At 38.5% G+C, this 72089-nt stretch overlaps 1 protein-coding gene across 1 annotated transcript; it reads right to left on the bottom strand.

Moving 5' to 3' along the window:
• Nucleotides 1–18099: 18099 nt before the first annotated feature.
• Nucleotides 18100–43706, bottom strand: SLC30A8 (solute carrier family 30 member 8). The gene is made up of 8 exons (XM_073892672.1): nt 43652–43706; nt 42620–42865; nt 33655–33801; nt 31198–31351; nt 27157–27307; nt 25490–25595; nt 21376–21510; nt 18100–20007 (listed from the first exon to the last, which is right to left on the bottom strand). The coding sequence occupies exons 1-8, from the start codon at nt 43704–43706 to the stop codon at nt 19862–19864; spliced, it is 1140 nt and encodes a 379-aa protein (XP_073748773.1). The 3' UTR covers nt 18100–19861.
• Nucleotides 43707–72089: the final 28383 nt, after the last annotated feature.

Genomic DNA, 72089 nt, shown 5'->3' with positions numbered 1-72089 from the left:
AATTTTGCTTCCTGCTGACTTGCTAGTTGGTGAAGCTGAGCTTTTTGGAAATTTAAAAAGCAAACTAATTTGCAAAATAGATAGCAAGGGCTTCTATCTGATTCTCAAGTATAATTTTCAATTTACAAGTCTTTCATCAGTCCTCACTTTTCATCTGCCCTCTTCCCTTCAATGTTATTTGAACCACCGTGTTTCCATCAGCATGAAGATGCTAAAGAATTGCCAGAAGTCTTCCCTATGGGGTACAGAATCATCTATTCAGATATTTTAATGTACTTTTAATTGTAGGACAGCAGTCTCTGGCACCTGCCCTATGTCGTGTGGATTGGGGAAATTCAATCAACTCAGGGTTAACTTGAAATAAGAATAGTAGTACCAGTAGTAGTAATAATACTAGTACATAGTAGCCACCATGTTGATCACTTTATATACATTGTCTCACTAAATCCTGTGACGATCTGTAAGTTAGTCCTTTTAAAAGCTAAAGAAACTGAATCCAATTTTCAAAACCACACCTAACACATGGCAGAGGTAGGAATGAACTCAGAGCCATTTGACTCCAAAGTTCCTGCTCTTAACTACTTCTCTGTATTGTTCCTAGAGAAACTGAAATCATGCTGACTTCCATATTGCACAAGGGCTAGGCTGAAGCCACTGGGCCAAGATGATCGGTGGCTTTACCTACAGATGCTCAAGCCTGGCTCATAAGGAACCCACAGTTTACAGGACAGGCCAAACGCTGATAAAGGAGATCCACACAGCCACCTTGCAGCAACATAATGCAGCCTAGTCCCTTTCTCAGCAGAAAGACACACGGGTGTATCTGGTAACTCAAGATAGGCTGACCCTGAGCAGAAAGCATTTTAACAGCTCCCGGGGCAAAGGAGCAAAACAGAGTGACAGATGACACACAGCAGCTGGCATAGCTGCTTATCAGGAATGTGGCACAGAGAGGTCAGGTACTGCACTCCTAGCCTTGGGCAGTATCAGCACTTGATAATTATAAGTCACAACACCCCTGAAGTGTCAACTTCTAGTCGAGTTCATACATATTACCCATACATTTGTAAGAGTGAATCCTTGTTCTTTTACAGAATAACCGATCTTTTTTATTATTTTCAGTTAAATGATTTCTGCATGCTTTCTGTTAGATTCAATATGTTTCAGCCACTGGCTTCTGTCTTTGAAGACTGTAGAATTTCGTGGGGAGAGAGGCACATGAACAGCTACTGGATTCTATTTAAAAAACAATTGAGAAGTAACATAATTGAGTATTTTTTAAAAACCACATTGCTGAGTTATGATTTTCATGCAAATAGCTGTATATATTTAATGGGTACGACTCGATGAGTTTGGAGATAAGTAAACACCCAGGAAACCATGGCAGTGATCTATGCCATAAACTTATCCATTACCTCAAAAAGTTTCTACAAAGACTCATGAAATCAGGTCCATATTGATAAACTGCTGACCAAGTTTATTATTGTGTAACACGAGGTACCAACCATTACCCATGGTAGGCTTGCCTTTATTCATTTATCCAATATTTCTTCAGCCTCTATTAAATGTCACTGATTGCGTTCATCACTGGCAAATACTTACAGTCAATATAGGGTGGAGGAAGAGACATTTTAAAAATGCAGAAAATCTATGTTTAATTATAAATGTGATTGGTGCTACAAAGGAGGAGTTCAGGATGCTTATAGGGGAGTGCAATATAGGTGATCTAAGCCAGGCCTAACTGTGTGTCATTTAAATCAAGATTGAATGCGAATTTAGCCCTTATTCTGTAAGGAAGAAGGTGGGAATTTTTCAAGCAGAGGATTAGAATATGCCAAGTCCCTGAAGGAGAAAGTTGGGACGTCTGATGAGTGGGAATGTGGCTGGAGTAAGAACAGGAAGAAGGAAGAGAGGTGCCGCATGAGACTGTAGAGATGGGTCAGGGAAGACCTTGTCAACTGTAGTTTGCATTTCAGATTTTATTCTAAGAGCACTTAGAAGTTACGCGACAAATTTTAAGGTGGGATGTGACATAATAGCAACAAGCCAGGAATTCTTCTAAGTACTTTATATGTGTTAACTCTACAACCCTACCAGGTGGATAATTTTCTATCTTCCCCCTCTTTTATAGATGTTCAGCCTTACAAAAGGAAAAGTTTGGAAGTTCAGCCTTACAAAATTTCAGTAACTGATGTTAGACAACCAGCATAAAGCTGAACTGGGATTAACACCGGGGGCAGTCTGGCTCCAGATTCCCAGAACCGTTACCTGACGCTGCCTCTAATGATTAGCTTTGTGTTTCGGAGGAGAGTGGATTGATAAGCGTGTTCCATACATCAGTTATATCAGTTGGCTACATGAGTGAATGAAAGTAGACTACGATTCCAAGAAGAAATCACTAGTCATCTATCTGCCTTGAGTATGTATTGCTGGAGGAGGCCTTTTGACAAATGTGAACATCTCTGGCAGAAGTACTTTCTGCACCTGTAAGACATTTTGCACTTACGAGGCTCTGCAAAAATAGGAAGCAGTCCATATTTCAGCAACTTCCATTAAGCTGTCATATACCTTCCCTGCATTTCTGGCCTTATAGCAAGCCTTGGATTAATATCTTCTTTACTTAGTGGAAGTTTCCCCACACCCGCCCAGCCATCCTGTAGTCTCCTCCTGATGGCACAGTCTAATTACCTTAATGTGAGATGCACAAGGTCAAACCCAGATCCTGGGCTCTTGGGCGGTTGTGAATCATTTAGCAGCTACAACCAACCTTTTATTGAAAGTTTGGACTTTTTCTTTCCCTCAAATGACATGTACAAGAGAGCAGTGATTACCTTCATATGCAAAGGTGTCTTTTTTGAAGTTCTAAAGAAAAGTCTGCCTCACCCAAATCCACAGTATGAGAAACAAGGGGAATACAGTGGAAAAAGCTGTTCATAAATTTTGTTTTGTGTATTTTTTGCATATGGAAAATTCAGAGACTATAGATGTAGAACTCTACATTAAGTATATATTAATTAAGCGTTTTAAGCCATTGAAGGTGATTGTTTTTCAAAGTTTATTTTTTAAAATAAGTAATAGAGGGGCTCCTGGGTGGCTCAGTTGGTTGAGCTCCCGACTCTTGACTTCAGCTCAGGTCATGATCTCAGAGCGTTGGGCTCTGCATTCAGCGGAGAGTTGGCTTGTCCCTCTCCCTCCTACTTTTCCCCTTCCCCTCTGCCCTCCCCCCTTGCATACCCGCAAGCTTGCTCTCTCTCAAATAAATAATTAAAATCTTAAAATAAAGTTGTATTTTCATGTTATGCATGTAGCCATGATGAGAAATAAGGAATATAGAATAAAGTTTCAGAGCATGTGTTTGATAATGACACAAACCTGGGTTTGAATCTATGCTCTCTTGCAAGCTTTGGACCAGTCGTTTCACCCGCCTGAGCTGTTTCCCATCTGCAACATGGGGGATATCATATGTACATCATGAAGTTTGTTGAGGGTTAAATAGGAAAATGTATTTAATTTCTTATCCCAGTACCTGACACCTGGCTAGCTACTGTTATCATTATTCTTGATATTATATCAACAGTATATTGCTGTCATGATTATCATTTATAATGAGGAAACGTTTGGACCCTGTTCTCTCCCTCTAGCAGCCAGTTCAAGACAGTACCTGACCCCTGTCCAAGACTTTGGAAGGGATATGCCAAGCTTGAGCTATTAATCGTATTTGGTTATTTAATATTCACTGAACACTGAGAAGGTACAGCATTCATGGGGGCAAACCTCTCCAGCTCTCAATAGAGCTGGGAGCTGAGAGCTGGCTGGGTATGTGGCTGGGAACAGCACAGCCAAAAAAGACCATCTGGCCCAGAGCATTCAGGGCTCCCAGGAAACCCATGGGGCCTCTGACTAAACCAAATAATTTGGCTTCTAATCAGTTTAACATTAAAATTCTCCAAGCCCTCCTGTCTAAGATGCTAATTTCTCATAAAGAGGCCTGTGTTGTATAGGAGCCTGCATCAATCAGGCTGCTGCTTTTTCTTCTGCCCCATCTCACTCCTGGCAGCTAGATTGATCCACTGGAAAACAGAGACTTTTCCCTTATAATAAATCAAAATCCTAATTTGAATAAACACCACTGCCAAACCCTCACTTTAAGAGGCCTAAACACATTTGGCTTTGCCACTCCAGTAATATTCCTAGAAGAGATACCAGATTCCCTTTCTTGTTAGGAAAGTGGGCTGGCTTTCTCTGGCCAACCGTTCCTTCTAGAACCACCCAGTCCTCGACCTCCAACCCTTCCAAAAATTGTTTGAAGGCCGAGGGTGTCCTGGATTCCAACATAACATCAGTGCAGAAGCTGTGTCCTCCAACATATTAATTAGTAACAGGATTCTATTCTAAGTCACAAAATGCATCCCGTAATTGCTTTCTTGAATACCTGCTTCAGCCAGGTAAATGGCATTCCAAGAAGTCTGATTGTGTCCACTTTCCCACAGCAAGTTAAGCAACACTTCCTGTTAAAATCCTGTGTTATAAATTTGACTTACAGTGCCTGGGGGAAACTTCAGATCAGACCCTCTGCCTCATTTTCCACTGAACTACTTTGAGTTCCTCAAGTATAGTGTTGGGTGTGTAAAAGCTGCTCAGTCAATGTTTGCTGAACAGAGTGCAATAATTACTACCTAAAGAATTATTTCTCGGTTTAAATGGATTTGTATTTGCAACCTCATCGTCAAGTGGTCTTACAGGAAGACCTCAATAAGCAATTCTCCACAATTCAGAGAAGCAAATAGTCATTGTGTATACGACTGTGTGTGTTTTAGATATGTTGAAGGTTGGGGAGCAATACTCCCATGAAAAGAGGCAAATCTATATAATACAATTTCTACAAGATGGCACCATGCAGTAATCATTACAGTTAGTAATAATAATAATAATAATAGCCACTGATTATATGATAGTTTACAGTCTACAAAGTGCTTTTGCCTGTGATTTCCCATTTGACCTCCATAACAAGTGCAGGGGGTTAAAAAGGTCAAGAAGACTCTTATCCCCATTTTACTTGTAGGGAGACAGCTCCAGAGTTGGCTGTGAATGATTTACAATGACAGAATTGGCTCTGTGGACACCTGTCTTGTTACACTTGCTACCCTCTATTCCCATCTGCTCCCCGCACGCCACTTCCCAGAGGCTCAGGCAGGGACCCATGAGCCACTCCTACATTTTATTTTATTTATTTATTTATTTTTTTACATTTATTCTTTTTTTTTTAATTTTTTTATTGTTATGTTAATCACCATATATTACATCATTAGTTTTTGATGCAGTGTTCCATGATTCATTGTTTGTTCATAACACCCAGTGCACCATGCAAAACGTGCCCTCCTCAATACCCATCACCAGGCTAACCCATCCCCCGGCCACTCCTACATTTTAAATCTTAATATATTGCAGGGCGCCTGGGTGGCTCAGTTGATTGAGCGTCTGGCTCTTGGTTCTGGCTCAGGTTATGATCTCATGGGTCAGGGGACGCAGTCGAGCCTCGAGTCGGTCTCTGAGCTCAGTGGGGAGTCTGCTTGCCTCCTTCCCCAGTTCTCTCTCTCTCAAATAAATAAATCTTTTAAAAAAAATTAATACATTCCATAATTATTTGTTCAATAAACAGTCCTGTGAGTACTTAGATGCTAGGCATAAGGATGGGTTCTAGGGGAGGATAAAAAGCTAAATAAGAGAAAGATCACTGCTTTCTTGATACTTGAAACCTAACTGGGAAAGTCAAGTTTGTAAATAAATATTTTTTTTGTGGAATGTGATAAATGCCTACAAAGTGTTGAATAAGCAAAGAAGGTAGAGGATCTAACTCTTCTGAGGGTGAAAGTCAGAGAAGCTTTGGAGAGAGGTGATCTTTGGCAAGGCCTTAGAGGATGAATAGGAGTTTGTATTTTCTTTCAGTTTTGTTGAGATACAACTGACATATAATATTGTATAAATTTAAGGTGTATAGCATAATGATTGGTATATATATATATATATATATATAGTGAAATGATCATCACAGTAAGTTAAGATAGACGCAAATTTTTTCTTATGATGAGAACTTTTAAGATCTACTGTCTTAGCAGCTTTCGAATTTACAATACAGGATTGTTAACTATGGTCACCATGCTGTATATCACATCCCTGGAATGTATTTATCTTATAACTTGAAGTTTGTGGAATATGAGTTTTTAAGGAGGAGGAGAAGAGAAGGAAGGTATTTCAGATAGGGGAAGTGAGTCCTAGTGCAGAGCCATGAACCAGTATGGCCATCTGTGAACAGATGAGGAGCTTAGTGTGCTACGAGTATAGGATGCTTGGGAAGAGTGACAGTGGATGAAACTGGAAAATGAAATCAAGTCAGGTGACCCCATACTGAGAAGTCTGGTTTTTAATCCTGTGTGTAATGTATTTTCTCAGAACTAAATTTTTGGAAAGGCACAAGGTTTATGCACAAGTATTATACCTGTGTACTTGCTTAAAAAACTTTAAAATCCCTCCTCAGGACAGAGGCCAAGATTGTCCCAGATCAGGTGTGGATAGGAAATGGGCCTTGAAGTTCATGGTGGGGATTGTCTGGATACCATGGCTTTTCCCAGGTGGCTGCCTGAAGGAAAAGGACAGCTTCTGCAGACCCATTGGAGGAAAACATACCATCATAGCCAAAAAGGGGAAAGATAGCCAAGTATGGGTTTATTTATTATTATCTTGTTTAAATGGTGGTGATAGCAGATAGCAGAAGGGCTCCAAAGAAGAGCTGCATCTCAGGAGCATGAAGATGAGATTAGCTAGTTATCTTGTCCCCCACCTCTACCTGGTGATTCTCCTGACACCGATCATGGGTTGTATCGCCCTGAGAGTAGTGCTTCACTGTGTGTGTGTGTGTGTGTGTGTGTGTGTGTGTGTGTGTGTTAAAAGCAAAGAACTTCTTTACAAGGGGTTTTGGGGTGCTTGGTCAATCTTTGATCAATTTGTTTGAAAATGTGTTTTGCCAAAACATACAAACCTGCCAAAGGGCAGCATGCCACGCTTCTGCAGCAGTTTCCCCTTCTACTCTGTGGAGAGCTTTGCACTTACTAACATTCCAGTTCCTCACCACGGCCTACAAGACTTTGAGCCATGCCAGCCCAGCTTGTCCCTCTTCCCCCAGGCTTGCTCACAATGCTCAGGCACAGCGACTTCCTTTCTCTTCCTCAAGCAGGTCAAGTTCTTCCTACCTCAGGCCTTTGCTCATGCTGGCCTCCCTTCACCTCTGCCCCTTTGCACGGCTGGCTCCTTCTTGACGTTCAGCCTCAGCCCGTAAGTCATCTACGCATAAAGGACCTATGTGACCAAGCTTTATGCCACACTGTGACCTCCCTCTAATGCAACCCCACTCAATACCATATCCTCTGGTTTGATTTTCTTCTTACCACTGCTAACTTTAAACAGAATGAAGAGCAATCTTATTTTAGTTAAAAAATGAGTTTATTTGGGCATAACAGAGGAGTTGTAATTTGGGAAAAGCAAGCTATGGTGAACCATAGGAAAGTCCAAAGAGACAGACAATGGGAAAGTCAGCTTTTACTAGGTTGTAGGAGAAAATTAGGGAGGGTTATTCTGAACAAAAGTTCATTGGAGAGCAAGAGTTTGAGGTTGTGTGGCTTCTGGTTGGCCGCTGGTGGCAGGTCCTGCATTGTTGCTGGGGCAGGGAGGGATCTTTCTGCCTTTTTGTAAAGGCAAGAGAGGAAGTCCTATGTGAAAAGGGCCCTCCCTTGTTGAAATATTTCTCATCTTCCTCCTTCCTGTTGGTTTTGCAGGCCACGTGCATGAGGTCTCCCACTTCAGGGCTTTTTGACTCCATTTTAATTCTTAATTTATTTTAGTACCATTTATAGATATCTGAAAATTTCTCATTTAAGTCTTCATTTATTGGTCTGTTGCCTATATTCCCCATTAGAGAGTGCGTGTCATGGTCACTCTTGGTTGCCCATGCCTACCACAGAGCCTAGCACATACTCGGCAGCCACTAAACGCTCATTAAATAAACTAGTGGATGAAAAAGCAAAGACAGTTTTAGGGTGACTTAAATTCTGCCCTACCTTAGCATTAGTATTTCAAATACCTAATTTCTATTTTACATCACTAAGCATGGAGGGAAATGCCATCTCTTCTTATGCTTACATCACGTTATTTCAATGTCCCCCAGCCAAGATGTGTGTAACTTGTAAATCAGTTTTCCTTTATTATCCCCAACCTCCTACCCTTCTTTCTCACCCCATACCCCAACCTCCACCCCATATCTCTCCAGTCTCTCAGTCTAGTCTGTTTTGGTACATGAAAGGAGAGGGATTTATACTTATCTTATGTACACTTATTTATGTTGGGCATTTTATATGCATTATCTCAACGCAATTTGCTGTAAATACCTTACAAATATTGTCAGACCCTACAAATTTGCATTATAACCTCCTCTTTTTTTGGAAGCTTCTTTTTCCCTTCTATTTTTCCATTTCCTGTTTATTTCCACCAACTCCTTAAAATACTTGTATACTCAACAGAACGAATCTAATTTTTAAAGGTCCCCTGATATGGGCCAGATATCTTTTCCTGGCATATTTTGATCATTGAATACTCCAAGTGAGTCCATTAACTTTTCATTTAAAATACAGAACCCATACCTTCTATGACACTGCATCAAAAGCAGAGATCTAGTTCACAGAAAGAGGAAACTTTTATGTTCTCAGTCTGTGCTATGTGCAGGCCGCAATGAGGATGTCACGTTAGTTACCTAAACAATCGCAACAACCTTGTGATATAGGTGGCAGTATTCAGTATCCTCATTTTATTATTAGAAATTTAACTCTACTTCATGATGTAGCCCAAGTCATGCAACTAGAAAAACATACTGGATTAGAACCAGGAGTGAATGAATCCAAGGCTAGAATTTAAATGTGCATATCTAGTGTTTAAAACAAAGCATATGAAAGAGTTAAATGCTTTATCATCTTATTAATGATTATTAAAGTCTGCTGGACAAGAGTACATTACTCTGGATAAGGTAATTCACTGAATACTGTTCTGTGCTAGGCCGTGCGCTAGCTGATGTTATTCATAAATATGATAAATAGGGAGGGAAACAGACATAATACAAAGAGACAAAAGCAAAAGCACAAGCACATATCTGGTTGAAAGGGTAGCACTGAAGATGGAATAACTGGCATTGGGTGGAAGGTCAGGAAAGCTTTCCAGATGAGGGACCATCTGAGCAGGTTTGCCCCAAAAGAGAAAAATAATAAGTAAAATTTACTGAGAACTTACTCTTGAGTAGTGCCTTATGCTAAGTGCTTTAATCCTCACAACTCATTTAATCCTCATGACTACCAAAATAAAGTGGGTATTATTAACCCATTTATCAGTGATGGAACAAAGACTTAAGTCAGTTGAATAGTTGAATAGTTGAATAGCCTTCAACTGTGGCCAGACAGCCACTTTGTCAATCAGGGTCCAATGAGACCACATTCATTATTCTCTATTATTTTATATTTCACATAAATATTTTAACTAGGTATTGAAGAACTGGAAGGCAAAAAGAGAACACTAAAATATAAAACACAGAACTGCACAAAGCAGCTGACACTCCTAGGACTTGGGAAGGTAATAGAAATCAGAAGCTTGGAGAAGTAAACCCCCATGGAACTAAAACTCTGTCCCATGAGGAGGAGGCACTGAGCAGTTGATGCTGGTTTCTTAGCCTGGGGTGGCCACCATGGAGCTGGGATCTAGACCTCTGAGGAGGGAATATAGTAAGCTGGTGCTTTGCTCTGAGTTTTGTGATGACACTGGTTCTGTGAGTGCTGGATAAACTGCAAATTGGAAATACTGCTGAAACTGGAACGAACTTCCAATGCCAGGTTGAAGAAACATTGCTGGTTGACACAGATCAGAAGATCAAGCAGGAATCTGACAAGCAGAAAGTCTTCTTTTCCTCCCTGTGGCTTTTGGTCTCGCTCCAGGGCCTCTGACCAGGGAGCAGCCCGCAAAGGAGAAGTGTGGTGAACACGATCCCTACCCCAGCATCATGAAGCCAAGTATAGAGAGCTGGGAGCTGAGAGACAAGGACTTAGCACAGCCACCTGGTCATCCTCTCATCATTGCCCTTCCACTGTTCACTCTCCTAGATGACTATTTCACTCTCTCTCCTCTTGCTTTAAACCCCCAGTACCTCTTCCTCCATTGTCATACTCTGTTGATAATCCTGCTTCCTCCTTCACTTAGAAAAATGAAGCAACCAGAAGAGCATGCCACGCCGTCTCCATTGCATCTGCCCACCAACCTGCAGAGTTCTGTTCTTGTAGAATCTCGGGTTTGTAGATAAATTACCCATGCTCCCCTAGAGCCAGTCCCAACACTTGCACAATAGAATCATTCCCCTCCTGCTTATCCATGTATACCGCTCTAGAAATTCTCTCCTCTTTCTGAGTTAGTAATCCATGTGCTTACTTGTATTTCCCAGATTCCTTTCAGTTAGGTTGGGGTTAATTCTGGCCAGTGGACTCTGAGCAGAAATGGGATGTGTCAGTTTAAAGGCATTACAAGTGACAAGTTTAAGAAGTGGTTAAAAACCAGCGTGTCTCTCCTTCTCTCTCCCTCTCCCCCTTTACATCAGAGGCTAAATGTTCCACACGGTGCCATTATATGACCTTCATTACCACGGACACCTGTATAACTGTGTGGGGCTTACAAAACCATTACTTTTGTAACTGCAGCCCGGATTTCTGTCCTGAACTGTCGTCTCATAAACACTGCCTATTTGACATCTTTCCTTTTTTTTTGTTTAATAACTTGTCTAATTCCAGATTCCCAATCCGGCCCCATCCCATCCTCTCACCTTTCCCCACTCTCTTTTTCTTTTCTTCCAGCTTTATTGAGGTATAAGTGACAAATAATAATTGTCTATAAGATGTACAATTTGACTTTTTTTGACTGTGTGAAACAGTTACCATGATCAAGCTAATTAATGTCTCCATCACTTCTGTAGTTACTGTGTGTGTGTGTGTGTGATGAGAACACTTCAGGCCTGTTCTCTTAGCAAATTTAAAGTATATAATACAGTATTTTTTAAAGATTTATTTATTTATTTATTTGACAAAGAGAGATAGAAAGAGACAGTGAGAGAGGGAACACAAGCAGGGGGAGTGGGAGAGGGAGAAGCAGGCTTCCTGCAGAGCAGGGAGCCCGATGCAGGGCTCGATCCCAGGACCCTGGGATCATGACCTGAGCTGAAGGCAGACGTTTAACGACTGAGCCACCCAGGAGCCCCATATAATACAATATTTTTAACCATAGTCACCATGCTGTACATTAGATCTCCAGAACGTATTTATCATGCAGAAACGGGGACTTTGGACCATTTGACTAACATCTCCCCATTGACCCATTCCTCAGCTCCTGGCAACCACCATTCTACTCTCTGCTTTCATGAGTTCAACTTTTTTAGATCCCACACGTAAGTGGCCTCATGCAGTAGTTGTCCTTCTGTGTCCAGCTTATTACACTTAGCATAATGCTCTCAAGGTTCATCCCTGTTGTTGCAAAAGGCAAGATTTCCTTTTATTAAGGTTGAATAATATTTCTGTGTCTGTGCGTGCGTGTGCGTGCACCATATTTTCTTTATCCATTTATCTGTAAACAGACAACTTAGGGTGTTTCCACACCTTGGCTATTGATAGTGCTGCAGTGAACATGGGAGTGCAGATATCCCTTCAAGATACTGATTTCATTTCCTTTGGCTATATATCCAGAGGTGGGATCAGGGTTCCTGGATAATATAGTTACTCTATTTTTAACTTTTTGAGGATCTTCCATACTGTTTTCCACAATGACTGCACCAGTTTGCATTTCTACCAACAGTGTGCAAGGGCTCCATTTCCTCTACATCCTCACCAACACTTTTTATCTCTTGTCTTTTTTATAATAATCATTCAAACAGGTATGAAGTGATATTTCATTATGGTTTTGATTTCATTTCCCTGATGATTAGTGGCATTGAGCACCTTTTTAAATACCTGTTGGCTATTTGTGTGTCTTCTTTTTTTTAATTTTATTTTATTTAAATTCAATTAATTAATATATAGTGTATGTTACATCATTACATCACATGCCCTTCTTAATGCCCATCACCCAGTTACCCCATCCCCCACCTCCCCTCTAGCAACCCTCAGTTTGTTTCCTATAGTTACATGTCTTCTTTTAAGTAATATTCAGGTGCTTTGGTCATTTTTAAATCACGTTATTTGGTTTTTGCTATTGAGCTATTTTAGTACCTTATATATTTTAGATATTAACCCTTTATCAGATGTATGATTTGCAAATATTTTATTTTATTCCATAGGTTGTCTCTTCATTCTACTGATTGTTTTCTTTGATGTGCAGGAGTTTTTAGTTTGATGTAATCCCACTTGTCTATTTTGCTATTACTGCCTGTACTTTGGGGGTAATATCTAAAAAATTATTGACCAGGCTAATGTCAAGAAGCTCTTCCCCTATGTTTTCATTGAGTAGTTTTGGTGTTTTAGGTCTTACCTTTATGTCTTTAATCCATTATGAGTTGGTTTTTGTACATAGTGTGGAATAGGGGTCCAGTTTCATTCTTCTGCATGTGGATCTCCAGTTTTCCCAACACCATTTATTGAAGAGACTGTCCTTTTCCAGTTGTGTGTTCTTGGCATCCTTGTCAAAGATCAGTTGGTTATAAATGCATGGATTTATTTTTGAGATCTCTATTGGTCTGTATGTCTGTTCTTATGCCAATACCATACTATTTCAATTATTGTAGCTTTGTGATATATTTTGAAATCAGGGCGTGCGATGCCTACAGCTCTGTTCTTGCTCAAGATTGCTTTGGCTTTTCAGGCTCTTTTGTGGTTCCATAGGAATTTGAGGGTTGTTTTTTCTACTTCTGTGAAAAATGCCATTGGAAATTTGGTAGGAATTGCATCGACTCTGTAGATAATGTTAGGTAGTATAACCATTTTATCAATATTAATGTTTGCAATCTCTGAACAGCTGGTATCTTTCCATTTATGTGTGTCTTCTTCAGATTCTTTCATCAGTGTCATATCATTTTCAGTGTGCAAATTTTTTCCCTTCTTGGTTAATTCTTTTCCTAAGTATGTCATCTTACCTGTTCCAGCATTAACATTCCAAGCTCATCTAATCCTCAAGTCATTGCCCAACATTTGCTATTGCATTAGAGACACTGATACCTCAGTCATTGGAGAAAGAAGTGAAGTGAAATACTTCAAGTTCTGTAATAATCAGTAAGATTGCATCAGGAAATGTGACTAATTTCATGATTTGACTGCACCTGAACAATACCTTTATGAAATATATTTTTCAAGGGAGAAGCAGTGCAGGTGTTTTTACTTCTCAGAGTTGATGCCTAGCATTTGAGTATTAATTTTTTTTCAGGACCTCCAGGGTTTTGTTATGCAGCCATTTCTTAATCCATGATAGAATCTTCTAGACTAATCTAAACATACCTAAAGCAATATTGTACTTCCTGGCCTTGTGTCTTACGTGTAGTTGATCAATAAATATTAGTAAAATGAGTTGAAAAATGAATTACATGAGTTAACAAATTAATGAAAAGTCTCAGGGTAGGGGATTGGTAGTATTCTTCAAAATCTATATATGGAAATGTCTCTACTATTGTGCAAATGTTTATACCCAGGTAAAACATTCTCCATTGTTGTAGTATAAGGGGTAAATTCCAGAGTATTTAAAAGCTATCAAAATAATAATTATGATAAGAGGAAGGAGGAGGAGAGGAGAGGGTAAGGGAAAAGAAAGAAGGAGAAAGGTAGAGGAGGAAAACAATTATATGTCCTCATCAGCTGTGCTTGATCATAGTGCCTCCCTCAGAATTTTCTCTTTAGTCAACCTTAAAGATGATGTAATCTAAGACCCTAAAGAATCTTCTTTATAGCTTTGTGTTTGTAAAGGATTAAAGATTGAATGGAAAGAGAATCTGCTTCTTGTTTATGAATTCAGAGCTTACTGAGCCAAGGAAATCTGAACCATCCTTTCCCATTCCAAATTCATACAAGGTGCTGAACTCTGTTCAGCACGGAAACTCTCAGAAACTAGAAAAGGACACTTCATATTTCTAGGCCATTAATTATTCATAGAAAGTATTGCTCTGAAGAAATGTCAACACAGGGTACTTATATTTTTTTGACTATAGACCTCTCCCACATCAAAGACAAATATGGAGTGGAGAATGGGACAGTAACAGAAATTCTTGCTCATCATTTGCATGTATATGCCTGATAAAATCCATTCTTCATCTCTGAAAAAAATAAGAGAGGGGATGGAAAAGAAACAGGGTATTAGCTTATTAAGTGCCTACAGTCTCATGTGAAGAATGCAGCTCAACTTCAAACAAGAACCCAAAGTCACATCTGATCCTGTTTCTTTTGTACAGGTTAACTCACCGTGGTTTATAATATCTTCAGTACAACCGGTGCCCTTTCTTCTTCCGTAATACCCCCAAAACCTCCTAAATTCTACAATCTAGGGAAATAACACTTGAAGGGACCATTGGACTGTGTACAACAACCACATGGCTTCAATAGCTTCAAATAGGATAATTATGTTTTTAGCAAATGGGTATCCCTTTGAAGGAAGGAAATATAGGGCAATTATGCTGAAACATTGTCTCCTAGGGCTTGATTGACACACCTGAAAAGGGTGCAATTCAGCTTGACATCTCCACTTCCTGGCCTTCATGGGTGACAAAGCACAAGTGTGTTTGTTTTTTGCAACTGTCAAGGGCTCCCACTGACTCTGACCCCCATCCTTTTCCTCACTGGGGTTTCATACGGATGACCAAGATGATTTCAGAAGTGCCCCTGATTCTCAGATCATCTTCCATCTCCTTTAGCCCAATCTGCTCCCTCAATGGGTTCTTTCCTCCAATAAAAGTTTGAGAGTGGAAAAGTATATTCTCATTACAGTCCTGATTGGTGTCATGAGAAATATTTCCGCCATGATTTTAGTGATAAAAAGATGATGACTTAACCCAAACTCTCTCTTTTTCCTGATTTTGTTCTAAACAACATACATTAACATTTTAAAATAGAATTTAAACAGGTGTCCAGTAACAGAATGACAAATGTTAAGTGTGAAATCTGAAAGTTAGGAAACTGAGCCACATATGGTCACTTTTTTTTTTTTTAAATATCCGCCTGCGCTGGACCATTAAGTGGTTTCATCATTGTCACATCAAGCAGGACTTGTAAAACTTGGGATGTGGGTATTCAAAGACATTTGCTTGGTGCCTTTAATGATTTCTGTAATTAGTCATTTAAACAGATTGCCCTGTGATCCAATGCAGGGAATGCAGGGAGACGAGCTGAGAAAATCATTTCCTAAAGGTACTTTAAACTAATTGAGGAAAATGAGGCTTGTCTCTGAAGGAGTCTCTGGCCCATACTTCAGTGGTAGAGCTGGAGCTGGAGAGCCACATTCTCCAAGAATCTATAAAATGTATATGCCAGGTGTTTTTTTGGACACCTGAGTGCTAAAGGCCTTTGATGGCTCTGCAAAATTTAACAGATAAGGAAATGGTGCCTCCATGCCAATGACAACTTAGAAACCAGAAGGAGGAAATGCACCTGGTTAGAACAAACTGTGGCTAGGAGAGAGAAACCAAGGAAGGGATCCTTCACAGGAGCAGGGGGAAAGGGTTGGGAGATCAGTGACTCTGCTTTCTTGAACTGGACAGCTGTACTTTGTTATTAAGTGTACTTGAAGTGACTAACTCAGCCTTTAAAGATAAAAGTAGGAGTGTTCAGAATGCGTCAGAATGGGACTTAACTATTTTAATGAGTCCATGCCTCACACACTAGGCAATGTTCTCAGTAGACATCTTTATCTCAGCAAGCCTCAATTGCTCCATGAGAGAAAGAGCTGTTCAATGCTCTCCAATAATTCTGCCACTCTGTTGCAGGAGTTGTGTTGAAGACTCAAAACCTTTTAAAAGTGGGGATGATATAAATATCTGTGTTGGTGCATACATACATACGCACTTACTTCATATATAATAATCAATGAAAGTTAAGATTTACTGAGTGCTAACTAACCACATGCTATGCACAAGTCTGACATCTTTAAGTGTCCTAATGTATTAAATTCTCACATATCTGAATAGGGAGCTTTTACTGATCAGGAAACAGAGGGACAGAACATTTAAGTAACCTGCTCGAGGTCACAGAGCTAATAAAGGCAAGAGCTAAGATTCAAACTCAGGCAATCTAACTACAAACATGATGTTCAAAGTGCAAACATTCTCTCCTTCATGTCCTTCAACATTCCCGTTTCCCATCTGTAACCAAACATATGGAATGCATCAATTTCTTTTATGGGCCCTAACATCACCATAGAGTCCTAGATAAATCTTGACTGGGTGCTGGATGACAAAGAAGCATATTAAGGATGGAGGGTGGCAATGAAGTTGGCCTGATTTCAGTACTCTGAAGAATAAAGTGTGTTTCTTTGAATGACGTGAAAGATGTGTTGATAGCCAGAGAGAATACGATGCCACAAAGTGAAGAATTCTACTATGCTATTCCAGGAATGTCAGTGGCCTGGAGTTCACAATCCTGGACTCCAGGGAAGAGGCAAAAAGAGAAGCTGACTTTCAAAATTGATACATGGTACCTAAAGTCTCTTGGTGTCATCTGTTCTTTCATCTTCAAATCCTTGAAATCCCCATTGCAGATTGTCTTGCACTTTACCCCAAAACATCTACCATCCAGAGTTTTCAATCTAGCTGACAAAAGAGGTCAAATTTCAGGGAAATAGCAGAAATGGCTAGGGGCCATGGGGCAATTCATTGGTTGATATACAAATCCCCCTACCTTACGATTACCTGACATTCAGTGTATTCCTGACATAAAATAAAAGATAAATATGATTTTGAAAAGAAAGCAGAGAAATTACACAAGAACTTTTGTGTTTGCCAGGTCTTAAGGGCTCTGTCCTATACAAAATATGGAAAAGCAAAACCATTCAATGGCGTCTGAGATAGGAGAAATGATTTGGCGTGAACTATCCCTTCCATCTTGAGAGCCAGCTGAGGCATGGCACATTAGAAACCCGAGTGGCTGTAATTCTGGTTGCCTAAACGTGCTTACCGAGGTGGGGGACAAGTCTATTTGTCTCTACTGAGCAGGGTGAATCGTCAGCAGAATGCTAAGTAGCTATTTCAGCAGTGCCAATTGATTCACAGAGATGGCACAGATGTGACCGCCCAAGTCAAAGTCAATGTTTTCTTGGCCCTCAGAATTTCAGAAAAATACAAATGTAAATGAAAAATAATGGCAAGGCCCACACATAGCCCCAGAGTCATTACCCCAATAATTATTTAATGCCTGCTAGGTTTCCAACACGCTGCTAGATGCTGACAATGACATAAAAATCATCAAAGACAACTTTTGTTCTCTACAATGCTAAAGTAGTAAAAATTATATAGTTTTAAAAATCAGAGTTGAAAGTTTCCTTTGCCACATATAAATAAAAATTAACAGGTAGGGGTACCTGGGTGGTATAGTTGGTTAAGCGTCCGACTCTTGGTTTCCCCTCAAGTCATGATCTCAGGACCATGAGATTGAGCCCCGAGTCAGGCTTCACACTCAGTGTGGAGTCTACTTGAGTTTCTCTCTCCCTCTCTCTCTGCCCCTCCCACTCGTGCTCTCTCTCAAATAAAGAAATCTTAAAATATTAATCTTAACAGGTAAACATGAGTATACCTTCCATATAGTCTTCTCTTTGTCTAGAATGCCCTTTTCTTGATCTGTCTAGGGAAATTCCAGATACAAATCAGAGTGCAACATGACTGTCACTTCAATGACATGAAGCCTCAGTGGCCATGCCCACACAGCAATGCCCCTTTATACCCCATCTGCATGTTTGCAATTCAAGATATTACTGTAGGTATCTGGGTATGTGAATCCCCCACTCAGTGACCTCCTTTGGTTGAAGCTCTTTTATTTTTTTCATTTTTTTAAAAGATTTTATTTATTTATTTGACAGAGAGAGAGAGCAAGAGAGGGAACACAAGCAGGGGGTGGTGGGAGAGGGAGAAGCAGGCTTCCCACTGAGCAGAGAGTCCAATGGGGGGCTCGAGCCTAGAACCCTGGGATCATGACCTGAGCCAAAGGCAGACACTTAACAACTGAGCCACCCAGGCGCCCCTGGTTGAAGTTCTTTTAGACTCCAGCTATTCTTTAGTATATCTCTGGGTATGTTTAAAAAAAAAATACGGACGTTTAGATTCCAAACCAGACCCATTAACTCAAGATTTCCAGGATGTAGGCCTGTACATCTTTATTTTACTTTAAGCTACAATCAGTGCTAGAAGCATGGAATTATACAATCAGTGACTCTGAATGAGGGAATCTTGCCTTGCCAACTGCACTTGCTCATCTCTCCTCCCTGATGTCCTCCATGTTTTTTAACTCACCCCTCACTTAGTACCCTCCAGCCACAAGGGCCTTCCTCATTTCCTCCCATGCACCAAATTCTTTCTTCTTGGTTCTTCTAGAATGTACTTCCTCCTATAATTCATTTGGCTTTCACCTACTTATCTGTTCAGGTCTCAACTTGGATGCTGTTTCTTCAGAGAGGATCTCCACTGACTTCCCCCAATCTAAACCAGGCTCTCTTCTTTCATCACTTGCCACTATTTATAGTACATTCCTGGTGTTTATTGGTGGAATGCCTGTCTCCCCAACAAAAGGGAAGGAGCTCCCTGAACATAAAGACCATATTGACATAATTCACCAATGCTTAGTTCATAGCCTGCATTGACAAATTATTTTTGAATGAATAAATAAATGACATTGGGTAACTTACTAAACCTCTGTGAGCCTATGTCCTTATCTATACAATGATGGTATTAATTCCAACTTTCCAATGTTGACATTCAAATAGAATGACACATCTAAATAGCCTGGTACAATACCTGGACAATAGTTGGGACTCCATCAGTATTATTCAAGACCTGGGACTTCTTAATTCTTTGACTTAATTATTTTCCATGTGACCTGGGACAAGAACCCTGATGCTCTGTGCCTCCTTATTTTATTATTAGGTCACACTACATGAAAACACTCAAAAAGCAGCAATTTCATAATTTTTCATTTGTCTAGAGCTTTTATACAGACAAGTAAAATATCATTCAATAGTTTCAGCATATTAAAACATAATTTGTAAGCAAGAGAGAAAGAGGATATTTGTACCCCATTTGGTGGATAGTGATGTGGATAGGGAGCAAAAAGATAGTGCTCAAAATCATATTATAACATGGTGAGAGAGTCAAGTTATAGTGGCGTGATAGGTCTCCAGAATCTCTTTTAACCTGGCTTGGCTCTTCTTCTTTTGCTTCTCATATTTTGGGAGAATTCCTAGGCACCGACTCCAATAAGACTTTCCCGAGTTCAATTTTACCCACTCATCCTTAGGATACCTTATTGAAGGGAGATGAACTTTTTATTGCCTCTGGTTACAAACAGCTGTTACTTCAGCCCCAGTCAGGAACAGTCTATACACACATTCCTGTAATTGAACACAGCTACTCATGAGTTGATAACCCAATTGGCTGATGAATCTAAACGGATTTTCATCTTTGGCAGATGGAGCTAAATAAAGAAGGATAAAATGTGCATTGTACAGTATCACGAATTTCTCAAACTTCATCCTTTGGTTCTTTATTTCTTGTGTGCTGGAAATGGCAGAGCAGCATATAGTGGCCCATCAAATGCGAGAAGTCGATGTTGTGACTGAACTAGTCCCGGGGGTCTTCACAGAAAAAGCAGTCGGGGTCCTGGTCAGCTGGAGATTCCATCTGAATGGTGAGTGAGTGCAGAGTAAAGCTACTGCTGAGGACTTTAACAATCTCTCTCCGAACAACCTGGCTGTCACGGCTGGCTCCTGTTGAGAAAGAACCACGGTAAGATTGGCACTGATTGCACACACGTGGGCGACTGCTACATTTCCGGCTTCAAGTACTTTGTCTTTGACCTGATGGGAGGGGCGTAGGCGGGACACTCAGAAGGAGCCATGTTGGCTCTGACAGTCAGCTCCGTTCGCACGGACAAGGCGGGGAATTTCGAGTGTGGCAAAGTACCTCTCACTATGGGAACTCTTCCTGCCCACAGTTCTCTCTGGGGTCTGGCACAGTTAGAAGCTGAGCATGGAAGGGGAGATAAGGCCTGAAGAAAGCTAAGACACAGCTATTTATTTCTTATATGGCCCTTTCCACCAGTCCCCAGAGATCTCTGGTTTGCAGCCCTTGTATCTCATGAGCATTTATATCAAGGCTAGTGATAGGAACAGGGAAGTATTTAGAGCTCCCCACAGACTGTTCTTAGAACAGCAATCTCCCCGCCATCTTTTCTCTTGTCCCAAAAGGCATCAGGAGACTGTAAGTTTCCCTCCATAGTAACCTGATTGCTTACTAGATTCTTTCATCTGCAGTGAAATATTGGTGTAGCAGATGCTATAAATTACCTTTAGCCAGATCTAAGCCTCTCAGCAAAGATGAGGATGTCAAAGAAAGCATAGTCCTCAAATGCCTGTCACCGTTGTTGCTGTAGCCTGCCTCTCCGTGACTTCTTGAGTTATTTTTTAGCTGCCTGACATATCATTTCTCCTGAGCTGTCTTCCTGAGGTGGTGAGGGATCCTCTCCCCTTCCCTTCTCCACTGCCCATTTCCCCACCCCAAGCACACATAATGGACAAATCACCTTCTACTTGAGAAAGTAGTTTTTAGAATAAACCCAACATCCTAAGAATTATCGCACATGATTACAGAATTTCTAACCATCCAGTGAGGGAACCACCATTAAACCCTGCTAGCACGTCTTTTAGCTTGTTAGAACCTTAAAGATGGGACCTATGTCTCCTTCATCTTTTTATCTTCAGTGATACACAGAGCATATTAGACACAGGAAATATTCAACAAAGATTTATTGTTGAATTCATCCCATTATTTAATTGATTGGGTACCAACTCAAACGGGTGAGGTCTGATTTTCAGACCTTGAAGTCTGGGTTGCATATAAACCATCTAGTCTACCCGATACCTTCTGCAGTCTGCCTCAAAGGGTGCCTTCAGTATCATTGTTGCTACGATAACATTGACAAGAGGTGCTTTCAAAGGCCTTTGGTAAAAGGAAACACTCCACAGTTGTTTTGATAGGCAATGGACACTATAGGCAGCTCTACAAAAAGGAGAGAAATTATTGAGTTTACAGGACAAGGACTGAATTTTGGCAGAGTGTTTATAGAACGCACTGACCTGCAGCAACATGAGCCGAGAGAATCACTTGGTTCATTGCTAGAGACCAGATGTGCAAGCTGTGCACAGACACCACTCCATCCACCGCCAAGATGCGCTCTTTCACATCATTGTAATTCAGGTTCTTTGGCACACCTGACAAGAGGAAAGGGAGGGAGGCCGTTTTTATTTAACTAAATACAGCTCATCCACATGGCTAAAAGGGGCCACAAAATCTGCTCCAGAATATCAATGTGCCCTCCCCCTTTCTGGTTTCTGACTTCAGATGTTTACAATTCAGATTCACCTGACTCTTTCAAAGGGTTTAACATCAAAGACTGTTTGCAGATGTTATGCAATAACCAACAATAGTAATCATTCTCTATTTTCGGTGTGTGTTATTAAACCAATTGAGCTTTTTCTAATGATCTTTGCATACACTCTAGAAAGCAAAATGAAGAAACATGGGACTTGGTATCAAGTAATTCTGGGTTAGCACTCTGACCACAACTACCATGAATTTACCCAAATCTTGGAACTTCTCTGATCCTCAGCACATCTGTGGTTAAAATAGGGACAGGAAGAGCAATAGGTATACTAAGTTCTTTGAGGAGCAAATGGGAAAATATCTGCTCTTTATACACTTGAAATGCTATGTAAATAGTGGTTATCCAACAGGTCACTTACTGAACTGTGTTAATAGTTGCTACTAACATTAGAATGCCATCTTATTACTCGGTTTATAGAATTTTTATTGATTTAGGTGCATTAGCCAGGGTTTATTGGTCCAGGTCATATAATGTCAGAGTTTGACATCATCCTTGCTTCTAAAGGAATGGTGTAGGGGCACAGAAGAAGGTATGGACCCTGTCAGCCAATCAACAGTTCTTTTGGGCTGAAGGAACTGGGGTTTCTCTAGCCTGAAGAAGTGATAGCTCAGGTTAGAAGGATCACTTTTCTCAAACATTGCAAAGATTGTCATTTGGAAGATGAGAGAATATGAAAGTGTAAGGGTCCTTGCTTTGGCTAGAGAGAAGGCAAGCCAATGGTGGGTTAGAATTATAAAACACATCAATTTAATACCAGTTTTTTTTTTATCAACTCAACCAGCATAACACTGATAAAGCCACTTGATGCAATAAGTAAATCCCTGCCAACTAACGATGACCCAAAGAGTATGCTGTAGAAGAGATTTCTAAGGATGACCACATTTTAACTTCTACTTCAATCATATATACACAACATGAACACCTGCTGTGTTTGTTAAAAATAAATATGCCTTAGCTCCATTCCCGTCCTCCCGGAGAAAATTTCTATGGATGAGGCTCTGAAATCGACATGCTTTCAAAGTGGCTCTCCACCTTGAATGCACGTTAATATCATCAGAGGAGATTTTAGGAATCCTGATTGCCAGGTTACATCCAAGACCAATTAAATCAGATCCTCTGGGGATAAGATGAAGCATCACTATTTTTATAGCTCATTTGGTGACTAACACACAGCCAGGTTTGAGAACCATTGCATTAACATTTACAAACCACTGGGCAGCTCTAGTTCTCAAGCTTGGCTGCATGTTAAAAAAACATCAAAGCCAGCCCCCACCTAAATCAATTAAATCAGAATCTCTGGGTATGGGGCCTGGGCATAAGTATTTCAAAAAGCTTCCCAAAGGATTGTAATGAGCAGCTAGTCAAGAACAACTTACTTAGAGGAATAGGGAATCCTTAACCCTACTTTTCCAGGATTTAAGAACTTTGCTCATGGGGATTTCCTTCTTGGGGCTAATATTAAAATTCTCTACAGTTTTAGTTTAGTTTAATCCCACTTCATATTGTTTCATGGAGGTAACAAGGAGCTGGTTCATATTGTTTCATGGAGGTAACAAAAGCATGTTCTTTTACTCTGTGAGCTGCACAGGGCTCAGGGCACTAGAAACAAAAGAGTTCTTAGATTAGCCATAGAATGTCATGGTCGACATTGTTACATTGTAATGATAATAACACACCTTTACTGAGAAACTACCATATGTCAGGGTTTATGCTAAGTACTGTATTCATAGTGATTAGCTTACTTAATAGTTATAAGAACTTTAAGAGCTAATTATCAATGTCACAATTCCTATTTAACTGGGAGAGAGGAAATTGGGAGCCAGGAGAGGTTAAGAACCATTGCTAAGGCCAAATAAAGAAGGGGGACATCAGATTCTCAAGTCCATGCTCTGAGTGTGAAATGTTATACCAAGTCTTGGAACCCAAAATTGACTATTATGCCTAATGTGTCATCTCTGAGGAGTTTCATGTAACCCTCTGAAGACCTAGTGTCCTCATCTAGGACCCTCGAGATGAAATCACAAGCCCACTACCCCCTTCCCTCTTGCCTCACTTATCTCTTTATTTTTATGGAGAACACAAATCCACTGTTACTTATTTTACTCTATAGAATAATGTTGACAAGCAAGAGGATATGTTCCCAGTGGCCTTCAGTGCTCCATCATATACTAGAAAATTTTTTTCCTGAGAGCCTGCAGACATATCAAAGCATCCAGGAAAATACCCAAATTAGTGTTTAAAAAATAATTACCCAGGTTAATAAATATATGAAAAATCACTCAATATCTCTCATAATGAAGGAATTGCATATGGAATCAAAGACCTATAATATTTCACCTATCAGATTAGAAAAGCATCAACATCTTGATAATACTCAATGATGGTGAGGATGTGAGGAAATGGGCATTCTCACATGCTGTTGGTGGGAAAGAAATTGATATGGTATCTTTGGTAGAAATGGTAATATCTATCAAATTTTAAAATGCATATAACTTTTGAAACAGCAATACCACTTCTAGGAGTTATGCTACAGATATATAAGCACTAAAAATATATATGTACAGAATGGTAATTACACTGTTATTTCTAATATCCATCAATAAGCAAGTACATGCATACAGTGGAATACTTTGTACCATGGAAAGGAATAGGGTGTATCTCTGTATGTGCTAATATGGAAAGACCTCCAAGTGAAGAAAATAAAGTGCAGAACAAAATATGTATCAATGCATAATTCTGTTTGTATAAAAAAAAGATATATATACTCTATAGATACATATATATTTCAGGTACATATATGTGTAAATGCATGGATATTTTTGGACAGATATATTTCAACTTATTAGTAGGTGTTACCCTTAAAGAATGGGATTGAGATTTCAAAGGTGGAAAAGTGGGGAGACTTTTTATAACTTTATACCTTTCCATATTTTTAGAAAACTTCATTAAGTACAAGTACTCTAACAGTTATAGTGTCCAACAGGACAAAACCCTTAAACGTGTACTCAGCAGTGAATGCTAAGGAAGTGTGGGCTTTTGTCAAGGCACCTGCGCTCTGAGACTGTGTTGGCCTTATGTCAAAATGTGCTAGACAAAAAAGAAAAGGTCAAGCCAAGGTCTGGATAGTTTTGATCATCTGAATGCTTGATGTGATGCAACCCTCTAGTTCTGATTGAATTTTCTAGGTGCCACTCTCAGTGCCCTCATGTAGTAACCCTTTAAGTGCTATGAAAAGACTATTCCAGTTGTTCTCAAAGTATGGTCCCTGAACCAGCAGCATCAGCATCTTGTTAGAAATTCAAATTCTTGGGCCTCACTCCAGACTGACTGGTTCAGGAATATGGGGGTAGCCCCAGTAGATCCCAAGTGATTCTGATGCACTGAAGTTGGAGCAGGGCTGGCCTGGTCTAACAAGGGTTTTAGGCAAGCCCTTCATAGGAGTTATAATGCTGCCTGAGAGAGAGAGATCATTTAATTTTTCTTAGGTATTTTCCATATATTTAGGGAGGAATTTATGTTTTTGCAATATCTCCCTCAATATCTATCCTTAGTATTTGTACATATTGTTTTTATACTGTGTCATATTATTTTTTAATAGTTGCTGGAGGAAAAGAGAAGCCAGTTTTTTTTTTATTTGTTCCCATACGAATAAAAATCATAATATTTGTTTTCACAAAAATTCCTTACAAATCTGTATTTTCCTTAGAATGCAAATTAACGGTGAACATGTCTTGATGCCATTCCCTTCTGTGATTATAGGGAAGAGAAAACATTGATCCTGGAAATAATAATAAAATCACTCCTACCTTCCATGAGTAAGATGGAAAAGTCCTTTAAGATAGTGATGGTGCTGGCCAGAACCAGGATGGAAAAGACAAATGTGCAGATTGGGTCAGCCATTTTATAGTCTGGCTAGAAAATAAAGGGACTTCAGTTATCTGAATTCGGGCCCTCCATGCAAAAAGTCTAATAAAATAAGTAAATGTCCCTGCTTCTTTTTCACACTGTCACCCTTTCACCTCCCTGACACTTTACATCCAACTCAGAGCCAAGACTTCCTGAAGACTCAATCCTTCTTTTAAGCTTCGAACTATGTACAGGGGAAAATATCCTTGAGTGTTCTTTCCAAAGGCCTGATTTGACTTTTCTCAAATTAATAGAAGCACAGAGTATGTGATAAAAATATGCACAAGTTTATACAATATTAGATGGCTTTTCAGCCTTCCTCATGATGAGAAGAAAGGGTATCACCTGCCCAGAGGTTGCATATGACCAAGGTCCAGCTGGAGCTTGCTCTTGGCAGACTGGGGTTAGTTTCTTTCTTTCCCTCTTCAGGATGACACATATTCGAGGCAGCCATCTTTGATTAAGTCCTAAGAGTATGAGCTGAGGCCTCATTCTTGCACTGTCTCACCACCAGAGCCCTTAGCCTCAGGCTGGGGTACCTTGTCTTCTGCCCTTGATGAAGTTCTGTTCCACAGAAGAGTCCATGCCTCATTACCTCTGAGAAACTCTCAAACTTCACTAACCAGTACAAGTTTGAACAATTTTGCCTTAAACTTAAAGCTTTCAATGAATACTTGTTCAATTGAATTCAGATATGTCTTTGTAATTTTTATATATGTGTTTTCATTTTTTAGTAAAAATGATAAGGAATCCCCGCTAACTGGATGATCAAGGTGCAAATGAGAGCTAAATGCTCTTCTCCATTACCCCCCACCTATACCCCACCCCACTTCTGTTAGTTCTTGGTCTAACAGATCTGTAGTAAATGTTTGTTTAGGGTCAGAGGTTCATCTAGGATCCATCCAACTTCTTATTAACACCCTGATTTTGAGAGGAGAATTGTCTTTCCCCCATTGTGGGTGCTATTGGTGGGGCAGTCAATCAGGTGCTCTCCCTCCCCAGCCAAGCAGCAGGTAAAAGACCCAAACTGAGGCTGTTGGACTCTTTCCCAGAAGTATGACTCTCCAGCAGAATGACAAGAAATGGGGAAAAAAAATTGGTTGAATCACATTCATTTCTGCATTGGTGCCTGGGACAGAATGTGGATAAGTTTCTAAAACTAAGATACCCAATGTTGCCCTTATTTCTACCTTGATTTCTGTCCAAGAGTACATCTAGTAAATTTCAGCCAATAAATATATTTTTGCTTAAGTAAGCTAGGCATCTTTTCTGTTGCATACAACCCAAGAAACCTAAGGTATCCATGGTGTTTACCTTAACTCCATGACAAAAGGAACTACTTTCCAGAAAGACTGATAGCCCTACAGTTGAAGACAGAGCACTTAGGAATTTGGAAAGTCTAAGGTTTCAGGCTTTGAACATTTGTTTGCTTGTGTAAACCCTGCAAAGCAGTTGGTATGGGCAAATAGGCTGTCCACCCTCATTTAAGTTAATATTGACAGGTCAGCTTCTGTACTACCTAATCTATAAACTTACTATGACAATGAGTAAACTCAAACATTCTCACCTTAAAGTAGATAATAAGTGCACTGGTTAACACACTGATGCTCTGTAATAGATCTCCAAGGGCATGTACAAAAGCCGCTCTGACACTGGCATTAGCTTGCATGTCTTTGTGATTGTGGCTGGAGTGTCTTTGGTGCAGAATCACACTTAGCCTGAAAGAGAGAAGGGTGTTCTTGGCACATGAGATTAGCCCTTGAAAACATATGCAGCATAATGGAGAATTGGCAAGAGCGTATATTATGCAGGGGTCACAGAGAGTTGAAATATTAAGGCTGTAAAATGTCCTATTTTGGACTAATTTTGAAAACACATGTACCATAGAATTTTAAATTTGTATAGAAGGATAGACAACAAAAGTTCACCTCAGTTTTCTCTTCCATCTACCCAGTGCTACTCTGGTTCACATGAAAACTGGCAAGCATCACTCCCTAGATGAAACAATTTGACAATGAGGAGAGGAAATATCATTTATTGAGAATCTACTGAATGTTAGGCATTAAGCTAGGCTTAAAGCTGAGCTTTGGTGGGAGCTAAATTAAATGTACTGGTTTCAAATGCAAAAAGCGGCATAAGGGGTAAAACAAAATAAGAAAATGTCACCAAGGTCGGATTTTTAAAAATATTTTATTTTACTTAATTTTGTGCATTTCTATGAGAACTTAAAAATCTGGATAATTTCTTAGTGGCCAATGATGATAGTCATGTGTTTGTATATATGTAGCTATTAACAAGAAAGTAAAATATATTAATGTATTTTATATGTGTGTAAATATGTATGTAATTTAACATGCAAATGTATATAGAAATGTACGTATATAAACATATGTATATTTTATATGGTCCTAAGAATATGAGCTGTGGCCTCATTCTCTATATATAACATACAGCAAAATTTAACATCTCCTATCCAAGTCAAGGAGATAAGTATTAGGCACTATAAATTATGTACCTGATTTTATTTTGGAACAAAGGTTTTAAAAAAATGATTGTTTAGTACCACATATACCAGTCTATTTGCTGGTAAAGTATCTGTTAAATCTAAGGTCATCACCACAAAGTGGAATGACTGCTATCCAGCAAGATTTGATCATTACATAATGTACAGTTTTTAGATGGTTGCTGCTTGGGCAGAAATTCACCCTTAGTTAATAGTTACCACTTAAGTATCTTCAGACAGCCTGATATAGCTCACAGTTAAACATACTCTCTTTCTAGGTCTATTCATGTGTGCTTATCATATTGTCATTCATTCTTTTACTCATTTTATTAAAAAAAAAACTTACATAGGGGCTCTTGTGTGCCAAGCACTGTTAAATGCTTGGGGTATAAAGGTGAGTGAAAGAGACATGGTCCCTCCCCCAAGTAGCTTTAAGTATGATGGAGATGGTAGAGATTTTAAAAAGACCCAGATAAATAAAAATTCTAATTTTAGTAAGTCTACTGAGAACTGGGTACTCTGGGTAATACAACAAGGAAGTCTGATTTAGTTAGATAAAGAAATTGAGTTGGATTCAAAAGGTTATGGTAGAGTTAAATTACAGGCTGGAGGGGTGAGAATTGTTTTAGGCAGAGAAAACTTAGCATGCGACAGCCTTAAGGCTGTATTAGTAATCTTTGTCCTAGGATCCCTTTGCAACATCTATTAGAACCTCCTGTCCTGATTTTGGGTCTCCAAGGAATAGATTTATTCCCAAACTATCGTTCTGATATTTCTGATAACAGCATCTAGCAACACTTGAAACCTATAATCCTGGTTCTGGGAGAAAACATTATAGTCACTCAGTATCTTTATCCATAAATGACTACTTATTTGCACAGGGAAGTCACCACTTTTCAATTCCCTTGTCTTTGTAAGTATGAGAAACACCTGCAGCGTTGTCAAAGTTCAAAAGCAGTTGCAGTAAAAAGAAAATTTGGATGGTATCTATTTAGAAAGTCAAACTTGATCATCAAGTTTCTAGATTTATGGGGTAGTTAGCTAGGTGTATCCTTCATATTCATGTAGCATCGACACAACCTATGTGACATATGACTCTCATGAAATTATTAATATTTTCATTTTCCCTGCTGTCTTGTGGACATATTGTTCTCCTTATGCAAAGGCAATGTTATTGACCCCCAGTCAGCAGTACATGTGCTCTGCCTTATTTGTCTCCTTGTGGTGATAGATTTGCATTGATCTCCACACACTTTTTCTCCTGGTTCCAATATGAAACACATTTTCAAGTTAGCTGGATAGAAATAGGAATCTACTCAGTAATGGCAGTCAAAATACCACTCTTCTAATTGTTTAGCTCAGAGACTTCAAGATATGATTTGCACACTAAGAGGTAAGGAACTGAGGCAGGCATAAGGTAAGGAGATTAGAGTGACCTGAGGAGCTTTTTCAAAATGTACACATTCAGAATTTCCTCTAATACCAGGGATTCCATTGTGCCCTCTCTTAAAAGACACTCTTTAAAATTCGATTCTTGGGGCACCTGGGTGGTTCAGTCGTTGGGCGTCTGCCTTTGGCTCAGGTCATGATCCCAGGGTCCTGGGATCAAGCCCCGCATCGGGCTCCCTGCTCCGCGGGAAGCCTGCTTCTCCCTCTCCCGCTCCCCCTGCTTGTGTTTCCTCTCCCGCTGTGTCTCTGTCAAAAAATGAAATCTTAAAAAATAAATAAATAAAAATTAATTAATTAATTAAATTCGATTCTTCTATCACTATCTTCTTCACTTTCATGTATAAGCTCACCTCATAGCATGTATCATGTCACATTGCAAGATAGACGATGCATAGTATGTCTGAGTCTTTTTTTTTTTTTGCTGCTATAACAAGTTACCACAAAGCTTTTGTGGTTTAGAACAACATAAATTTATTATCTTATAGTTCTGGAGGTCAGAAGTCTAAAATGGGTGTGCAGTACTACATTCGTTATGGAGAGTCTAGGAGAGAATTCATTGTCTTACCTCTTCCAGCTTCAGGAGGTCACGTACATTCCTTGGCGCCAGGATCCTTTCTCTATCTTCAAAGCCAGCAATACAGCATCTTCCCTTCACTCTGACCTCAAGTGTCCCTCTTACAAGAATCTTTCTGGTTACATTGGGCCTGTCTGGATAACCCAGGATAATCTCCCCATCTCAAAATCCCATCCTTAACTTAATCACATTTGCAAAGTTCCTTTTGCTATATAGGTAAGTTAACATACTTAGAAGTTCCAAGGATTAGAATGTGGAACTCTTTGAGGGACCATTATTCTGTCTACCATAGATGATTAATAGGTAGGTAGGTAGGTAGGTAGATAGATAATACAGTTTTAAGTGGGGTTGCCCGGAATCAAGCTATCAAATGGGAAGGAGCCAAACAACCAAAAAGATCAAAGGCCTGGCCTCAAAACCCCCTTGTCACAATCAGCTCATTTGGGTAAGAGAAGAGCAATATGGCAATGATCACGTGTCCAGTAAGACATCACATGTCTCATAAGAATGAATTAAGACTGCCTGGACAAGGGAATGGACCAACAGGTGGAATACTAAAGAGAGAGTTTAGGAGAGAGTTTAGCTAATGCAGCTTAAGAAGGAATTTTCATGCAGTCACAATGATGCAAAGATAAAATAGGCTGCTTTGGGGAGAAATAAATTCCCTGTTACTAGTTCTGTTAAAATATATGACACTAATGACTATTTTATAGGGATGTTGCAAAAAAGAATTCAAAAGTAGGAAGGGAACTGAAGTAAATAAAATTTAAGATCCTTTCCAACCCAGCCTTCCGGGAACCCATAATGTGTTCATGTAACAAAAACGAAGTAGGAATAAGTCATATCCCATATGGAACCATCAGTATGCATGAGAGAGCAGACTGGCTAGGAGCTTGATTCTGAGCCTAGTGGATCTAGATTCGGATCCTGGCTCTGCATTACCTCATTGGCAATTTATTCACTTTACCATCTTCACAAGTAGAGAAATTAAACAAAAACAAACAGCATCAACAAAAACCCCACAAGCTGCATCCACATAGGGTTAAAGACAAGCTTTACGGGCAGTGTGTGGGGTGACTTACATAATGTTGGCTGCCACAGCACAGCCTGAAACAATGATCATCACAGTCGCCTGGATCTGGTAATCAGGGTAGAGCAGGCGTTCACATGCCAGGTACACCAACACCCCAGTCACCACCCAGACGCACAAGATGGACAGCAGGGCACCAAGGATCTCTAGGGATTCAAGCACACAGACACCCATACACAAAGAATTTGTGAATCACCTTAACCTCCCGAGAGTCATAAGACATTAATGTTCCTTGATGTACCCCCCCTCCCCTCAAAGAGGCTTTAAACTAGTTCACTCAGTGATTCACACAGCAAAAGTGTGGATGGGTTTTAGCACTAAGATGAGACACTTTAATGTTGCATTCATAAAACACCAGCATCTGAGTTCATTATGGTCCATATTACTAAGTAATTTCTAGCAAATTTTTAAAGCATATTAATTGCTCTCTGCCATTGCTGTTTTCCTCAGGGATTTTAATTTAAACAGGTGCTAAAATGATTGAAACTTATTAAGAGATGAAATAATGAGACACAAAGAGTAAAATGTGTTTAGAAATTCTTAATTTTGTCATTAAACATTTACAATTTGCCAGTGCTGGTACCTTGTGTGGAATAAAATAGTAACAAGGGAAGGCTTCAGAGGGTACTTGATGAAGATGAGTTTCACTTGCCAGCCCAATGTATTATAAACACAGAGGCAAGCTCAGAGTTATATCAACACTCTGACAGCATTTTAAGAGCAACTATATGGAAAATAAGTATGAGTGGAGACATTTACATTAATATTTAAAGATAAGATAGTGTTCAGTCTGCAGGCCGAGTAAAGCACCTTTGCTCACTTAGGAGGTCCTTAACACCTCACCCTGATCTTTAACTTAACCTTGTAGGTAGGTACTAAAAGCCTAGGAGGGTCTAGAAATCTGGGACTCAGTGGCCAGGCACATTCGGTACTTTTGGCCTTCCCTCTTTTAAAGCAGAACAATGTAACATATGGTTTTCCTAGTGTGGGGCTATTGTTTCCCAGACTTTGGTCATTTACACACAGCCTTCATGATTGTAACCACATCTGCATGCCACCTGTCTCATTAGCCACTTAATATTTTTTTAATAAATTTATTTTGTATAACTTAGCTTCTTCCTAAACAAAGCCATCCATGAAATTACATGTGTAACAAGCTAGTTCATTTTCACCTCTATGTCTCTAACAGGGCTGCCTCATATGGTAACCATCATCACATGTGACAGTTTCCATTTAAATTAAGTAAAATTAAAAATCCAGTTCTTCAGTAGCAGTAGCCACATTTAAAGTGCTCTATTAGGGCACCTGCGTGGTTCAGTCAGTTGAGCTTCCGACTCTTGATCTCAGCTCAGGTCCTGATCTCAGGGTCGTGAGTTCAAGCCCCGCGCTGGGCTCCATGCTGGAGCCCAGCTTGGAGCCAACTTAAAAAAATTAATAAATAAAAAAATTAAAAAGAAAATAAAGTGCTCTATGGCCACATTATACTCTATATTATGGAACATTTCCCTTGAAGCAGAGAGTTCTAGTGAATAGCACTGGTCTTCTAGAGCATCAGTGCTCGTGGGCTTCCATCACCAGGATGAGAAAATACAAGCAGTATTCTAAGTTCTCTCTGTGTTTACAAAACTGCTTTGATATATAGTATCAGAAAGGGGAAAGTACATGTAAAAATATATACAGAAAAATGACAGGTGCTCAGCCAAAGATACATGTTTTCAGGCGTAGCACTGTTCAGGGACTGAAAAGCATCTTCAGATCACATTGTGACAAATTCTTTTTGTTGATGTTTATTGCCTCACCTCTCACTCTCCCTCTCCTTCTCTCTGAATGTTAAAGAAAAGGCAATTCAAAACACTTGTGATGATAAATTGTTTGGTGTGAAATTAGAACTTCCTACCAGTCTAAGCTTGAAAAACCACAGCCCAAATTGTCAGTATATAAGTTGTGGTCTGTATCTAGAGGCAGCTTTCAATGAAGGCTGACTGTGTCAGCGTGCTGGCCACCCTTGCTCTGCCCTAAATTCTCCTTCCCATTCCATTCTCGACTCACCTGTGAGAAACTCTTTAATCTCTCCAGCTGTCCTGGGCTCTCTGCACCTTAGTTTGCAAAATGGTAGAAGCTTTATCCCATCCTCCCTCCCAGATGCAGAGTAGCTTAATGAATGGTCTCATGGCTATTACTGTACACTTGAGACCCTTGGGCTGGGGCGGTTGCTAAAGCAATACAGATGTTCTTGTTGTCCTATTGCAGTAGAGGTAGAGCAATTAATCTGGCTTTTTGCCAAATCAGCATTGAGAACACGTGTTCCCATGCATACATCCTTTATATTCTGTGCACCGATGTGCCTCTAAAGGATTTTCAAACAAGGCTTTGCTTTGTTTCTTCTGTTTTTATCCTTGGTCTGACTGCACAGCTACTTTGCCATTAATGCTCAGTGGGTGAACTGTACCTGCCCGGTGCCATCCAAATGTCAGCTGCTTCGAAGGGGGCTTCGATGACAACCACAAGGAAAAGAGACTGAGCAGGAAACTGGTCAGGTCAATTAAGAGATGGGCAGCGTCTGTGATGACAGCAAGACTCCCAGCAATGTGCCCACCTAGGGGATGCAGAACATTACGTGGGATTAGGGCCCCAGGATGCAACTAGTTTCACATGCATACTAACCACAATTGGTGAAAGATGCCACAGACTCACAAAACTTTATAAGAAAAGGTCTTAACATGGATTCAGTCTACCTCTTCTTCCCAATTTGACAAGAAACTGACACCCAGATAGTGTGTAGGATGTGAACACATAGAAATGGATTTCAGGGGAGCGGCCATTCCTCAAAGAGCAAAGGGGCAGAGACTGGAAAGTGTGGGACACATCTAGAGAACATCACAGTTAGATGGGGACATTAGATTTCACAAAGAATATGAAAAGATGAGGCTGGAGAGGTGTGGGCTAGATTTGAAGAGTCTTGCACTTAAGGCTGAGGACCTGGACTTCTGTCTGTAACCTAGGGGTTGCGCTCTGGCACACAACTGTGTCTGCATTTGACTTGTGATTTTACCATCGTTTTCACCACTGCCTTCTGCTCTACTAAGTTGTATTATCCATCTGAGTTCAAGATCCCTATTATGAATAGTGGGGAGCCATAAAGGAAAGGGCTGGGGTCATTGACTATAATGACAACCCAATAGAGTATAGGAAGACAATGAATCATTGTCTAATGAAGTACTGTATGGTGATGAACATAACATAATACAAAAATTAAAAATTTAAAAATTTAAAAAAAAAAGCATAGGAAGAGAACCCAAGCCATGGCAGTCCTGCCTTGCCTTTCTTTCTATTTGGTTTGCCTTCTCTACCTCCTTCTAGTTCCCCTTAGAGAAAAGACCTCCAGCCTCCAAAATAGAAGTCAGAAGAAACTTCTTTCTCTTCCTTCCCAAACAGGGCTCCTTGTTGGGGTTCAATCTGGATTCCTCTTACTACTTCTTCCCCCCAAAAAAGAGCTATTGCTGACCCATTGTCCTCCCGGCAGCTGTTTATTGCCTGTGAGGCAACAGGGACTATCAGTCGCCAGCCCCTCCATCATCAGACTCACCTTGTCTCAACTAATGATTTTTTAAAATTACATATATGGTGCATAATTGCAATAATCCCCACAGACCACTGGCTCTAGCTGTAGTTAATAACTGGTTTGTCAAAGTTTAATGGTCTGAAACAAAGTAGTCTTCAAGCTTGTTACTGAGCTGTCAGTGCAAAAAATCAGAATGATTCATTAGCCAAAAAGCAACATTTTGCTAACAAATCAGCTTTTCTTCCAATTATCCTCTAATGTTGCTCTATCTGACAAACTTGGGTTTGATAATAAAGCTGTGTTAATAATGCATTATTTCTTACACGAAGAATGGCGACATGCAGATTAGCAGCCATCTACCATCTCAGCAAAGAATGATGGTGACAGTTCCATGTGCTGGGCTCAAATTGTAGCCTAAGTCAAGGAAATGGAGTCCTGTAGGGGTTCTTCAACAGGCTCAGCTGAATCAGGAGGCAACTGAGTGAGAAAAAGAACTTGCTTTGGAAGAAGCACATTTATATGGAGGCCCGGGAAGGGAGAACCAGTTTGCAACCATCCTTGCTACTTATAAGAATAGCCCAGAAAACTGTGAGCAATCATGCTGAATCCTATGGAGAAAACTGTGTGCAAGAGGTAGTTTCTGACTGAACTTGCGTTTGCTTCTGAAAGCATGGGGTATTATTGACCATGAACGCAGCCATCCAGCCCGTATTTATTGAGCTCTTGCTGTGTGCAGTACAGGGATGGGGTATACAAAGATAAAAACAGAGTTAAACACATCACAGTCTCTGTCTTCAGTGATCTCCTTGTCCAGCATTCACGTACTGAAGACATGTGCGGTGGCTAGAGGCTCAGACAACCACTCTCCTTGGGAGCATTGAGGAAGTTTTCACAGAGGGAGGGGTAAGACTGAGCTAGAGGGGAAGGGTTTTTCAGGAAGAGTCAAGAGCAGGAACAAAAACAGAGAGAAATGAAGGAAGATGGTGCCATTGTGGAAAAGCAAGAGGAGTGGAGCATTGAAGGACTAACCAGAAATAAGAGTGGAGACGTGGGTTGGGGACCCACTTGTGGGAAACTATGTCAGGCTAAAGAATTTGAATGTTATCCTTTGGGATAGGGGAACCTACTATGATTTTGAGGCGAGGTTGTGACATACTCAAATCTGTATTGAAGAGAGAAATCTTTGCCGGCAATGTGGAGGCTGACCTGGAGCGAGGAGAAACTGGAGGTTAAGGCGCAACAGTAAGAGCCAAGGAAATATGAGGAAGGCATGAAGGAAGGCAGGAGCACTCATTTATGGATTACTGACAAGAAGGAGAAAGCAGTGTACTGATAACAAGATAGGAGAGGCACTAAGGACTAAATTCTGGAAATGCACTCTTCTTAGGGCTTGTGGGGTAAGAGGACATCGGCAGAGCCATTGGACCTGCATTTCTTACTCACCTCAGGTGCGGAAGTGGATGTTAAGTACACATGACATGCTCTGTGGAGAACAGAGACATACCGACTGGAATGAAAGAAGCAAATATCTCTCCGACAACATTGGCCTGTGTCCCATTACTGGATGACACCACTCTCTGCTATTAATTCATATTTTTAAAAATCCTTTAACTATCTTATGAATAGCATTATTATGCTATATAATACTATATAATAGTATATTAATAATAATAATATACCATAATAGCATACTATAAAAACGAAATTATACTATCAAAGACTCAATGCATGGAGTTATTATTTAACAAGTATTTAAAACACATCACAGTTTGCATAGGTGTGTTTGGACACTTCTCTAGGAGAAGTTCTGTACTCTGAGGTACTTACTATCTTCCCCACACCGCTCCCAGCCCTGTTTTCCTGTCTAGTAACCTCCTGCGTCCTCTGTCTGTGCTTCACACTTTAAATAGTTCTCCTTCAGGATGTCTCCATAGCCTTCTTTAATTCCTTCCACCAGTCTGCTCTGTGGCCAATTCTCTTTCAAAACACAGCCCTTTGACCTGGTTCTCCCCTGTTCTAAATGTCATTTATTCCGCAAGGCCTCCAGAATTAATCCAGATTCTCCAGTCAAGCCTCATGGTCTTTCTTGAATCCCAGCTACCATTCTAGTTCTCTTCTGCACTTGTCATGTTTTATCTTACATCACTGACTTTGGTAGATCTTTCACAGGTCCAGCTGTAAGTCATAAATGCCTAACTCACACTGGCTTCAACAACAGCAACAAAATGATAATTTATTGGCCCAAACAACTGAGAACAAATCAGGGTGGGATTGGATCAAGTGCAGCCTAATCCTAAGGTTCAAAAAACGTTTGGGGGGCTCTGCTCTGTCTCTAACTATTGCTATTTATTGTCTTACTGAAGACAGACTACCTCACCCTTAGCAAGAAGGGTTGGACTTGGGAAGCTCCAGGTTTATATCATTTCAGCAGAGTATTTGTGGAGGATATCAAGCTTTTCTCCTCCCGCACCCCGAGCCTCTCTATGAAAAAGACCCAGAGACTGAATAATCTTGCTTGGCATCTCATGCCCAGCCTTGCCTCTGAGCATGAGTTTCTTGGTCCAGGAGGACCAGAACTGCAGCCAGCACAGAGTAGGAGGAAGCTTCTGGAACGCAGCAATCCTTGACCACTACAAATAGTGGCCACCAAATGCAGCTACACATCAAGAATCACTTGAATTTCTTTCTAAGAATACAGATTTCTTGTCCTATTGCTCACCCACCCACTTAAAATCTTCCCAAGCAAGGCTGTTATTTTGTACCTCCTGGACCACAGTAGTTATCAGGTGCTGCTCATCAGGGCCCTCCCCCTGGAAGGCCTTTTTCATCTCCCTCTTAGCCACCTTTTGATTCCTACACAAACTTTAAGGCCTGTCTCAAATCCCATACGCTGTATGAGGACCTCCTGGATTCCCAAAAGTGACCTGAGAATAAGAATCGCTTTCTCTGACCTGGTCAAGAATGGCTTTAGGTGAGGTCTGGTTGGGGTCTTGAATGATGATCAGGGTTTTGATGAGTGCAGGGAATGAGGAGAGGCATTTTCCATTCAAATAAAAAGACATAAGCAAAAGCTACAGAGACTTTAAGATACAATGGTTATTTTGCACAGGATGGATAAATAGCTGAAACAGAAGAATCATGTTGTGACATAGTAAAAGAAAGAGATTGATAGTCAGTTTGGCAGCCAGATGGTGGAATGACTTGAACGTCAAATTTTCCAGAATGCCAGAGAGTTCGAGTACGTTGATCTCTTTTCACTTGGGGTAGCCCAGTGAGCCCAAGCACAGAGGGAGCCCCTGAACCACCCTCTCCCTGCTACAGCATGCTCGTGGGTCTATCCCAGTACTCAGTAAAGTGTCCTGTGCTTGCCATGATGGGGGAAACATTGTGAAGCACTGAACTAGGCAAAGAGGAACCATTGAAGAATTCTGAAGATGGATTTAACATGATGAAAGCAATATTTTGGGGAAATCAGTTCAAAATCAATGCAGCTCAAATTCAAAATGAGTGTCAGTATCCATTTAATTCCTGTACTGACAACATCACTTTCTTCTGGCTCTAAACTGAAGCCAGATTAGAATTTATAGACTAATCAATGATTAAGAATGAGAGAGAAGAGGGAGATTGATTGGCTCACTCCAAGTGAATAGTTTTTCATCCCCCCTCCCCTAAAAATATAAGTTATTTTGTAGCAACATGACAGGGCATAGGAAAGGTACAGGGAGAAAAGTGAGTTTTATGAATGGGAGACCATCTCATTTCAGACTGTTGATTAGACATCAGCTGGGGAGAAGATGCCCTCTGTTCTCAGCATCTACATGGATTCTGGGGAAAGCCGAGGAAGAAAGTAGTAGAGAAAACAAGCCAGTTTATACGTCTTGCTGAGCTGTGTTTACGTGCAGTGCTGCTAGGACTTTATCTGGAGAGCTATGAATTTCCAGAACATCACCTTTTTAAGCCACATTTTGAATAGGTTCTGTTTTTTAAATTTTCCATTTTATCCATCTCTTACATGAGCAATAGAATACTGTCCACGATCTTATGAATTTAACTAATAGAAAGACATATACTTCTGGCGTAAATGTCAGTGGATTTTCAAACTGGAACTACTCAAAGTAAATTCCTTGCAACTTCATCAAACCATTAAGTCGGTTCCTTCAAAAGACTTACCCTGGGATGGTATCAATTATTTGTATAATCTTTGACTGGAAAATTATTTGTCAACCCTGGGTTTTTCTTGGACTGGATGAGTCTAAGTTCTTTTCCAGTTTTCAAAAGGTATAAAAGTCTAAGTGTGGATATATAGGCTATAAGACTCCAGAGGTTTAAGAAACCAATTAATTCCGATTGCTAGCTTTGATAGTGCAAAACCAAACCAAGCCAAAACAAAACAAAGGAAAAAACCCCAAAAAACAAAACAAAGACAAAAACATAGCAGGTTCTGTTTTCTTCCAGAAAACAGATTATTATTAATTTAGTCCACCTTTTGGGTAACAAAAAATGAAGCCAAAATATTGGTAAGAGTGTAATAGGTAATTGTGGTAATGGAGTAATAGTAGCTTATGATACTGTATGCCAGGTAGTTCCTAGTGTTCTTTTTTTTTTTTATTTTTGGGGGTAGAAATAATAAATAAGATACATTGCATATCAAAACTTTTAGACTAAGTTCATAGTTAAACATAATTTTATTGTTAATAAAAAGAAAGGATAAAAATAACCAGAGAAGGATATAACTCAAGATATTAAAATATGCAATAAGATTACAACCCTGAAGAAAGATGGAGGAAGCAACAAATATTTTTAAAGCTAAAACTGTGAATTAAAAACAGAGGAAAAATTTAGATAATAATATATTCAATATGTATATATATACACACTAGACACCTACCAAGTTAAATCAAGGAAAAGAAAATATATAAACAATATTAAAATGAGAAAGTAGCTAGAATAAAGAGAATATTAATATGAAACTGTCATGTACCAATGTATGAAAATAAATTGGAAAATTTCAATGAGATGGCTGACTTTGGAAAAACATAAATGACCAAAATTTACTAGAGAAGTAGAAATTTTGAGTACATCAAAAAATGAGGAAGAAGCTAATAAAAATATTTTTAAAATTGTTTCCAAGAATGTCTCCAAAGCTAGACAATTTGCCAGGGATTTCTTTTTAAAAAAGGAAGATATAATTACAGAGTTACATGAATCGTTTCCATTTTTTTAATTAAAAAAGAGGTATCATTAAGACTAAACTTTTCATTTTAATATGTATAACTCTAATTCAAAAACTTAGGAAAATAGCTCCAAACAGAAACTATCAAGTTCAATTATCAATAAAGATAAAAAATCCTAATGAAAATATGAGTGACCCAGATTGAGCAGTGCACTGAAAGAATGGTCCACCACAGTGAATTTGAGAGGCACAGCTTAGGAACATGAGCCCCTGAATTCAGACTGCCTGCCCACTTACAAGTACACAAATAGAGTACTTTTTGCATTTCAGGTTCCTCATCTATATAGTGCAACTAATTATAAGAAGACCTACCTCTCAGGAATTTGGACAGGATTAAGTAAGGTAACATAATGACAAGCACTCATCACAGTTCCTGGCACATAATAAGCATTAAGTAGATATCAGTTATTATTATCATAATGCCAGAAATGCAAAGATTGTATTATATTTGGAAATCTCTGAATATGAAACACATCAACAATGTGTCAAAAAAATTTTAATGGAGTATGTTTAAAGGAAAATATACTTGATAAAAATCAACAAGTATCCTTAATTATTTGTTAATCATTTAAGAACTAGGGAAAAGACCCACTTCATTCATAGAATGAAAATACTTAACCTCTCAGGAAACATTTCACTTAACAGTTAAAGAGTCGAACAGAAGACTTGATTTAGCATAAAGTATTATTTAACATGATAAAAATATGAAACATACAGAAGAGATACAATTACTGAAAAAGAAGAGAAATATGTTTTTTTGCACAAGAGAGTGTTATCTCCTAGGAGGGGGGAGGATGGATGAGAGAGGAACAAAGAAAATGGATTGAGATACATTTAGAAAGAAAATAATGCAAATACACTGATCAGTATAAAATGAATATGCAAAATGGAAAACATTCCAGAATACCAAAAGTAACCACCTAGAAAAGAGGACGTGCAAAAAGGAAGACCCCACTCACCTCTGGAAAGAATAAACCAAACACATCTAAATAACCCTGGCAAGAAATAGTCTGCCCCTGTATTAAAACAAATAACTAAAATCACAAAACAAATGAGAGATGTAGAGTATTTGGATAAATGGAGAAACATACCATATTCCTAGAGGAGAAAACAGTATTTTAAAAAGATTTGTGTTTCCAAATTAACTTACATACCAGTAAAATCATAATCTGATTTTGGAGAGAACGGAACACAATGGTTCTCATGTATTAGAATAATAAACAGAAATAAATGCATTTTTCCTTTTTTCTGTTAAACAAGGAATAATGAGGAAAGAACAACAGATATTGTAACATATAAATCTATGTTAATTAAATATGTTACTAGTAACAGAGAAGAACAATACAGATCAGTGCAACACCTTAGAACCAAACCCTTATTCTTTTATAAAATATTGATAAATGATTAAAGAAACATCAAAAATCAATGGAAGGAATAATTAATTATTCCAGAAATAATGCTGAAAACTGTTAGTTATTTAGAAAAAGAATTTTTAGCCCTTAGAGCATATCTAATCCCACCCTGATTTAAAATTAAATGCAAAAAATTGAACAACAAAATGATATTTATCTTCTCAGTAGATAGGGACCAAAGCACTAAAATAGTGAAAGAGCAATAAAAGAAGTTAGCTCAAAATGGAATGTTTGGTACAATTACATATATAAAATTTAAAACTTTTCTACATCAAACCAAAAATTAAAAAGTAAACAATAAACTAAGTACTTATAACAAATATAAAAAGTTCAATATCCTAACTATATAAAGAGCTCCCAGAGATCAATATAGAACATTATAAATTATCTAAAAAACAAATGAGCAGGAGACATTAAGAGGCAAGCAGGAAATGCATCAACAAAGGGAAATATAGATTACTAATAAGCATGCAAAAATATTCTAACAGTAACAAAAAAATGAATAATAAAATAAAGCATATTAACCTATACATTAACAAAGATTTTTAAAAGATTAAAATAAGTTCTGGTAAAGATTTGGAGAATTATTCTTACATACAGCAGGCAGACATATGAATTGTTTTAAGCTTTCTGGATAGCAGTTTGGCAATGTGCATCAAGAAGTAATAAAAATATTTATGTCCTTCAATCAATTTTCCCACTGTTAGGAATCTCTTTCAAGGGATTAACCAGAGAGGCAGGGAGACTTTTATTCATGAGTTTTCACTGCAGCATTGTCCATAGCAGGAAAAAAAACAACTCCCTAAATTTCTAACAATAGGGAGATGGTTATGTAAATCACAGTGGAGCATATTATAGAATATTATTCAGGCATAAAAATGTTTTTGAAGAGTATTTGATGGCATGGTCAAAAGCATTCAGTATGCTCCCAGTTATGTTAAAAAAAACTGAGTTATGAATAGAAAAATATATTGTACAAAAATACTCCACAACGTTATTAGAGGTTATTACTCAAATGTGCGATGGTGATGAATTTTATTTTGTTTCCTAATATTTTCCACCTTATCTATAATGAGCATATTGTTACTCAGTACTTACAAAAAATATGAAATCTTTCTTTCAAAGGAGAACGTCTATAACCCTCCTTCAGTGATGTGGGGTTTTGTTTGCTTGTTTAATCAGAGAAGTCTCTTTAAGTAATACTCACCCACAACCTCTGCAATCATGAAAACGAAGCATATTCCTGAAGCAGCACAGAGTTTCCACTTGGCATAGACTTGCTCGTTTGCTCTGTTCTCTGTGGCCTTGGAGTTGTTGTGGCAGTGATAGATGGCTCCTGACTCCAGCTCCTCTGGCTTCTCTCCAGGACACTGATCTTTATTCAAGGATTTCTGCTGGAGTTCCACACTGGATGAGTTTGATAGAAGCAAGAAGTGAACATGGTTGCAAATACCTCACTGACAGCCCTGCCCATTCTCAGAACTGATATTAGGACATCTGCTAACTAGCTGGGAAGTTGCTGTTCACAGCTCCTTCCACAAGAAATATCAAGTGTAAGGAACAAGTAAGAAATTTCCTTCTGAATTCTCAACTACTAAAGGTTTTGCTTTTATTCTGTCAAAGTCTTATTCAGTCTCTACCAGCAGTGATTAAGAGATGTCAAAGGAACAGGAGAAGGGAAGCAGATACACTTTGATGCATTTCCTTCCAAATTACTGCACTTTGAAAAGATTTTGGACCCTGTGTTACAAATTTAAAGGGGGGGAGGCAGGGCAATGTTGGATATGTGCGTAGGAGTCAGCTTGATGATTCAAATACTCAATATTAAATGCCAAAACTCTTCCTTTCTTCTCCACAGCAACACTGTTAATAGATCATAGCACTTTCTCCTGCTGAGTCCATGTGGACTCTCAGAAACCTTAACACAGCTTTGCAGACAATCTGTCTCAATCTATCAAAGCTGTATTGGGAGTCAAACTTACTTACACTTCCTGAAGCAGGCAGTACCTATCAGTTCCTCTCAAATATAGAGCATTATTTAGAGCCATGTATACGGCTCTAGAATTTCATAGATAAAAAGATTGTAGATAACAGTCAGTCCAATGCCATAGTTTCTTAGCGGAAGTAATCAAGGTTCAGAGAGGTTAAGTAATTGCCTGAGGCCAAATAACCAGGAAACAGTGGAACTGGGATTCTAAACCTAGTGTTTTTTCCACTGGGCTCCACCCCACCTCCCTACCTAAACTTCGGTACACCTGAAACCAATCTCTACTGATGCCAATATCAATGTCCATGGATCTTGAGCTGATCAGACTTTCATTTTTTAAATAAACTTATTAGAAGACATTAATAAGATTCTTAGAATTAGGAACTTAGCATTCATGACTTTGAAGGGTATAAGAAGAAAAATAAATTCACCTCCAATGAAGAGCTAGTTCATTTGTCTCATCCCCATCTGGAATTAAAGGTCTGAAGGTTTTGGTTTAGATGATGGTAATTATTATGACCCTACTTATCATTATATTTGGGTTTTTCCTGAATAAACTAAAGTATATGTTCATTAAAAAAATCTAGAATTACAGAAAAGCACAAAGAAAAGGGAAAAATCACTGATAAACTTACCTCCAAAAGACAGCTGTTACTGATATTTTGTCATTTAGCTTTGTAATATATAAACACACTTTCTTTACATAATCAGAGTCCATAATTAATTAGGGTGTTTTTGGTTACAAGTACTGAAAACAAAGCTCATGCTATTAAATGGGAATTATTGGTTCTGCAACTGAAAGCATCTAGATGTATCAGGCTTTAACCTGATTTAGGAAGACACCAGAGGCATCGCTCTGCATTCTCAAGTACATTTTAACCGCATGCTGGTTTTCCTCATGGTAGTGGAATGGTTGCCCAAGGTAATCACAGTTGTGCACCTGCCTTTTCTTATACAGGCAGAGAGAGTGTCCATTCTCAACTCCTAAACAAGGGTCCTGAGTTGTATGCTGATTTGGCCAAATGAGAACCAACCTTTATAGCCAGAGGAATATGGATGGGCTAATTGGCTTAGACCTTCTTATAATCAGAATGGCTAAACCCTACCATGCTGACTCCTGGAGCTGAGATTGGGGTAGATGCTACGCAAATCATATGGCTGCAACTCTGTGGAGAAGGGCTGGAATGGCTTATGGATGAAATGACAGTGTCACCATAGGATCCTACCAAAGATACAGCTTTGGAACCTGATTCTTAGCTATATGTATTGTTGACATTTTCTCAATTTATTAAATACTCTACACTATTATTTTAACATATAGAGAGCACTGTATTTAATATAAATATGTCATAAATAATGAACTGATTTCCTATTATTAAACAATTCATTCTTTTCCAATTATTTGCTCATATAAATGGGGCTGTTGATCTTTATAGTCAATCTTTACTCAGTATATTATTATCTTCTTAAAATGTAACCCTAAAAGGGGAATTGTCTGGTCAAGAGGTATCTACATTTTTAAGGATTTTGGTATATATCACCAAATTGACTTTGGAATGTTTGTACTGATGATATTAATAACACTCAGGATTTTGAACAGTTCCAACAGTTCTAAATAATCTCCTTGGCTGGAATGGGAACCATTTGGCAATAAGCACATAGAATTTTTGTATCTATACATTTTTACCTTTGTGATGTGATACATACCCTGATAATAAAAAATATATCATGTAGCACTGTGGATCACCAATGGCCATCAACTCAGAGGAGTCTGAGAACTAAAAATATAGCATGATGGAGGTTTCCTCTTCCTTTGTGCTGAGAAGGCAACATGAGCAAGACAGGGTCACCGATCATTCTGGCACTGTTCATATGGCCACTGATTTGCTGAAGTCATATGAAGCTTTGCTTTATTTATACTTTTCATGAATCTTGTGGCCAAAGAAAACCAGGTGGTAAGTGACCAGGAGAAAGAACTTATTCTGGAGCAGTGCAGAAGTCAAAGGCAGGAATCCTACTAAGGGCACAGCCTCCAGGGCAATGCCACAAGAAGAAAAGTGCAAGAAACCTGGCCAATTTTTACCTTTAAATACTGCTTTATTGTCCTAGACTCTAAGATTAACCAATATGGATATACTTTGAGCTGAGATTGCTCCTTGAAATACTAAGCAGGAGATCCAAAGGTGGGCTTCAGAGGCTCCACTGAAATTGCATGCAATGTGTTCATATATGTGTTTGTGTGTGTGTTATGGGGGAATGCAAGAACCCGCAGTCTTCACTGGGCTCCTAAAAGTGTCTGTAATCCCCCCAAAACTTAAAAACCAAAATTAAAGTACATTTCTCTTTACCTCATTAGAGCAAATTGGTCTGGGTACCTATAGCTGCAGAAGAGGCTCTTAATCTAAAAAATGATGTGAATCCTGAGAATTTTAAGAAGGTTCTAAAAAGCAAATGCTATGATGCATCAAAAAATGAATTATGAATAAATCTCCATAGATTCCCATGAATTCAAAGATGGTTGAAGTTCTGAAGAATAGGCATAATAAGCCAGAGCAGAGGAAGTTACTGTAGCATCAAAGAAAAAAAGGGGGAATAACAGGAGAAACAAGGAAATACTCAAAAATTTTCTTGCAATAGCTTACAACTTTGAGTTTATTTCTTAAAATACTAATTAGAGAATGGAGCTTTGTTTTGTGATCTTGGAGAAGTTTTTTTTTTCTTTTGTATTTTATTTTTGTTTGATGGTAGAAGTTAAACCCCTTTGTTTCTGTGTCTCTAAAGTAGAGCTGGTAAAACATTCACCCTCTTATTTCATATGTTGACTACATAAAATCACTTCTATTTTGCGCTTTCACATCACTTCTCTCAAGAACCTCAAATCACTATTCCAATGAGAAGAGGAGATGAAAGCTTAGGTCCCACTATGCATATCCAATACCTCAGGTATTCATTCATTCAAATTTGTACTGCATCCCTGCAATGTGCCTACACTTTCAGAGATGCTAATTGATCCATGGTATTTATGACTAAGTTCCTGACCTCAGAAGCTTATATATTAGCAGGGGGAGACAAATAGTAAGCCAGCCGATAGTCACAGAGGCTGTGTAGTATGATCGTCAGTGATCAGGGAGTGAAGGTGGGACTACTTCAAACAGAGTGGTAATGGGAGGCACCTCTGTAGAGGTATCTCTACAGTGAGTTAAAGGATAATGGGAGTAGACCTACATGAAAGAGAAACATCACAAGTGGAGGGTATTGCTGGTGCAAAGGCACAAAGACAAGAAAGAGCTTATCCTGTCAAAAGCTTGCCTTGACAGAAAGGGAACTACGTAGGTGGCCACTGTGGGATGAAGAAAGTGATATTGGATGACATCAGAGAAGTAGGCAGAAGTTAGATCATGCAGAACTCTGTGAACCATTAAAAAGGGTTTCCTTTTCTTCAAAGTCTGAAAGAAGGAAGTTGGAAAGTTTTAAGCGGGGAAGTAGCATGATGTGGTTCACATTTCTAAAATGCTCACTGCGGGTGATGCTTGGAAGGCTTGAGCATAAAGAGACAAAACATGGAGACCATTTAGGAGGTCGCTGAAGCAGAAATGCTGGCAATTTGGACCCGTGCGGTGACAAGGAAAAGGGGAAGAAGTAGCCATATTCGAGGGATGTTTGGGAGGTAGCATTAATGGGATTTACTAACCAATAGCATTATTTAGAGGGGAAGAGGGAAGGGTGGGACCCGAGGATTCCTCATGGATTCCTGGTTACAACAGCTAGGTGAAGATCATGCCAGTTTCCGAAACGGGCTGAGTAGATGGCAGTACAGGGAGGAAGCTGAGAATGTGGACTCTGACATCCCATTGCTAAGTCGAATCCCAGCTTTACCACTCGGTAATTGTATGACTGTAAGAAAACCACTTAGCCTCTCTGGGCCTCAATTTCCTCACCTGCAAAATGGGGACAATGATAACACCTCTCTCACAGGGTAGCTTCGAGATTTTATCTAATTCATATGAACACGTCAGAGTGTGTTTGGAACAAGATAAATACACACACAAAATGTGAATTTTTAAGTTAGTCTACCATTTTCACATTACATGATTATCATTGTTCTTCAGAAACAATAAAATAAGTTGTACTGTGAAATAACTTAAAGCTAGGGGCACCTGGGTGGCTCAGTCAGTTAAGCATGGGACTCTTGGTGTTGGCCTCTTGGTTTCTTACTCAGGTCAGGATCTCATGGTCCTGGGATCGAGCCCCTGTAGGGCTCTGCTATGTTGGAATGGTGACAATGGGCATCCTTGTCTTGTTCCTGACGTTAAGGGAAAGCTTTCAGGCCTTTACCGCTAAGATTAATGTTAGCTTCATGTTTTCCATAGAAAATTTTTATCAGGTTGAAAAAGTTCCCTTCTATTTCTTGTTTGGTGAATGTCACCATAATGCTGTTGTTTTGTTGAATGCTTTTTCTGCATCTAATGAGATAATCATATGGGAGGTTTTGTCCTTTATTTTATTAATGTGGTGTATTCCTTTGATTGTATTTCAAATGTTAAATCAAGTATGCATTACTGGGATAAATCTGACTTCACCATAGTTCATAATATTTTTTTTTTTTTGTCTTGCTGTGTTCAGTTTGTTAGTATTGGGTGGAGGGATTTTTGAATCTGTATATATAAGGCATATTGACTTATAGTTTTATTTTCTTGTGATATCTTCTTATTTGGCTATCAGTGGAATATTAAAATATAGGATGAGTTGAAAAATGTTCATTCCTTTTTATTTTTTGGAAAAGTTTTTGAAGAATTGGTATTAATTCTACTTTATATGTTTGGTAAAAACCACCAGTGAAGACATCTGGGTTTGGGATTTTCTTTGCATGAAGTTTCCTTAGTACTATTATTATAGATCCACTCAGATTTTCTGTTTTCTCTTGAGTTAGTTTGGTAGTTTGTATCTTCCTATAACTTTAACGTGTCATCTAATATTATATAATATATAATATAATGATATTATATAATATTATAATATATATAATATAATATATATTATATATTATGTATGCAATTTATCTTTAAATCAGTTAAGAGAAGAAAGGAGAGTAAATATGCTGTCTTTTTAAATTACCTTTACCTTTACTGATGCTGTTTGGTTTTTGTGTCTTGATTCAAGTTAATGTCTGGTGTCATTTATTTTCAGCCTGAAAATTTTCCTTTGCTAGTTCTTGAAAAGTGAGTCTGCTAGCAAAATTTTCTCAGTTTTTGCTCACCTGGGAATGTCGTCATTTCACCTTCATTGTAGAAGATAGTTTTGCTGGATATAAGATGACTGGTTGACAGTTCTTTTTTTTTCTTTTAGCTCTTTGAATATGTCATTCCACTGCCTTCCAGGTCCTTTTATTCTGCTAGAAGTCAGATTGTAATCTTACTGAGATGCTCTTGAACATGATGAATCTTTCTCTCTTGATGCTTTCAAGATTTTTTTCTGTGTGTTTTGCTTTCAGTATTTTCACTTTGATATGTCAGTGAAGTAGATCTGTTTTCCTTGATTCTTCTTAGAGTCTGTTGACCCACTGTAGATGTGTAGATTAATATTGTCACCAAATTTTGGAAAATTCTAACCATTATTTCTTTGAATATTTCTCTCCTCCTTTTTCTCCTCTCCTTCTGGTACTCCCATTACGTGTGTGTTAGGACATTTAATGATGTGCCACATTTCTTTGAGGTTCTGTTACTTTTTCCTCACTTTTTCCCCTGTGTTCTTTATGCTGCATATCTGTTGATCTATCTTCAAGTTCACTGATTCTTCTGTCAGTTCATATCTACTGCTGAGCCTCTTTAACAAATTTTTTAATTCTACTTAATGTACTTTCAACTTCAGAATTTCTATTTATCTCTTTTTTATACAATTTCTATCTCTTTACTGACATTATTTGATGAGACTGCCATCATACCTCTCTTTAATTTTTTTAAACATGATTTCATTTAAGTCTTTAATCATATTTGTAATGACTACTCTGAAATCTCTGAATGCTAAGTCCAACACCTGGGCTCTTTTAAAGGCAGTTTCTATTACCTGCTCTTTTTACTATGTATGGGTTATTTTTTGCTGTTTCTTTGCAGGTCTTATATTTAGCCTAAAATTGGATGTTTTAGATAATACATGGTAACAGTTCTGAATACTGATCCCCTATGGGCTTGTTGTTGCTGATGTTTACTTGTTTGCTCTATTATTTGTTTGGGAATGGCTTGTCTAATTAAGTGGAATCTCTTTCCTCTGATGTCCCCTACATGTGCAACTTCTGTTATTATTCCCAAGAGGGTGAAGCCTTAGCATACACAGAATCATCTTTACCTCCTCCACCCCAGCCCAGGGATGCTTAATCATGTTTGCTTTGATTGTCTCTTTCCATGGTCTCACTGTTAGGCTTCTGGCTGTTCTGCGTAAATGGGTATCACATCCAACTATTGACCTATTTAATCACTTATTGATTACTCTACTGTCTTCAACAATGCCCTAAGGCATAAATTGCTCCACAATCTGATCCAATTAAAGCTGGACCTTGTGTTAGTCTGCTCAAGCTGCTATAACAAAATATCACAGACTGGGTAACTTAAACAACAGAAATTTATTTTCTCATGGTTCTGGAGGCTGAATGTTCATGATTAAGGTGCTGGAAAATTCAGTTTCTGGCAAAAGCTCTCTTCCTGGTCTATAGATGGCTGCTTTTCTATATCCTCACACGGTGGAGAGAGATCTCTGGTGTCTCTTCCTCTTCTATGGGGACACCAGTTCTGCCCTATCAGGGCTCCATCCTGATGACTTCATTTAACCTTAATCACCTTTTTAAAGGTCCTATCTCCAGCACAGTCACATAAGAGTTTGGGCTTCCAAATATGAATTTGGGAGGGGGGGACACAAATATTCAGTCCATAGCAGGCTTCTTTAAGGGGGAAATATTAGAGGTCATGAGAAGAAGAATGAAGACTAACCAAAAGCTGGTACAAAGCCCCCAGACATGTGAGTAAAGCCATCTTGGAACTTCTGGCACAGCCCGGACACCAGCAGAATGCAGCCCCATGAACAAACCTCACTGACCCAAGAATTGTGAATAATAAAATGACTGCTGTTTAAGCTACTACATTCCAAGACGAGTTTGTAGCCCAGCAGTAGATAAATGAAATACTCCTTTCGTGGAATTAGAGAATAAAGATTCCTTCAGGTTAAGTTTCTCAATAGCTAGTAACAATTTAAATTGAAAGCTGATTATAAGTAGAAAGAGAGAAGGAAGGAGAAAAGAGAAGGACTATCAGAGGGCAAAGTTGTCTGGGAAATAGAGAAAGAAGAAAACCCATGAGAAAGGAGATCAGAGAAGATGATAAAAGGAAGCAAATAAGTGAGGAAATCAAGGTCCATGTGACCTCAGGGAGAAATAGATTAAGGATTCAGGAGGCCACAAGGTGAAAGTGTGTGTGCAGGAGATGTGGAAGAGGAGTAAGCAGGCACTAAATTCATGAACAGGAGGCATGGGTTCAGATCCCAACTCTGCCATAATCAGACAGCTGACCTTAAGAAAGGCACTTCTCTTTGGCATTCAGGTTCCTAACTGGTGAAATGAGGGATCAGCATAAATCATCTCTCCAAGATTTAACTGTTTTTATATGAAAAGAAAATAAAAATGAGTTTGATAGTTTCTATAATCACCATATCCTGAAAACCATACCCATTTAGGAAGTGAAAGAGACCTGTAACTCTGTATGGTTAGCTTTATTTGTATAACAGAGTTAATGGTCTATTTTAATGAGAAGGGAAATAGTGTTATTTTAATAATGTAGAGATGCTCTATTAATAGTGTCTATAGTAAAAACAATTCTTTGTCTAAAATTTCTGCCTGACCTAACATGAGGTTTTGTTATTTATGGTCTTAATAAATCACATCTAATATTATTTTCTAAGAAAAATAATTGTTATAATGTGAGAAAATAGATGTGCTAGATTCTATCATATATTTTTTAAGCAAAATTATAAAGATCCTATTAAAAATGTCCCTTTACAGTTGTTCGAACATTTGATGCTATCAAACACAATATTGCTACTTTTTAGAATATGAATTTGGTTCCATGAAACAAACATTACACATACTATTAATGGGTATGTGTTCTCTTAAGCTCTGCTCCTACATGAAATCATTTCAGATTTCCATTCATTCATCTGTACATACTAAGGATGTTTCTCTTTGCTCCTCATTCAGACTAAATTCCCCAAACACACCAAACTCTTATTCTTATATGTCTCTGTTTTTACCAGGCAATTATCTCAGTCTGGAAAATGTCCCCAACCTGTATTTTCTATGGAATTTTCCTAACCTTGCTCTAACTCCTTTTCATTTTTCACTTCTTACTCTATCACTTTTGAAACGCTTTCTCTGACCCCTAAAGTCTAGCTAAGGCTTAAGTTCCTTTGAGATCTTCTCATTAAACACCTCCAGAATGACACTTCTATGCTATTTTGTAATTGCCTATTTTCTGTGTGCCTTCCACATTAGACTCAAAGTTTCAAGAGGACAGAGATCTGAAAGTAGGCATGTATTCTTCCTGTTATATATCCGAATGTGTTCAATCAATAGTAGTTCAATAAGGGGAAGATGAATGAATGTGATACTGTGCATGTGGTACTGTGGAGATAGTAAACGGACTAGAACTATGTAGCACATTAAACTCAGCTATATTCATTATAGTTGTGTACATTTGACTATGATATTTTATGATTAAGAAAACAGCAATTGTTTTAAAGGTAAATGTAACCCCAATTCTGTCACAATCTTGAAAAGCCTTAATTTTTTTCTAAATATAATTTAGTAAAATGTACTTAGAACTTTAAAAATGGGAATAATTGAGGAAAAGAAAGGTAAAAAGATTAGATCATATATGCCTGTTTTCTGGAAGATAAACTACAGATGAAAAATATATTAATAAAATGTATCCTTTGTGCCCTTAGGATATTTAAGGAATCAAATCCTGTATTTTTCAGGATATGAATTATGCAGGTCAGTCAACAGCTTATCAGATTTTACAAAATGGCCCTGAGTTGCACAGCAAAAGTTTCAAATTTTGAAGAAGTAGGATCTAAGGATTTATTGAATAGTCAAGGCACAGAAAGTTGTGAAGCAGAAACAGATACCTGTTACCTGTCTAGGGTGAAGGCATACATCTTGGTGGCTCTGTCATTCACAAGGTAAGTTCTTTCAAGAAACTCCATGGTGGTCAGGATGAGAGCTTCTGCTGTTGTTTGTGGTTGTTGTGACTTCTGCTGTTTACCTCACTGCTCAGTTTGGGAAGCAAAGCAGCATTACAGTCATTCACATACTTTCCAAAGAAAAAAATAAAAAGGCTTCTGTGATTTAGAATAACAAGCCTCCTACATCAAGGTTCTTGGTAGGTCTGCTAAAATTACAGCCTCTTCGGACAATCACCTGGTCTCATTCTCTCATCCACAGAAACTCCTTTCCTACAGACACCTGCAGGAAGGATCAGGTGAAGAGAGAGAGAGAGAGAGAGAGAGAGAGAGACTGTGTGTGTGTGTGTGTGTGTGTGTGTGCGCGTGTGTGCTTCCGATGCTATCTGATTCCACTGTTTCCTGGGAGGTGGAGGACTCAAGGGTTTCCTGCTAATTGCTGATGTAGATGTTTGGTCTTCAGAACACACCTGGGTGAGCTGCAGACATCCTTCTGGGCACTAGTCTCATGATTTCCCTTTCTTTTCCTTTCCTTTTTTTGGGGGGGGGGAATCTCTCTCTCAACCTAAAAACATTTCTCCTGAGAGTTAGTTCTAAGATGACTTCTAAGTACTGTCAAGATTTACTTTCTCCTCTCCCAGGGCCATTTTGGGATTTCACTGCTGAAGGGAGGACATGGGTCATTAGTTGCTGAAGTCTGTAATCTGAAACAGTTCCTGGTATGGCAGCTTTGAAGCCCTTTTCACAGGCAGGAAAAGGGCAGACTCAGCTTCTAAATTACAGCCCTCGGTCATACCTATAAGAACTGGAATGATCTGTCTTCTCCCTGGCTAGGGTATCCTCTGCTGAGGATAAAAGACTCACCCAAGGAAACCCTATCAGGAAAACAAATCACAATTCAGGAATGGCATCTTCTGAGTTGATCCCAAGGGACATTCAACCCCCAAACTCCTAGGAATTCACATTTTACTTCATTATAAAGCATTTTGCTTTCCAAATAAGAGAAGGGACTATAGCCCAAGGGCAGCAGCTCTTTGTGGTGGGCATTTGTGGGGAGGCCAAAGAGCATCCAAGACCTGTACAGATGCACATGGGGGATTGGGGAGTACAGACTGAAGAAGAAGCCATAAATCTCCAACTACTGAGTACTCATTTCCTTCTCCCTCTGTCAACATTCACTTCCTAGTGAGAAAACTCAGAGTGGTGTGGTCCTGGAATAGCCCAGTTGCCCAGCATCTTGGGAATCTGCCCATAGTACTGAGCCAAAGTCTGCCACAGTGGCCTAAATAGGAGAGATATTGCCTCTGAAGAAGAAAATGGGATTCAAAGGCAATTTCAGTAGCAGTGAGAGGAGAAGTCACCTTTGGCTAACAGTGAGAGCCTCAGGTGTCCTATGACATCTGTAGTGAGGCTGTACCTCATGTTTAAGATTTCAAACAGCCTCATCCATAACGTAAGTTCTAAGGTCTTTCCATATGACTCCATTGCCTAACCAATCGTTAACTTGGTTGTGACTGATGGAAATCAGAGAAATGGCTCTGGGAGGCCATTTTTCCTTGCAGGAGAAATTCTGGGTCTAGAGTTACTAGAATAATCCAAAGCATTTCCTTCTCATATATCGTTACTCTTAACTTTGCAAAATAATAGGTTATTCTGTGGATGCAAAGTAGGAAACCAGAAAAGAATTACTAATCCATCTGTGTGACATGTTGCAACACTTTGCAGCTTGAATCATTTGTGAATTGTTTCTAGTACATAGGAGAGAAATAGAATTCAAGTGAATGAATGTCAAAAAGGGAATTAGGCTGAAATCCATTAAGGATAAGTGCAAAGAAGAGAAGATAAGCAATATTCAGATGCAGGAAAGAGAATATATAGCTATAACTATTAACAGGAAAAAAACAATCTGGAAGTTTGAGATCTGCATCGTGAGTTTTGTCACTAACACATATATAGATGCGCAGACATATTTACATCCGTTCATGATTCTGTGAGCACAGTAATACATACTAGGTTGTTAATGTGAATTGCCTGTGAGGCAAGAAGAGAGTGAGGATATGTGGGAAGTGTAGGGAAGGACTGATACAGAAGAGGGTGAGGTGGAGATGAGAAAAGAGGGAATGGGGACCCCAGCAAAGAAGAAGAAAAACATGTATTCTGTGATCTCTGCTATTTATTTATAAGTTGAAATATGTAAAATTGCCATTTTTATAGACCTAATATAGTCTAAAATCAGCAATTTCCTATGATTTACTTAAATATATGTGCACGCATATATACAAACCTATAAAATATGTATGTGTACATGTGTGATCATTTAAAAATAAAAAATGCATATTTTAAAAGTATTAAGAAATTACTTTCATCAAATTTTTGTGAATTTCCCAGTGCTACTCTGGAAAATAACTACTCTAGTATAAACCAAAACTTCCGGTGTAAGTAGCATAAGAGTAGTAAAGAGTAGATTACAGCAAAAAAAAAACTTTTATGTTAAAAAAGTAAGTTTTGCTGCTATAAATTTAAATGTACATAAATTATGATTAAGAATTGTCTGCATGTCACATTGTGTGAAATATTCACCTGTTGATAACTTTATCACCTTATAAACTCATTTTAACTACACCATCATCCACTTCCCCCCAGTATTCTATCAGTACAATGTCTCTGAAGAATTTCCCATCCTCGCTGACTAACCTTTGGCCCACTCTGGCTTGCACTGCCCACTGAGGACCAATGGCCCTAATCAAACTGGCAAAATTCACAAAATATGCACTTGGAAAGCAACACAGATCAAAAAAAGAAAATCTTTTCTCTTTTTGACAGTCGTTTTGGTGGGCATTGTGCTGTTTTTTCCAGTTTCCAAGGCAACCAGCTTCTAAACCATCCTGAATTACAGGTTGTCCTCTCCTCCCACTCACCATCACAAGCTTGTAGCAACTGAAGGGGCAAAATGCAGTTTATAAGAGTTACCTCTGGGAATAAATATCCTGTCAGCCACAAGAACATCACTGACATGACCAAAGAACTGGTTCAGCTTCCCAGTGCTAGCTGTTGTTGGCAACAATTTCTTAATAGGATTTTACAAACAGTAACTAATACTCGTGCAAAAATAATTTACACAGGTGTCTTACACATCATTTGATATTTTACTTGCAGAAAGTGTGTGTTTGGAAAACCACCATGATCATCCCTAGACACTAAAGTACTGAGTTCTCAAGATTTGCATTCCCCAAATTTAAACTAATACTTCAGAAACACTTCATATTGCCATTGTTTGCATGTAACTGTCTTTTAAAAAGAGACATGAAAGTGTGCTTGTTTTAAAATAATAATGTGGATTTTCATTCTGTTTGGCTATTTCTTGTTTGTGTGGAGAGGCAGTATAGTAAAGGGGCTTAGTGCATGGGCTTTCAAATCAGAGAGACTTAATTTCAGTTTCTGGTTTGACCATTTCCTCACATGTGTGACCTTCAACAAGTTAACCTGGCCTCTGTGGTTTTCAATTTCTCATCTGTAAAATGGTGCATTAATGGAATCCCTCTCTACAGAGTGCTCGTGAAGAGTAAAAGAGATAACGTGTATAAAAGTTTTAGCCTAGCATCTGGCATATAATCAGTGTTATATAGAAGTGAGTTGCTGTGGATTTGGCCATGTCTAAGTAAAATGTCCCGGCTATCTCAGAGAAATTGACCCCAGTCTTAGCAGAAGGCTAAGAATTACCCATGAATGGAAGAATCCATCAAGGAAGTAGAAGTTATTGCAAAGAAGACCGGGGGCTTGAACCCGCCGTCAGTCAACTATATGACTTCAGGTAAATCCCTCAAGCTCCCTAGGCCCAATGTTCTCAAATAATCTGTGATTTGTGATTTCTCAAATGGATTTTTGCCTGCCTCATTCTACTCGCTTAGCAGTTGAGTGCCATTCAGAATGTGTCCTCCATAAAGAGAACAAAACAGGAAGGAAATGAGAACTCAATCAGTATACTCACCTGCTGAAGATTCTGGACTTCTGTAGTCCCACACAGACTATAAAGATATTATTTCTAAGCTCAGTGGCATTTCCTTAGCAAGGTGGTTTTGTGGTTATTACTACAGTGTGAGTTTTTAAAAAGTTCCATCCAGGAATGTGAAAACAAAGACACTGAAAATTTAATTGGATTGTATTTTAAAGAACATTGTGAAAATTTCATTTTAATCTAAAGTAATCATGTATAAAACACAAACCATTTCCTGATATTTCATACTTTATGTGAGAATGGACTGAGCCATCTGAGTTTTATTTTCTTCTTGATAAATTGGCACTATGTAACTCTTTCTTTTGCCATTTTTATTTTTAAAAAGATTGAGCTATAGAAATGTTTCAGTGCAAATGCAATTTATATTTGTTGAAAAAAACTTGACAAAATATTGATATGAAAACAATAAAAATACTTTATTAAGCCTGATTGATGCAAATAAATAATACAAAAATAAACTAGCACTGTTTTAGTAGGGAAAATATTGGGACTAGGTGGTTAAAATGTTTATGAAAGTGTATATTTTATTGATTAGTTTCCATGTCCCACAATTCCTTTCACAAGCACTCTGCAAACTTAAATTAATTAACCCTTAAATGCATTCTCCAAGAAAGATATGGTTGACTTAGTCTTACGAACTCCAAAGTAGTTATCTGCTGGCTTCACATTCTTACAACTATATATGTCTCTTTTCTTTATTTTTTTTTACTTTGACAAGCAAGAGAGTGTTCTAAGGACCCAAGCCATGATTTTTAAGGCATTAGAATAAGAAATGTACAAGAAAGAATAAGAAAAGAAAAGTCATGATTATTTCAAAGCATTTGACAAAACACAACATCTATTTATGATTAAAACTTCTAAAAAATGTGGACATAGAGAGACTGTATTTCAACATAATAAAGACCATATATAATAAGCCCATTAGTGGTGAAAAGCTGAAAGCGATTCCTCTAAAATCAGGAACAAGACAAATATGTTCATGTTGCCACTTTTATTCAACATAGTATTGGAAGTCCTCACCAGAGCAATCAGGCAAAAAAAAGAAATAAAAGGCATTTACATTGTAAAGGAAGAAGTAAAACTGTCACTATTTACAGAGGACATGATATTATATATAGAAAATCCTAAAGACTCCATCAAAAAACTGTTAGAACTGGGGCGCCTGTGTGGCTCAGTCGGTTAAGCGTCTGCCTTCAGCTCAGGTCATGATCTCAGGGTCCTGGGATTGAGCCCCGCATCAGGCTCTCTGCTCAGCTGGGAGTCTGCTTCTCCCTCTCACTCTCCCTCTGTGCTCTCTCTCTCTTTCTCAAATAAATAAATAACCTTTTTAAAAAACTGTTAGAACTAATAAATTCAATAAAGTTGTAAAATAGAGAATCACTACACAAAAATCTGTTGATTCCTATATACCAATAATGAACTATCAGAAAAATAAATTTAAAAAACAATCCCATTTACAATTGCATCAACAAGAATAAAATACCTAGAAGTATATTTAACCAAGGAAGTGGAAGACCAGTATATTGAAAACTCTAAGACATTAATGAAAGAAATTGAAGAAGACACAAATAAATGAAAAAATATCCCATGCTCATGGATTGGAAGAGTTAATATTGCTAAAATGTCCATACCACCCACTGCAATCTATTCAACACAATCCCTATCAAAATTCTAACGGCATTTTTCACAGAAATGGAACAAAAAAATCCTAAAATTTGTATGGAACCATTAAATACTCCAGGTAGCCAAAGTCATCTTGAGAAAGAAGAACAAAGCTGGAGGCATCACATTCATCTAATAGAGATTAGACTCTATCTAATATAGATTTCAAACTGCACTATAAGTCTATAGTAATTAAAACAGTGTGGTACTGGCATAAAAACAGACACATAGATGAGAAGAACAGAATAGAGAGTCCAGAATTAAACCCACACATACATGTCAATTAATTTACAACAAAGGAGCCAAGAACATACAGTGGAGAAAAGACAGTCTCTTTAATTAATGATGCAGAGAAAACTGGACAGCCACATGCAAAAGAATGAAACTGGACCACTATCTGACATGATAGACAAAATTAACTCAAAATAGATTACAGACAAAAGACCTAAAGCCATAAAACTCCTAGAAGAACACAGAGCCCTTAAGCTCCTTGCCATAGGTATTGGTGATGATTTTTTGAATTTGACACCAAAAGCAAAAGTAATAAAAGTAAAAATAAACAAGTGAGACTACATCAAACTTAAAACCTACTGCACAGCAAAGAAAACCATCCAACAAAATGAAAAGGCAACCTACTGAATGGGAGAAGATATTTGCAAATATGTATCTGATAAGGGAATAAAGAAATCATGCAACTCAGTAGCAAAAAAAATAATAATAATAATCATTAAAAAATGGCAGAAGATCTGAACGGCATTTTTCCATAGAAGACATAGAGATAGCCAACAGGTACATGAAAAGATGTTCTACATCATTAATCATCAGGAAAATGCAAATCAAAGCCACAATGATGTATCACCTCACACCTATTAGGATGGTTGTTATTAAAAAGATTAGAAATATCAAGTGTTGGCAAGAATGTAGAGTAAAGGGAACTCTTGAGCACTGTTGGTGGGAATGCAAACTGGTGGAGCAACCATGGAAAAAAGTATGGAGGTTCCTCAAGAAATTTAAAATAGAACTATCCTATGATCTAGCAATTCTACTTTTGGGTATTTATCTAAAGAAAGCAGGAATATTAATTCAAAAAAATATATGCAGCCCCATGTTCATTGTAGCCTTGCTTACGATAGCCAAGATATGAAAATACCTGTCCATCAATGGAAGAATGGATAAAGAAATTGTGATATATGTATACAATGAAATATTACTTAGCCATTACAGGAAGGAAATCTTGCCATTTGTAACAGCATGGATGGTGCTCAAGAGCATTATGCTGAGTGAAATAAGTCAGACAGAGTAAGACAAATACAATATGATCTCATATGTGGAATCTAAAATATGTATATATATAAGTTTATATATATACAAAAATCTAAGTTCATGGATACAGAGGACAGATTGGTGGTTGCCAGAGGTGGGAAAAATGGATGAACTATTTTTATTTTTTAGTTTAAATAAATTTTTAAAAATTTTTCAAAAGAAATTACCCTTAAATATTCCACCAAATTGTTATCACCTGGTTTCTTGACAACTACAAAATATGTAATTTCTTTTGAAAAATGGCAAAGAAAAAGCAATGACATTAGCAATCATTTTGGCCTTTGTGTAACATCTAGGGATACCATTTAAGATGGTCAAGGAATTAGCTGTCTAATTAGATTGCAGATGAATTAAAGATAATTTAGGATGTTAATGGAAAAAATGGTAAATATCCTTATTCAGTCAGCTTGAAGTTATCATCCTTGGATGACAGAAAGTTAACCAGAAAAAAAAAAGAAAAAAAATGTAATTGAAATACTTGAGAAAAAAATTATAATTTCAAATTTCTGTGAGGCAGAAGATTTTTATGTTCTTTTGGGGCTAGCAGAGGGAAAAAATACATCATTAGACTGCCTTTTGCAAGAGATATAAATAAATTTTAAATAAATAAAATTAGAGCTTTAGCATGATTCATACTTCGATTTTATTTAGAAGTTATCAAGTGACTGCTATGTGCCAGGCATCTCACTAAGCTCTGGAGAACAGAAGATAAAAGGCACAGTCTCAGGAAGTTTAAATGTGTGTGTGTGTGTGTGTGTGTGTGTGTGTGTGTGTGTGTGTGAATTCATTTACCTAGGCTCTGTGCCAAGCACTGATGGAATTGATGAACGCAAGTCTCTTCCCTAGAATGATTACAGATCAACAGTTCACTGCAATAAACTGTCCTGCCAGATGGGAGACCAAGATTAACAGCTCTAATCCCAGTGGAAGGTACATGAAGGAGAACACTCAAGGCTCCCCGGGGAGGCTGCCCCAAGGTGGGGACCTTGCAGGATCTTGAGGATGCTGGTCCTTAAGAACTCTGCATTGAGAGGAGGATCCTGATGCATGGCTGGCCAGGGACCTTCGTTTCCAGAAGGGTCACTTCTCTGTCATTTCAGCTGGTCCTTTTCATTCAATTAGTTTTTCCTTCCCTTGCTGATTGCTTCTTGCCTCTAGTGGAGACTGTATACAAAGTGTCACCTAGAGGTTGTTTCTGCCCATCCAGCCCACGGCTCTTGTGTCTAGCAGATTAAGTTTTACAAAAGGTTTTATAGAGACTTTGTGATTATCTCTTTCCCATCTGCATTTTGTTTTCCCTGGTCCTATCTCTACTCTGTTAGAAGTGAAGGCATAGATCTTGGAACTACAGTATCTAATTGTCAAGGAAGGAACTTACTGAAGATGACTCCTCAGAGTGGCTAATGAGTATTTGTCTCTGACACCACTTCAGGATGTCAGTCTATCTCTGTTTACATAGAAAATTTCAATCAAGCTAGGTTTTATTCTGTTTTTGGCTTCAAGACAACAATCCCATTGGTCTGTTTTGTCGAATCACCAGAATTTTATTTCTGTTGTTACTGCTTTTGGACATCTCTTGGATGTTTAATACTATTATCTGAGCATTTTTATTGTGGCTGACAAACACTTGTATTGGTCTTTCTGGAAAATTACTTCCCTATTTGAATCTTTAAAAAAAAGGTAGACAAAAACATACTTTCTAATATTCCAGCTCCTTAGTCTATATATGCACAGAGCCTCACTAAAAACTCAAGCACTGTATTCCTTAATTAAAGAGAGAGAGAGAGCCCCTTGTCATTATCTGGAATGCTACCATTTAATTTTTATGAGTACAGTCGACTTTCCTTTAGTGAAAGGCCTTGAGGGGTCTTTTGTCTTAGGAGACGGATTTTCACAGCAAGTCCCCAGATGGATGCCAAGAAAGCAAAGACATAGCTCATCTTCTCCCCTGAATCTCAAAGTCTGGATTTATTTGACTTGAGGCTGACAAAACTGCCTCTCAGGAGATAGTCCAGAAGACAAAACAAAAGCCACCTGGAAGCTTTCCCCTGAAAGACTGAGCCATTGTTTTTCACATCAAACCCAAAATGCATCAAGGGACGGCAGGTGCGTTTTCTGCTTGGAAGCACAACCACAAGGCACTGCTAACTAATTCATCTCTTCTTTGGGTATTAACAGATTTGCATCTGGTGAATCTACATTTTAAAATGCAGTCAATCCAATGGTAGCAAGTCTCTCCGCCACCATCCACCATTGAATTTGCATCCAATGTACATGAGTGAGGTATCATATTGCCTTTTGCAATCCTAAATTCCCTACTCAGTCACTCAGATATTGGTCAAGGAGCAGGTAATGGGAGCTTGCATTTCCTTCAAAGGCAGCTAACTCCAAAAGAGAACAAAACTATGTATTTAATTGTCATGGACGAATATGTAATGCATTATTGAAAGTATTACATTTCGTAACAGATTACTTTAAGCTTTAAATACCTAGGGTAATAGTCCCCCTTACCCTTCAGAATTTAAAACTAAGATTTTTCTGTCAATCTTCAACAGAATTGTGATAACTCATCATTCACAGAATAAAAATTTTGTTTTAAACATTATCAATGCCCAGATTAAACTGCCACAAAAATAATATCCAAGGCACAGTGACATTGTCCTCATATTTTAAATGTTATTTATGCAACAAAAATCAATATGACAAAACAGTATGAACAATATTTGATAGAAGCTGGTTAGAGTGGGATTTGGCATAACTTGCAAGTTAATTTCCAAGAAAGCTGGTAAGTAAGTAATGTCAGATGCCCCTTGGCCATTTTCTCCTGAAGGAAACAGAAGGAGAAATCGATTCTATGATTAATGTAATGTCCCAATGAATACTAATTCTTCATTACTTCTTAGAGTCATCATTATTATGGATGTTGCTGTCAGCAAATGAAGAATTGTTCTTTTTAATCTGCTTTATACTCATAGCCATTTCTACCCTAACTTATTAATAAAGACCAGCCCCCCAACTGAAGAGAAGTCTACTGATTAATCTTAAGATTTGAACACATTGGATTCATTGTCTGTTTGTATATATCCTTTCCACTGTTGACTGACCAGAATATAGGCCTTTGAGCATTCCACTCTAACCCCTGTGGTCATTAGCTCCTAATTCAAAGTCTTTGCCGGGTAAATGTGATTATTTAATTTCTACCCAATGGCTTAGACAACATGGGATACTTCCACATATTAAATTCTTCTCAGGATATTTCTCCTCAGAACTATCATATTTGACACCTGAATCAGTCCAACCACCCATTTTAACTGATACTACTGCTGAGTTGACTATGCTATCATGCTGAATGCACCCAGTTAGTAAATTTGGGGGCTGTAAAATCTAAGTCTGTTCCTTTTGCTGATTTTCAGTATGTCAGTCAATACATGTTTGCTTCTTTCTGCCCCAATTTCCTAACCAGAAAATTTTGAATGACAGTACTGAGCCACCTCAGACTTGTGAGTAAAAATAATCCCCTTCATCCTTCAAAAGTAACAAAACTACTTCCAAGTATTTAATATTGTCAAATAGTCACATTAAAATTTGAGAAGTCATTTATGGATAAAATAAGTAAAATGTACCATGAGGTAAATACCACATAAAGAAAATTTTAAACATATTTTTAGTTTAAAAAGTAAGATATGTACACAGCAAAACACATTGAAAATTAAAAAAGATAGAAAATGGGCAATATGTCCTCCACCTAAGATCCTAGGCTAAGATCCAGGGAATAAATCAGTTTTAAGAATATCCTGAATATCTTCATGGAAGATATGTATATTTAGGAATAATTTATGAGGCTGTCAACAGTTAATTACTTACGTGTCATTTTTAATTATTAATAGACTATATTTTCTACAACAGTTTTAGGTTTGCCAAAAAATTAAGTGGAAGGTACAGAGATTTCTCACATACCCCATGTCTCCACCCATGCATAACCTCCTCAGTTACTAACATCCTGCACCAGAGTGGTCCATTTGTTACAACTGATGAACCTACGTGGACCCATCGTTATCACCCAGAGTCCATGGTTTACATTAGGGTTCACTCTTGGTGCTGTATATTCCATGGCTTGAGTGTATAATGACATGTATCTACCATTTTGGCATCCTGCTTAGTAGTTTCACTGCCCTAAAATTCACTCACAAACAGTTTCTTAAACCAAACTTGTCCAGTTTTTATGAGGCTGCTGTTTAGTGAATGTTAAGGTAAGCATCGATAATGAAGCTATTTTCTTAACTTTTGCTTTTGCTGGGAGACTCCCAGGCCTGTCCTTTACCTACTGGAGCAAGAAGATTTGATGGTTGTGGCTGCTGGTCCATAACTGCCCCATGAGTCAGCAGCGCTACACTTCCACGTCTACCTCATGACTTGTTTACTAGCAAATTAAACAGGCTACAATTCACAGAAGCTGCTCTCACTGGGAAAGAAGTGAAGAAGAAAGCAAGAAGGCCTAAGAGAGAACTCAGCTCCATTGCTCAATCCAACAATTGGCACATCAACCCATACTCGTCTTCCTCCCAAGCCTTGACAAAATTCCCACTTCTAATAGCTAAGCTATAAGTGTATGCTAAGCTCTAGTTATTTAGACAGACATAATTCCTGCTGTCTGGGAGTTTATAATCTAAAGGAGGACTGCCTTTGAAAAGCAATCCACTTGGTACTGGGTGACATATCACAGTAATCACAAACTAGCAAACATGTCACAGGACTGCCCACATATTTATACTTAAAGTATATAACATTCATTCACAAAACCTGAGCAGAGAGTGAGGATAAAAGGGACTATCACCAGTCCAGTTACCTTCAAATGCCAACACTATAGAAATTAGAAACTCCTATCTTAGGCCCTCGAGTTATTAGATCCGGCTCCATCAGTCAAAAACAACATTACACTTCACACATTATCTTAAAGTTTCTCGCGACCTTAAAAAGAAAATCTCACTCTCCAGGGCCTGAAATTACAGACACTAAAGATTTTAACATTGTTCTGAACAGTAAGACAACTTAAAATGAAACATTTACTTTGTCATATGAATCCAGATATTTTCCTGCCTTTCAGGGAAATGTCACAAGAAGGTGAATCTTTTCTGGCTTAGTCTAATTGTGAAAGTAATGACAGTACCCAAGAAATAATCTCTCTTCCAACACCCTAAGGGTAAAATTATCCTCATCGCTCTACACTACATATCTCTTTTACAGAGAGTTTCAGTTCTTGTTCTTCAGCATAATGTTTACAAACACTCAGCAACTTATTATTCAGTAGATGAGAAGAAATAGGAAGGCTACCAAAAAAAAAAGTAATTTAAGACATTAAGTAATGTGAAAAGACTAATTAGAAGTGTGACTTGCCCATCATTTTCCCTAAGAACTTCCACATGAGATTTCTTTCTCTTAGGTTTCAAAAATAAATGTGGTACAGATGATAAACAGGCTTTAGAGTTATTTATCTAAACTGAACACCTGAGAATGTAATAGTGGCTTTAATGTAATCAACAAAAAAACAGAGGACAGGTCCAGCGGCCTCTCTTCTGGAGAGCAACGTGTGTATAATCGATTGTGGAGAGTTTCCACTGAACTAGTTGCCTTGTTTTTTAAAATTGGCACTCAAACAAGTAAGCTTCCCCCACCTGGAAATGGCCCTCTTAGACACCTCCCCAATACTGCCACGTCTTCCTGGAACACTTCCTCTCACTCTGGCTGAGCACACGGGTGTAACCTTCTCATCTTAAGGTTTCAGCTCAGATATCACCACCTCAGGGAGCCCTTCTCAGATCTTCCTGTGAAAAGCAGTGTGATTTCAGCCACATCCAGTTTCCCTCCACCTTGCACTCTTCATTTCCTTCAGAGACCTTATCACTATCTGTGTTACCCGCACTATGTGTTTGTTTCTGGTCTCATCCACTCCTATGAGATGTAAGCTCTTAATGAGAATGAGTCCCGCTGTTTCATGCTGTTCTATCCTCAGTTCTGGGTGTAGAATGTGTGGTATGTCATGGGTGAATAATACACATTTTCAGGGCGCCTGGGTGCCTCAGTCGTTAAGCGTCAGCCTTCAGCTCAGGTCATGATCCTGGGGTCCTGGGATCGAGGCCCCCATCAGGCTTCCTGCTCGGTGGGAAGCCTGCTTCTCCCTCTCCCAATCCCCCTGCTTGTGTTCCCTCTCTCGCTGTCTCTCTCTCTCTCAAATAAATAAATAAAATCTTTAAAAAATAAAGAATAATACACATTTTCTTAATCCGTGAATGAAGGAATGAATGGCTGAATGGATGGACGGATGGAAAATACTGGTGAGAAATACTGCATAGGGATTCAGGGTAAACCGTTTAAAGTCATGGAGAATTGGGTATCACTCTATTTGCCAGGGGGGGTCATCATAACTGTGCTGAACCTTTCTGAACCTTCTGTTTTCTTGCCTGTAAAATAGGAGTAATTAGATTTTTCTTATAGTTATAAGGATTAACTGCAGTAATTTATGGAAGATTCATTTCTCATCTTAAGGTTTCAGAATCCAGCTGATATAAACCTAATAGTTAAACCTAATAGTAACTGCTTAATAAATAAAGGATATCCACGTTAATACTAATAGTAACTGCTTAATAAATAAAGGATATCCACGTTATAAACCTAATAAATAAAACCTAATAGTAACTGCTTAATAAATAAAGGATATCCACGTTAATACTCCATATATAAAGCTAGCCTGTAATCAGGCAATTCTGCCTGATCAAATATGAAAAAAAAATCACAAAGTACTTTTAGATATAGTTGTCAAGTCAACTTATAAAGAGGAGAAAAACTATAACAGACTGGACTTTTTGCCCTTTAAAAAAATCTGGAGTTGGCAGGGCACTAAGCTTGAAATTGCATTGCTAACTGGCATGTCTTAGTTTTATCTATGCTTCCTTGAAGGGGGAAGAAAAGACAGCAAGAGAGAGGAGATCATGCAAGCTGACACATTATGGAAGCAAAAAAGACAACTCTGACACGTACTAGTTAAAATATCACACAACTAGATGCTATTTTAATTTTATCTTCATAAAATACAGAAGCTTTATTGCTTATTTCTCTTACTAAACTTTCAGAATATACTTTATTCTAGTGCTATTTAAGCTTCTAGGTACATTTGGACAGTATATATGCATTTAAAAATATATGTGGAGAGAACCAATTTATTATAGGACATGAGGAGTTCTGCATTATTTCTCATTGGTGCAAAACTAATTGGCTTTTCCCAGTCATTGCACAAATATTTATTTTTCCATTTTATCAGCCTTATAATTGCTGCTAAAATTAGAAGAAGGCACAACCACCTGGTAAGTTTTTTGCATTTCTGAGCATCCTAGCCATGTTGGTTTCCCAAGCCTCAAGAGCCATTGCTGGGAGTGGTCCCCTACTCTCCACAATGCCACCCATTGATGTGACCGGTTTCTCATGCACATCTCCATTCATAACAACATTTGGTGAATTTTTTCCTTGAGCTGAAAAGAAATTCCTAAATATTCATGTTTTCAAAGGCTCCAGAAGTAGGAATGAAAATTGATGGTATAAACTCCTGGTTTCTCCACTGACCACACTGGACACACACATATCTGAGCTGGTGTCTCTTCAGGTGAAGTGAAGAAGGAGCAATGCAAAAAGTATGAGAGAATGGAAAAATTAAAAAGAACTGAAACCCATAAGACAAAGTTACATTTCGAGTTTTGAGGACTAGATTCAAATAATCTCAATAAATGTAACAAAGAACTTTCTTAAACACCCAGATTTCTTTTCTGCTAAAAATCCTATATGCTGATATAACCAACTGAGGGGTCTCCTGGCCCCTGAGATACTTGGCCTATAGAAATCCAAAGTCTTCCCTTTATTTTGGCAATTTTCTTGAGGAACAGAAAGGACGGAAGGAGTAGGAAGATGTCTGACTCCAGCTTTTCCTTCCATGTCAACTATCTTCACTTAGCAACATATTAAACCAGAAAAGACTCTCCTCCATTTTTCACAGAAAAAAATCTATGCACACAGTGCATTAATGAACGTAGAAGATTTACCAAAGATGGAGGCCAGGGGTGAAGGAGGAAGTTAAATTGCATCCATGTGAAATTACATAATGGGACCATAGGCATCGGCATTCCAAAAAGATACTTCATTCCTTGTACTAATGGGTTTAAAGGTTTTCACCTGTCTTTCACTCACCTGGTCTCAGTCTGCCCATCTTGCTGAGTTCTGTCACTTCATTCTTTTTCTGTTCTTTTCTCTTCTTCCTCTTGGAATCAGGGCAAGGTTTAAATTTAAATCAGGTTTAAATTCTTAAACCTATCACCTTCAGAGTAATTTGAGGATAATCTTCTGTTGCCAGATTATGTAGTTCTCTATCCTCACATTAAAACGTTTATCAAGGTATTTTCCCAAATGAGAAGAGTTTTCTCACTAAAAGGAATTTTGATGCTACAATTTCAGTCTCTTGACTTTCTTTTTCCTCATTTCATGAAATAGTACTATATACGTGACAGTCTTTCCTGCCATTCATTGATTTTCAATTGTCCTCTCTTTCTGGACAAAGGGGAGCATTTCTCTGCCCTCTTCAAATTGCATGCGGTCATGTTGCTAATTACCAGTGGGTTAAGGGGGAAAGTCACATTAATTATTTCCTGGTAATTTGATTTGTAATCTGAGCAGAAACATGTTGCTTCGTTGCTGTAAATATCTGAGACCTGTGGCTCTTTTGTTTCTGTAGCGTAATCTAGCTTCTTCTGTCTAACACAGTTGTTATTGCAAAGGTCTGGCACAATCCTTTACTCCCTATGGCAAGAGATTGCATTCCCTTAGTGTAGGTTTTACTATCAGAGAATGAGCACGTAAGACGGGTTCTACCCTTTGACAAAGTTCTCTGTGAGTCTCAAAGCCTGGAAAGGCTCCATTTTTTGAGAATTTGTCCATCCCTTCCTCTCCCCAGCTTTGCCTCTCCTTGGACATTGTCTATCGAGGTCCTGGCAAATGAAACTAACCAGGCACTTGCTTCCCAATTGCAAACAAAAAGATGATAGATGGGAGGTTTCCCCACAGTAAGTCAATATATTGGTTGTATTAGCTAATACCTAGTGCTGGTTCTTTTTCAATTTCTTCATCAATAGTTTACTATCTTCAGTGTCCTTTTTGTGGTTCATACCACCACATCTGAGAATGAATTGAGAAATTAAAATAAGCAACTACCTTGTGTGTGAAGTACATTAAGGATGACATGTTGTGTTCTGAAATTAGAATGTGATGAAATTTCACAACTGTAAATTTACTAAAAACCCTTGAGGTGTACACATAAAACAAGTGAATTTTATGTTAGGTAAATAATACCTTAAAATACCATTCAAAATGACCAAGTGAAATGGGTGATTGCTTTAAATAAAATATAAATTCAAAAGTCAACTATTGCCTTATGTTATGAAATTTTCATATTACTCTACACACAAAAAAATACCACAGACTTTCATTTCAGCATTTCAGGAAGTATGATGTTGTCCTCAGGGTATTAATGGCTAATAACAGAATTAGTTCAGGTTTCCAATTAATATTACATTTAAAGGTTCCATCGTGTTAGTTTAATATTGATAGCCTGTTTATGTAAATGCCATCATTAAGTGTCATTCTGATGTCTGTTTATGCATTGCATAAAATCAGGTAGATCACATATTTAAAACATGAAGGCATCGGATCAGGCGAGTAGACCTTTAGTCTCTGTGTCATCTGAGTAAATGGGAAGGTTTAAGTGTTGGCACATTCTATCAGTTGTCATGTATTAAAACTTAGGTCCACGAAAGGATGGTTAATTCCCAGTGGTAAGGAATAAATAGTGAAGGTGGAGGAGATGGAGCTTGGCCTGAGGTACACCCTTTAAGGTGAGACTGAAGATGGAGAAACTTCATATTAATTCATTCAACAAATAAATGTGTGGTGCATGCCTACTCTGTGCCAAGCAGTGTGCTCAGTGCTGATGCTGCAATGGTAACTGAGTCTAACAGGTTCCTCTCCTAAGGAGTGTGTATTCTAATGGTCGAGAGGAAAGCCAATTCAATGTCAGAGCCCTTGAAGGGGATTGGGGACTGGGGTCCTCTGTGGAGTAAAGGGAGAGTATGGTCATCAACAAGGATGCCGAGGACACTGCAAGTCTCTGTGGTCCTCACTTGTGGAAAAGGAGACTCAGGCTTCAGTAAGGGGTCAGGCAGCTCAGGGGTTCCTCCGTGGACACCCAGAGCTCAAATGTTGTGTGGAAGCTAATACTAAGTCTTATTAAATGAGAATATGAGAATGTTTAAAATTGCCTGCCTCCACTGTGGGTTCATCTGGGGTCCACAATGGATGTCTGTCTGTCCTCAGCTGAAGAGTTCTTGTAGACAGTGAGCCTGGCTGTTAGAAACTGCAGTGGGTACAGTTGAGGGGAGGCTGTAGGACAGTGGTTGAGGGGACCCTGGGAGCAAGAAACCTGGGTTTGAACCCCAGTTCTGCCATTTAGGAGCTAGGCAACTGGGCCTGTAGTTCAATTAGTTTTCTTATCTGTAAAAGGTCCATGATTGGAATGGTATCTAAGTTATTGCATTGCCGTGGTGATTAAAAGAGATAAAGTGTGAACAGCCCTTGGAAGACTGCCCACCTTTCCTCAAACTCAAGATATGTTACCTACTATTCAAGGATGCAAGGGCCTAAACTCTGCAGCTGTAAATAGGTCTTTTAATCTCATTTTCCCACAGAGGATCCAGCCATAAACCAATGAGGATGAGTCTACAGGCTGTACAAAAGCCAGTCTTACCACTTCTTCTAAAACTTAGTTACTAGAAAGTAATTAGCTTGATTATAAACACCCAATAAAGCAGCATTAGATGTAAATGACCACTCTTTAATACCCTGGTTTCTATTTCTGTAGAAGTCCACATACCAGAGACAATACTGTAGGAGCACTTTATATTTTATATTAATATAATATTGCACCTTCCCAGTACTGTAGCTTGCATCACCTTTCAAGATGTTAGGCTTCCCAAGAGCACTTTAGACAGAGTCTGTACATGGTATTAACCATGCAGAATGGAACTTAGGCTTAATGAGCACCCTTGTGACCACGTGAAGTGATGCAGGAGTGGGGAGCAGAGAGGGTTGCAGTACAGAGGAAGGAAGGATGGCTGAATGCATGGTCAGAGAGTAGGATAATTCTTAAGAGAATGTATTCTTCTCACACTCCCCTTAGCTTCCTCTTTGACTAAGGTGGGAGTGGCATATGGACAGGGAGACTTTAGCAAGCAGAGCCCTGGCATTGGCCAGGCATCTCCTTTTCTTTCGCCTTTACAAACTCAATCTGAGCTACAAAGACAGGAACGAGGCAACTCTTCCAAAACAGTGTAGCCCTGGGTTGGTCTCAGATGTCTCCCTAACACTAAGTGGGTGAACTACGGGTGGTAGAGACAACAGCAAAAGCTGTGAATTGCTTTGTGAGCAGAACAGAACTCTGAGACTGTTGTTTAGACCTCAGTCCACCACTGCTGGTCCCCCAGTTTACCAGCTCCACATCCAGCTTCTCTTAGCCTGTCAACAGAGCCTGCCTGGAACTTGGTCCAGAGCCCTCTTACTGATACAGGTAATGAAAACTTGGACTGTCCTTTCCAAATTAGGGCTTCTTCATTCCTTGGCCTGGAAGCCGCCCAAAAGGGGACTGCCATATTTGATTTCTATCAACTCTGACTCCCCGAGGACATTAGGCCTCTGTCAGAGGCTCAGAGCCATTTGCCTTTTCCCAATACCACATCTTGGAGTGAGCTTCAACTTTTAGTGAATTGTTTGCACGATTTTCTTTCTATACATTCACCAAAATTTTACTATCACCTCACAGTACAGCAAAGATAAATGTCTCAAATTGTTGTTCAGGTGATAAAAGACCAGACTTATGAGTGGTTTCACACATTTAAAAAAAATTATATCTTTCAAGTGTGGAGGTACAGGGAGAGAAGGAACTAGATATATTTAGAGAAATTTTACACTTAGGATGGCTGATTTTTTTAATATATTTGTGCAAAAAGTAAATAAATAAAAGGGGCCCACTGTAAAATATTACTCTAAATCTACATTCATTTTGAGCTGCTGTAGACTCAAGTTCTGAAAATATCACTTATCCAGTCTGGTAATGCATTAAGAGTGTGCTGTGGTTTAAAAAAAAAAAAAACAAGCTATTGATCTTAGAAGATTTTAATTTAGATTATTTCCCTTAAAAGTGTAATAAATGGCAGGGCTCATGTTGAATCACTAAGACAGCAATTATTTTAAGAGTATCAGTCATCTCTGCTTCCATTTTAATCAAATCTCTTTATAGAGTTTTTAGACAGTATTTGAAATAACAGCATAACCTGTCAGTGGAAAGGTGTTTTGAGTTGTATGTCAAAAGTAGAAGAGAAA

Source organism: Callorhinus ursinus, unplaced genomic scaffold (assembly GCF_003265705.2).
Source record: "Callorhinus ursinus isolate GAN/ISIS: 27379988/994484 unplaced genomic scaffold, GSC_fseal_2.0 scaffold5, whole genome shotgun sequence".
Taxonomy (NCBI): Eukaryota; Metazoa; Chordata; class Mammalia; order Carnivora; family Otariidae; genus Callorhinus; species Callorhinus ursinus.
The sequence above is the reverse complement of the archived record's forward strand: the minus strand, read 5'-3'. Positions and strand labels throughout refer to the sequence as shown.

Coding starts and splice junctions, on each gene's coding strand:
- SLC30A8 (XM_073892672.1), bottom strand. CDS start 43,706: ATGGACATTGATATTGGCATCAGTAGAGATTGGTTTCAGGTGTACCGA. Junction 27,308..31,197: donor GCTGTGGCAGCCAACATTAT/GTAAGTCACCCC, acceptor TCTCTCTTTCAG/GCTAAGTGTGATTCTGCACC. Junction 25,596..27,156: donor CACTTATTATCTACTTTAAG/GTGAGAATGTTT, acceptor TTTATTTTCTAG/CCAGACTATAAAATGGCTGA.